General features: G+C 34.6%; 1 protein-coding gene and 1 long non-coding RNA gene across 2 annotated transcripts in view; one reads left to right on the top strand and one right to left on the bottom strand.

The window, feature by feature from the left end:
• LOC137402369 (octapeptide-repeat protein T2-like) overlaps positions 1-2,201 on the top strand; it is a 2,217-nt gene extending 16 nt beyond the window's left edge. The window contains exon 2 of the mRNA XM_068088870.1: positions 1,725-2,201. Coding sequence (XP_067944971.1) covers positions 1,725-2,201 — 477 coding nt within the window. The remainder of the gene's footprint in view (positions 1-1,724) is intronic.
• A 10,362-nt stretch (positions 2,202-12,563) lies between these two features.
• Positions 12,564-30,070, bottom strand: LOC137402871 (uncharacterized). The gene is made up of 4 exons (XR_010979495.1): positions 30,019-30,070; positions 24,128-24,233; positions 18,752-18,858; positions 12,564-12,958 (listed from the first exon to the last, which is right to left on the bottom strand). It is a non-coding gene; the product is annotated as an uncharacterized lncRNA (long non-coding RNA).
• Positions 30,071-72,089: the final 42,019 nt, after the last annotated feature.

Below are 72,089 nucleotides of genomic sequence, written 5' to 3' on the forward strand. Positions count from 1 at the left end.
CATATGTTATCATCTTGGGAGTCAATATCCTTACTGCAACCATGATTGCTGATGTGAGATTGGAAACATAGCCAGCTTAGAAGCAGATTGAAGTTTCGACTCTCATTGATCACTACTAACAACTAACCTGTATGAGAATAACAGTGGACTATCGCCGTGCAATCTCTTCTGGTTTTTCTAACCTCTCAATGTGTTTCCTGGCATTCTTGATGTTCATTAAAGTGGCTGCTGATGCTAAAACCACCAAATCATAAATTACATAATATCTCTTAAAACTACCAACTCATACTTTACCAAGGATATCCTAAAATTCTCCACAAACTATGCGTACAACAACTTGCTTCAGAAAAAATACACCATACTATGTAAAAGTTACGGATTGACAGCGATGAAACCAAACAAACTCAAGCAGTAAAGGCTATAGCTGTTCTGCAAAAATTAAAAAAAGTGTAATAAAGAAGAAGCAAAATTTGGTTTAGAGACCAGTGTTAACTTTATCATGATGAACTTAGATGTTAATCTATTAGCAAATGCAAATTTGAAAACCTTGTAATTACGTAGTCCTTTCTTTTCAGCTCTGACCCTTTGTAGAATTTAAAAAAAGATTTACAATTTTTACAATTAAAAAAAAAGATTTTATTTTAGAATTAACTTGATTGCCTTTCCTTCTGGCTTTAAAGTTACTGGCCTTGACCTTCATTGCGTTCAGACCAAAATAAAAGCTAAGAGATTCGGGTTCATAGATACACTTCGGAGAAAAATGATCTTTTGCTTCTACCAAAATGAAAACCCTAAAACAAAATGGCCACCAATTTTTTTCAAATCAGAAAAGTAGCTTGTAGACTTTTTAACACATCTGACAAACAATTCTACATGTATATTTTTCAAAATTAATGAAAAGACCTCAGTTTATCAGTTTGTGTTAAAAGTAGGTTACAAACTAAATTCCAGGTTGTTACCTTTTTTGTGGTGAACAACGACAACCCCATTTCTTTGATTGTTGAAGCTACTGTTCAATAATTCTGTTATTATTCATTAAGTTCTTATATATTCAATCATTAGGTACAAAAAATGTTTTAAAACTTCAAGTAGGTCAAAAGTTGCATCAATTAAAGATGATGTTTCCAGAAACATCAAGAAAAAACAAATTGGTTCACAGTTTGTCTCCAGTTCAAATTTCGGTAAGTGTGACCTTGGTATAAAACATCTGAGACAAAACAAACCCTTAGGTATGAAAGTAATAACACAATTCTGGCTGCTGATCCTAGCTTCAAACATGGCCACCATAAAATATGTAGGGTGTATGTGAACAGATGACAGCCATACAAACTTACATATTGTTGAGTCGGACATGATCACCATTATATATGTGTTAGAGGTGAAGAGGTCAATAAATGCCGTGGACTCTCCATTTCTACAAAGAAACACAGAATTACATGTTAAGCAACCCCTATGAAATCAGTTTGACAAACAGCAAATGATGCTCAAGGTTTATCCATCGATGATTATGGGCCATTGGTGACTAAACCGGCTCCCCCCTATGCGCTCCAGCATGGATGAACTGGGTGGCTAGCAACCCTACAATACTACAAATTCAACCTGACATAGCATGGAGGAGATCCTCTAAGAACCAACAGCTCGCTAGCTAAAAATGTCATCTCGATAAAAACACCTAACAGAAGGCAATCCACTGTTGAAACCTGTCAAAAAAGTCTTGGTTACAGGAAGATTCTCATCCTCACAGGGTGTGCTACTCAGAGACAAAAACAGAGAGAGAGAAAGAAGGAGAGAAAAGGATAGGGAAAGAGAGGATGAGGGGAGAGGGGAGAGAGGGGAGAGAAGGAAGGGGAATGAGAGAGAGGGAAGTGGGAGAAAGGGGAGAGAGAGGGAAAGAGAGGAGTGAGAGAGGGGAGACAAAGAGGGGGGAGAATGAGGGGGGAGAGAGAGAGGAAGGAGGGGAGAGAGGTATGGGGGGAGAAAAGGGGGGAAGAGAAGAAGGGGGGAAGAAAGGAGGGGGAAGAAAGGAAGGGAGAAAGAGGAAGGAGGGAGAGAAGCAGGGGGAAGAAGGGGGGAGAAAGGAAGGGAGAGAGAGAGGAAGGGGGGAGGAGGAAGGGGGAGAGGAAGGGGGAAAGAGAAAGGAGGAGAGAGGAAGGGGGAGAGAGAAAATGGGGAGAGAAAAAGGGAGGGGGGAGAGGGAGTGAGAGAAAGGGGGAGTGAGAGAGAGGGGGATAAAGAGGAAAAGAGGGGAAAGAGATAGAGAAAGAGGGGAGAGAGAGAGAGAGAGAGAGAGAGAGAGAAAGAGGGGGAGAGGAGGAGTGACAGAGAGGGAGGGAGAGAGTATGGCATGCTACACTCACCTGACTTCCATCCTTTGAAATGACGCAGCTAACTTGCTGCAACTCAGTTTGAATTGTTTGATGATGTTGGAAATCTTCTCAAACCTATGGCTATCCCTGTGTTCCCGCAGCATACAGTGTGATATTACCTGAAGATAACACCTCCAGATGGTAACCTCACAAACCAAACTCTCAGACCTTGCTTAAATGTTACCATCTTAATTTCTACCTTATTCTAATCCTCTGCAACTAAAATCTCAGCAGCCATGTTGCAGCAACTCAAAGTCAGAGTCTAGATATTCATCATGCCAAGGTGTCATGTAAATGCACCGCTTGTATTCCTAATCTTTACTACCATAAGAAGCATGTCCCTATGCCTGAAGCCAGTGCTAGAAAAAAAGAATGCATTACACAGGAATTGAACCCGAGTATTAGATCCCTAGCCAAGCGCTACTATCTGCACCACTTGACCGCCTTACAGCATCACAAAATAATTGTGCACATAATTATTACACAAGATGATTTTAAAAGGTATGCGGGACTGCCAGCATACTAGTAGTAATAGATATCCAGTTTAAATCAAATGCAATTAAAGGGAGTTAAAAAAGTGATCCTGTGAGGAGTGTTTTTGTACCTGCAATTGCAATATAAATTGTAACAGCACTATTTACAAGCATTTAAAAGTCAGCATACACAGCTGGGCATCTACTTCTAGTACATGTTAAGCAACACCACTTTTTCCTACCAAGTGGCTTCTAAAATGACTTTGGTCTGAAATAAATGATGCCAGATGTTCCTAAAGCGGCGTGCCCGCAGCAAATAAGTTAAGATAAATGCATAAGTTAAAAAAGCCAGTGCACACTATCGCTCAAACCGACGATTAACTGTGCGATTGACTGCAACGATGGACTGCTATGACGTCATTTTGCAATGAGCAGCCAACGTAACTGTTGCTAGCGACGATGTGATGGACTTTCAACATGTTGAAGTTTGAAACCGATGATCGCAACTTTTAGCATCTTGATTGGCTGATAACAAAAGGACTCGTGATATTACCAATGCAATTTTGTAAATTCTAAGTGGTTGTTGGTTAGCGATCACCTATAGTTAATCACTCATAGTGTCTACACCTTATCGTTGGTGATGACATAAAAACAGCTAATCGTTGCTGTCCATCGCTCAGCTAAACATTGATTTGAGCGATAGTGTGTACGGGCCTTAACATGGATTTGCTAAGATATTGTTTGTTCATTTCATCAATAGGTAAATGGAACGAAAAATTGAAGTAATAAACACATCACATGGTTGTCAACATAAGAGTGCATAATTATTTCTAATAATGAACAATAAATATAACAAAGGAGGTGATGATGAGGCCTATATGCAACGGTGAACCGGTCAATGCACGGCCCAATTAGATGATAGCAGAAAAAAAGACTCTCACTCCCGCTCCAGAAGATGCACTCTTAGACTATTTTTAAATTCTAAAATGGTCTTATGTTTTTAACATATATAGGTTGTTGGTTCCAAATCACTGATTCTTGATATGTTGTTTTTTGACGACTGGCAGTGGAGCTAGATGGTAGAATGGGCATATTTACAAAACTTTGTCTCGTAATTTTTACAAGCGCAGTGTTTTGAAAACAATCTTGAATTGCTATATAAGCATGATGCAAAGTACGATATTTATATAACCAAAAACTGTCAACAAGTTTTAGGATATGAAAAAGGTCTTTAGTACGATATAGAAAATCTTTTTCACGAGTAATATGAACTAGCCTTTTTTGAAAGAGAAATAAAGGGTTTAAGTAGACAGCTGGAGCATTTCTCTACACATCAACACAGTAAGTTAGTTTTGAGTTTAGATAAGAATTGTAAATGAGTAGTGAAATGTATTTAAGAAGACACTTGCAACATCTAAACAATAATCCTGAAATTGGACGTAATTTTAATTTTTGATTAAAATTTCAATTTTTATTTTCCATATTTTGGTTGCGTATTAGAGATAGGTCAAAACCTTTATGACAAAGATGCACAGGTGCTACCATAAAAATATGACTGATGGAATCATGCTGGAGATGCAGCGGTATTTTAATATTAATGATATCCAGGCATTGCGGTTGTTGAGATGTTAAGAGGACCGATAAGTCCAAAATCTCCCTGAAGGTGGACTTACAAAGGTTTTAGTAGACTATCAGAAAGTATCAGTGTTTCTCATTCTTTTGTAATTGTTTTTGATAATTGAGGTGATCTGACTGCCAAGATGTTTCAAGATTAAAATTGACAAAACTTGATCACTACTACTACGTGAGTTGTAAAAAGTTCTGGCGTTTCATAAACAACAGGCATACCCCAACGTCTTGCCTATTTTGCCTTGCTTTCAACTTCCTTCCATCTTCAATTTTACCCAGCTTTTCTAAACCTTGTTCAAACTGACCTTATAAAAAAACTGAATAATTCTATTTTTTACAAGTGGCTTCTCCCTTGATAAGTGGTCAACTAGTAACCACATAGTAAACTGCCTCATATTCTTGTATTTCACATTTGCATTGCATCTATTAGCAAATATTTGTTCAGAATTTTTGTCCTACCTAAATAATCTTGTATGTTGGGCACTCGTATGACTAGGTTTAACTGTAGCATTACATATAAGTAAACTATAGAACAACCTTTTAATTATTCATATTTGAATATTGGCATAATGCCAGAAGACAAAAATTTAAAAACAACCAGCGAATAAGTTTAGGAAACTTCAGGAGGTTTTTAATTAAATTAAAACCAAACTTTATGTATTCAATAAATGGAGATTTCCTTTCAACCTATATTAGGTTGATAATTACATAAATCCTTTAAATATTGTAAAACACTCACGCATCGAACGTCTACCTGTGTAGTCTTGTCACTTTCTGCATGGCCAGTCACCCTCTGCTTGTTCAGCCACTGTCTCCTTTACTAGCCATCTTGTTTATGTCCAGCCACTAGTTCAGTCTGTTTCCCCTCTTCCTGACATACCTAACCACCTTCTACCAAATTATTTGCAGTATTAAACTGCCAATTTAGACAATCTATTTCTATAGATTGTACATAGCCTTACCATCAAGCCAAAGGATTAAACATTGAGTATCCAATTAGCAGCCATTGGGCCAGGCTACACTCTCAAAGATATTGTATAATGAACCTCAAGGGTAGACAGCTGCAGTCAGGACACACCAATGCTAGTAAACAAAGCTTTGCACCAAAGAAGCAATTAAAAAGGAGATTTGGCTTTTTTGGCTAAATTAGCCAATTTTATTGAAGGCCCTGACATTTAACTGGATCTGCCACAACAAATGTGAGTTTACAATCCTCCACACTGTGTTAAAAATGAAGGTGTTAGTCGTTTTAATGACATGTGTCACCAACATCAGCACTCTAATTCTTTGCTAACTAGTAAATAATTTGCTAGTTAGCAAAGAATTACTACACTTTTTTTAACAACTTTCTTTTAGAAATATATACCAAGAAAGAGTACAGTTTAGCTTTAAAAACATTTAAACAACCAATCAGAAAAGCAACAATAATTGATGAGGCATCTGGGTAATGAAATTGAACTGAAATAAGACATTGTGTTAGACAGCAAACTCTGTAAGATGTTATACTTACCATTAACCTGGCAGTCTAGCCAGCCATGAGAAATCATCAAATATAATAATAATCCACAACAAATGATTAGCATATACAATAGTGTCAGAGTTGGCCAACCGAGAGGTTGTCGGTTCAAATCTGGAATGAGTCACTCTTTTTCCAATATCCAACCACGGCTTTAGACATATAGAGCTTTTATTACAGTAATAAAGATAATAGAAAATATTAAGCACACTAGGAGTTGCTCTCACGTGACTGTTCATGATTGAATTGTTTTTATTTTTACTACACAAATGACTTCATGTCTTGAAGTTTGCCGAATTTCCATATTTACCAATTTCCCTTGGTTGGAGAGTGCTTGGATAGTTATGAGTCACCCGCCTGCATTAGGAAAATTATAAAAATTACTTATTAGCTTTGAATACATAAAATACAGGTTCATCCGCAATTATATGACTTATATATGTAGCTTACTTATAGCTCAGTATTAAAAAGCTGAGCTGAAGAACTGGCAGGTGCTACGCATCACTTGACATCTCTAACAGGTGTAAAAACTAGAGCTAACATATATATACCGTGATGTCATGAAGAAAGCCATTGGGTAGAATGGTTAAACATACTTATAAAGATGTCTCACATGTAACATCATAAACCGATGTCTATGGTACTGTTATTTAATGATTTTCCAATAGTTACATCAATTACTTGCTCACACCTGCTTATAACCCTTGTGAAATACTCGATGTTATAAATAATATAACATTTCTTTTAATAACAAAAGTGTTATTAACAATAATAAAATTGTCGTAATAATTATCTGCGTGGTTATTCCAAACGGCAACAAAATAAATGATTCGCGCATGATAGTATGGCAGTTGGTGAACCCAGATACTGTGGGTTCGAATCCAGGCCGATGCAATCTTTTTTCCACTATCATACCAGTTTTGATTAGAGTAAAGATTCAGCGTGATATGAAGTATTCACTATCAAAAATACTATTCATGGTAGAGTTGGCTACATTTATTTCCACAACAAATATTTTTTGTCTCTGAGTAAGTTTACAAAATGCACATTTAATTTTTTTTTAAATTGCAAAGTTTTTCGTCACAATTTCTCTTCAAATTTGTTTTATGTTGTAACCAAATTCAGAGTTGCTGCCCTCCCTTTGATCTTTCCTTTAAAATAAACTTGATGAATTTGATTGTTCTGCCGCGTTCCTTAAAACAACTTTAAAATATGTTTTGTTTCCGTGGCAACCAGTTTAATTTATAACAAGCAACAATGTCCACATAACATACATTAATAATAAATAAACAATAGTTATATATTTTCTTGGCCAAAACACGGGTAATGTTTTAGTAAAGATTCTAGTAAAGATTTTAGTAATGATCTGGCCTTCCAAGTAACTTACTAAAATTCATTAAGTAAACATTTTATCACCCGTGCAATGCATATGCAGTGTTTATTGTTAACTATAAATACAGCTAATACAGGTACATGTGCAAGTGTATAAATTTCATATATAGACCAATATTTGATGAAAAACAGTGTAAAATAAGAAACGCCTCAGAAGTTGCTGAAAAAAGCTTAACAATGTTTAATGTGTCTGCTGCAGACATTGGCATAGGTTTTTGTAAAATAATAGCATTAGGTAAACGATGAGGCAACTCCAAAAAGACTTACAATTAATGTGGAAAAAACCATTTTCTACTTTGTTTGAGACAGACCATACAAAACTTCCAACAATACATCACAAACTTAAAGTTATAAGGAAAGACAACTCAGAAAATCTAGGCTTTAGAAATGTACCCATTCAAATTATTTCTTTCAAGATTTCAATTGATTACTTTGACAAAACAAGGTGGGTGTTTGGTTGGAAAGACATCAAAAGCAAGAAAAATTATTTGAAAATGGATGGTGATATGAAAGAGACACAAAGATGAACAGGTTTCCGAGAAAGTGTCCCTTGTTTTGAATAGAACATGATATTTGAATTGCTGGAAAGGAAAGAGATGCTCCCGTGTATGATATAAATTTCCATAAATTGCTGCCAGGAACCCTAATTGCTACCGCTTCTCTAACCCATAGAAAAAGGGTTTACATAGAAAACAAATTAAGACACATGTCTTAATTTCATATTTAAACACAAGAAAAATTAAACATTTGTGTCAGCCCTCCTGGGCGATTATTTTGGCAGCCTTTGGAAACTAACATACAAAATAGTTAATAAAAAGCCAAAGAGAAAACTTCAAAGAATAATCACAGTAACAGTGAAATAATATTTTTATTTATAGTTTTTCTTTAGTATAATAAAGGACTATTATAAACAGTTTAACCAGAAACAAGTTAAGTAGCATCAAGTTGATCAGGGGTGTAGATTAAACCTTTGACCAAGTATAAGCCACCCAAAAACAACCGAAAATCATGTCATTTATTTTCAAAAATTCAAGAAAATCGATATTTCATAAACATGCATAGCTCAAATCTTAAATTTATTACTATGAATACAAAATTTTAGTACATAAACATTCATTCACATATCTACTACTCAAAAAAAATACAACAATGTGCAATTTTCCCTGTATGAAATGCTTGGAAGCATTTTTTTCGGTAGAGTCAAACGATATAACGTAGTCGCGCGAGCCACCATAACGATCGTTTTCTCTGTATATTCCAAGTATATTAAAATTTCAAAAAGTTCACATCACTTCTATCATTTGAATTATTTTTATTCTGATCAGACAAAAAATCACTAACAATCGCAGGATCAAATAATCTTTTATTTGATCGTTTTGAAAGTCGAGCAGATGTTGACTGGTTTTTCCAACTTTTATTCTTTTCCAAGGAGGTGCGATTTGTTTAGCTTTTAGCACAAAGCAACGCCTCTCAGATAATCGTTTCATACTGTAAATCATCGACTGATATCTTGTTAATGATATTTAAAACTTACTAGTGTTCATATCTTTTGTTTAATGTTACTAGGCGACAGCTTTATAAACGTCTACCGAAATAGACATAAATGTTGTTTCCCCACACAACCGGCATGGGAAACGACATTTTGGTCGTTTCCCTTGCCAAAGGGTTAACTTGTTATGAAAATAAAAAAGGTTCAGTTAAATAGAATCTGAATCGAATCTTTTTAGACTAGCAGCAAGACTGCCTTTACTAACTTTAGGATATGACAATAATTTCACTTTTGATTTTACTTTGAGAAAGAAATTGGACTTGTCTTCCCTCGGTTTGCTAACATTTGAGAACATGCTAACATTTGCTAAAATTACCAATTATGCAGATTTTCCTTGGCAATATTAAAAATAAGATTTTTAGTAATATTTGGCGTTAAGGAAATCATTCGTTTTATAGAACTAACAAGTATATAAAAGGGTGTCTGTTACATTTGTATTTCATAAAATATGCCGATATAAATTATCACTGGATAGCAAAAAGTAAGTCCTAGCCTGTGCGCACTGGCTCTGAGTAACAAGATCTAATGAACAACAATGACTATTAGACAATGGCTGTTCTCTATATCTGCTATGTTTTCTCTATATGCTCCACTCTAGAGTTTTACAAATTTCTCACATACATTGGTAGCATCTTATTGATATATATTATTATTGACACCATGAAGACTTCTGTGTGTGAACCGAGTACAGTTAGATCTCAACACACTAGCATACCATGTTCTGAGACTGACTTTGTATGTCAGCTCTCTGGTATCTCAACTCAATTTGTACCATAGCAAATATTAAAATGTTATGGTACAGAGGTTGTGGGTTCAGAGGTTGTGGGTTCAAATCTCTGACGAGTCACTCTTTTCCCAATATCCAACTACAGCTTTGGACAGACATGGTTTTTATTATAGTAATAAAGGTTATAGACAATATTCAGAGCAATAGGAATTGCTCTCACACGACTATTCATCATTGAAGTTTCCATAATAAGTTAATAAAATATTCATTTTTCATGATTTTCACTCGGTTGAAGAGTGCTAAGAGTGTTATTAGTTACTCACCCTGCAGCAAAAAAATTAAAATTGAATTCAGCTTTGAATACATAAAATACATGTTCATTAGCACATATGAATTTTACGTAAAAACTATTATTTTGTGAGAAACCATAGTTATATGAAAAAATTGAAAAGTTTTACAAAAAACCTTTAAACTGCTTTGACTAACATTTTCTTGTTATTTATGTTAAACTAGAAGCAATAGGCCAATTTTTGTTCCATTTTAATGTATTTCAACATTAAAAATCTAGAAGGTAAATCAATGTCGTCGTTTATCACCAAAAGAAAGGTAAAAAATTGAAAGCATGACTTGCTTCTTTGTGTCTAATGCAGACACTACCATGCGCTTTTATGAACCTAGTTTGGTAACATTGATTAGACAACTCCAAGAAGATATACAAATATTGTAGTACAAATCATCTCTTGCTTTTGTTTTAGTCAAACATTACAAAACTGCTTGTAATACTCCATAGACTATAACTCATGAGTAAAAACAACTCCTTAGAAATGTACTCATAAAATTATTTCTTTTAAGATTTTAATAAAACACGTGTACCAAATATAGCTTTGAAAGTTGCCGCAAGAATCTGGAAAAAAACCTAATTGGCCAACCACAATCTAAATTATAAAGTCCAAAAACTGGAAATAATCTTCATTTTAATAAATTTAAAATAAACCTAAAACTAGAAAAAAAGTTAAAATTTTTTGAAATTCCAACCAAACCTTTTGTATTCAAAAAGCGAAGATATCCTTGTAAACTAGGTTAAAAAGTACATAAACCCTTTAGATATTGTAAAAAACTCACACATCCAACGTCTCTCTGTGTAGTCTTGTCACTTTCAGCATGGCTAGTCACCCTCTGCTTGTCCAGCCACTGTCTCCTTGACTAGCCATCTTGTTCATGTCCAGCCACTTGTTCAACCAGTTTCACCTCTTCCTGACATACCTAACCACCTTCTTCCAAACTATTTGCAGAATTTAACACTAAATTAGACAATCTATTTCAATAGGTAGACATACCCTTACCATCAAGCCAAAGGATTAAATGTTGAGTATTTAATTAGCAGCCATTAGGCCAGGCTATTCAATGGAATGTGTAGTGAAACTCAAAGGGTAGACAGTTGCAGTCAGGAGACACAAATGCTAGTAGGCAACAAACTGCACCGATAAATCAAAAAGCAACTAAGAGATGACCTTGACCTTACGAAGATCCTGGAATTCTAGCTGGCTCTACCGTAACAAAGGTATATTTATATCGACATGCAGTTCTAAAAATCAAGGTGCTTGTGTTTTTGATGCCATGTCATAAGTGTCACCAACATCAGCAGTCTTCATGTGAGCCGCATGAGCAGCACTGCTGGTGTTTAAATGCATGATATGAAACAGTACGTTATTTTGAGCGTCTAAACACAATTTGGTAGCCAATCTGAGCTTTTATTACAATAGTGTCAAAAATGGCAATCATTAAAATATTCTAAGCAATTTGCACCCTTTTTGACGTGAGCAGTTCTAAAAAACATATATTCATTTCAATTATTCATTGCATCATAAAACATTTGATTATTTGCAAATGATTGGCTGAAAAAGACATCATTTGCTGATATGTAAAGGATTTGCTCATTTTCAAATGATTGACTGAAAAGCACATCATTTGCTGATATGTAAAGGATTTGCTCATTTGCAAATGATTGGCTGAAAAGGACATCATTTGCTAATACGCGATGGATTTGATTGTTTGGACATCATTCATTTTTATTAAAAATTGCTGTTTTCAACCAGCTGGCATTTCATAAGCAATAGAAAATACAATGTAAGTTTATAATTTGGTAAGTTAATTCAAAAGAAGCAATTGGGTCAAAATATTTTCTTCATAAACTATTGAGTATTTATGACGCGCTGTGGATGGTAGGCTCATGTTTTCAACTGTTTTACTGTTTGTAGTTATGCTAGGCTTTCTTACTCATCTCCAACTCCCCGTATCTCACATGATGACCGGCTGACACTCACTCAATGCTCCAGAAATCCATTGCGTAAGTCCTGATGAAAACATGATTACTTACCCTTGTTATACGCAACATCCAGCCATGCCTCTTTACCTCATGTAGTTTTTGGTTTTTCAACATAGGAATGCTATTTTTGGGTCACAACTAGAGAAGACTAACTAATATTATTGGGAAAACATCAATTCATGCGAACTCAATGACTACAAGTAAAACTGCTTCATTTCTTTCTATTGTCATTGACACGACTTGCTTACAATTTAAGAGTGGCTCTCACCATCACAGATATTTTCGTTTTGTGGTTAAGTTCTGCGACTTCAAGATGGTATGCTCTTTAACATTTCAAGCCGTAATGGTTAGCATGATCTTTGACTATATTGTTTATTCTTCCACCTATTGGTTACACAATTGACAAACAAGAGATCAAGGAGGTAAGCCGCTATCATCAGAGTATATTTAAGGGTCAGAGGTGTATGTCTATAACATCAATATTCATAGTAAACTACAGTCAGTTTCATATTATTCCTGCATACTACGGACATTGATAAATTACACTGAAACATATTAATAGAGTAAAGCAGTTCTATGGTAGTTTTATGAAATTACTCATTACGTGTCTACTTATATGAGCAAATAGCAAAGAATCTCACAGAAACACAAAACATAACAACTTTTTGTTAGAATAAAATATTCTGAAATCACAAATTTCCTGTAACTATTTAAATACCTGATGGTATATGATGGAGTGATTTGTAAGTGTCCAAACTAACCATAACTAACCTCAGATAGGAAATGAGGCTATAGATGAATATGAAGACTATGAGTCAATGAGTTGACCCTACAGTAATACATCGATGAAATCTCATTTAATCAACTGTAATTTGACCTGCCGTTGGAAAGACAATCTGCCGTCACATCTGCACTGTCAGTTTTTCTCTGAGTACTGAGCGATAAGGGTTTGATTTTATGTCAGCCATGGGTATGTGACACTGAAAAAAGAAATGGTTCTAAGAATATAAATTGACAATGGATAGATAACCATTGGACTTTAAAACATTAGACATACGTTCGAAATGGACAAGGTGAGTGCAAAAAAATTCTAATAGTTGGCCGATCAAGTTTTAACTTACAGAGCCAAGAAAACAATCAACCAATGAAGACCTCTATGACGGAATATCTAAAGCTAAAAAAGTGACTAAATGTCAATTCTAAAGTGATATAAATAAGTCTATGGCTGATAACCGAATGCTACAAGCCTACATATAGATATTGGACTAAGAACCTTAACCTTCTGAACCCTGGCAGTTCTTGGCAATGCCCGTCAGTAACCCCGGGCAATTTGTCCAACGATCTGAAGATTCTAAACTTTTATTAAATATATCTGACTGCTCATAATGCCATGATATTTGGTAAACACTAGCAAAAAAGTCGAGTAACTCACGGGAAATGTCATCACACAGCAAAAAATAGTATTTCTTGATTCCCGAGCTGAAGCCATAAAAATTTGTACGATTTTAAAAACTCGTAAAAAATAATTATAGTAGCATCATATCCGTTGTGCACACATTCATCTTCAGTTCATGGCTCAAAATAAACTGGATAATTATAGTTAGTAGCATAAAATTCTTCTGTATAGCAATCATCTATGACCTACCATAAAACAAGACATCGGTTTTTTCATGATATTGTTCCTATAAAATTTGTTATTAGAATGAAGGAAGTAGATAAAGATATTTGAAAAATGTTACAAATAGAAGAGAAATATTTGGTTTAAGGCCCTGCGCAAGAAGTAATTTGATTGGTTTACTCTGTTACTTAGAAACAACCTTGGTGAATACAGCAATGTTAATGACGGTATTCCAGCTGCTAAGGTTTCTGACACACTCTACGCGACGCCAGAACAACAGCTGTTAGGATTGAGAGGGTTAAGCCAAAACAATTAGCTAAAATGAATAGCTCTATGATTGAAATACTCAAACTAAAAGGCTATAAATAAGTCTATGATTAAATACTAGTGTTGGGCCGGTGACGAGTTATCCGCTCTTACCGACACCGAGGGATTATCGGTATCCGGGAAAACCAATCATTTCGGTGACAGTTATTTATTCGCGGCCAGTTTAATACGATCGGTATTTATCCGTAAAAGCCTATCGGTAATTGGTTATGCGGATAGATTTTTGTATTGGACAGGCTACAGCATTACTAGCAACGTGTGTCGCGGGAGAATCTCACGCATAATGAGCTGTTTATGAAAGAGCTCATTTGACGTCTCGCGCACAATCGCCATGTAACGGAATAAGATTACAATTGTGCGTCAATTGATGTTATGGTTAATTGCTAATCAAAAAGAGTCTCTCAGCGCACATTGGCAATCAAAACTTTTTTTCTCAGACATTCTGAAAACACAACACAAGCGAATTATATTATAACTCTTTCTTCAACGAACATTTTCACGTTTACCTAAATGTATCTGGTATAATATTACATCTTACATTAATAAAATGTAAAATGTAATATACGTTTTATATTTTATCAAAAAGAAAACGTATATTACGTGTGATATTTGATACGTTTGATATATTTATATGTTTTATATTTCATTTATCCCCACCTGCGTTATATAAAAATGGGCAGTAGGTAAGCTGAAGCTAAACACACACTGAAAAACATGTATCGAACTGCTATACCAACAATATCAAACTATCTTAGTTGGCAAAAGGATACCGAAGATGGTGAATACAGAGAATACCGACATTTCGGTGACAGTTATTTATTCGCGGCCAGTTTAATACGATCGGTATTTATCCGTAAAAGCCTATCGGTAATTGGTTATGCGGATAGATTTTTGTATTGGACAGGCTACAGCATTACTAGCAACGTGTTGCGCGGGAGAATCTCACGCATAATGAGCTGTTTATGAAAGAGCTCATTTGACGTCTCGCCCACAATCGCCATGTAACGGAATAAGATTACAATTGTGCGTCAATTGATGTTATGGTTAATTGCTAATCAAAAAGAGTCTCTCAGCGCACATTGGCAATCAAAACTTTTTTTCTCAGACATTCTGAAAACACAACACAAGCGAATTATATTATAACTCTTTCTTCAACGAACATTTTCACGTTTACCTAAATGTATCTGGTATAATATTACATCTTACATTAATAAAATGTAAAATGTAATATACGTTTTATATTTTATCAAAAAGAAAACGTATATTACGTGTGATATTTGATACGTTTGATATATTTATATGTTTTATATTTCATTTATCCCCACCTGCGTTATATAAAAATGGGCAGTAGGTAAGCTGAAGCTAAACACACACTGAAAAACATGTATCGAACTGCTATACCAACAATATCAAACTATCTTAGTTGGCAAAAGGATACTGAAGATGGTGAATACAGAGAATACCGACACCGGGAAAACCGACAAAAAAGTGCAGGGATATCCTATCTGACTCTAAATTATATACCGGCCCAACGCTATTAAATACCTTCCAGCTAAATGACGATGATCAGAACCCTCAAGATAACAGGCTATAACTATGTATATTACTGAAATTTTAAAGCTGAAACATATACAAGAGTGCACCATAAATAGGCACATACTATACACGGGCACATACCATGCACAAGCGGATATCATTCACGGACGGAAACCATTCATGGGCGCATACCATATAACAGGCTTTGACACAGGCGCGTACGTTGCACGGGTACATACCATACAATAGCGGATACCATTCACGGGCAAATATCATATATACAGACGTGTACCACACGCGGGTGCTAACTATACAATGGCTCATACACAGTTTCATGTCATATACAGGTGTGTACCATGCATGGGTATATACCGTACACGGGTACATACCATCCACAGGTACATCCACAGGAAACCATGCACGGGTTCCTACACAGGCGCATACATTTCACAGGTACATATCATATACAGGTAAACACCATAGACAAGTTCATACCAAACACATGTACAAGCGCAAACCATACAAAAATGCATACCATACACGTATGCATACCATATAGGAGTGCAAAGCATGCACGGGTGCATACCAAACGTTGGTACATACTATATACAGGTACATACCATGCAGACATGTAGGCCTACCACACTCAAATATACTACATCCATATATTACATGCAATGGATTCACCGTACTAAACTATTGCCACCCTGCACGAAAAAGACCGGAGTTCAACTTGAATGAATTTCGTATATTAAACACACACGTGAAGCTATATTTTAAATATTTAGCAGATGTGCTTTAATTATGTCATCTAACTTTTCTAGTATAATTAGCCTCGGTTTGCCTCGCGTAGCCTCCAACTTTTAGCCAACCCTTTATAAGCGTTTTTCAAATGAATTCGAGAAGAAATACCAAACGATGGTGTTTACGAAAGCGGCTTCTCGGATACTTGGCCATAGAGTGGCTATATAGTGGCCAACGAGAACCAGCTCTTACGTTCGTATCTCCAAGAATACTCGTATCTCAAGGAAGAAACTTGAAAGAAAGTTAACTTGTATATCAAGTTTCTTGCATATCAGAGTTGTCATATCATAACTCATATGTAGAGTTATGACTGTGACTACAGTACTTTTCTGACTATAAACCGCACCCCTATATAAGGCGCATCTGCTTTATTTTTCAAAAAACGATAATAAAACAATACATAGGCCGCATCTTTGTATAGGCCGCAGAACTCAGGACGGTGCTTTTTAACACGACAGCAACTTTCTGGTTTAAAACAGAACAGTGCCTAAAGGCACTGTTTTGTATTAACCGACGCTTTTTAACCTAGTGCCTAACGGACCAGTACTGTTAGGCATTGTTTTGTATTTTCTTTCACCGCTAGAGGTACACTAACTGGATATTCTGGTTAATGGGCCCTTGTGATGAAAGAAGAAGCCACAGAATAGCTTAATAAGCCGCATGGCTCAAATCATCAGAAAAAAGTAGCGGCTAATACTCTGAAAAGTACGGTAATGTAGAGGAGTATAGACGTTGTATACACATATAGTACAGTGTACACACTGTCATAAAAATATTTTTTAAACACGGGTATAAAATCAAAGTTAAGAAAACTCTTTTTGTTTCCCACATCAAAAAGAAGAACCTTGATAAAAGAAACTTAAAAGTATGCCCACATGTAACGATTTTTTCTTTGGTTCTGACCAAAATCACGAAATAAACGAAAATCATAGAATTATTCGGCTGAAATTCACAGAATGTGCATGCACACAGAAATCGTTGACGAAATGCTTCAAATAGGCTAGGCAGATTATTAGCGATAAAGATTTTAGCAACTTTTGCAATTTATATAGTCCGGGCACATAACGCGACACGCAAGAAAAATACTAATGCAACTTGCCATAGTAAATACATTAAACTGACTTGATTGCACTAAATATGGCAAGTCTTGCTACAATAGGAATTGTGTGCTGCTAAATAAAAATTGTCATTGTTAAAAAAAGTCGATTTTCAGCCGTAGTGTCTGAAGGATAAAAACCAACAATAGCGCAATTTAAGCAATTGCATCGTATGTTTTATGCTGAATTACAACGGTACTTCAATTTTGAGTCGTAATACGTTTTTTGGACTGTAGCAATTGCGAAAGCGGTGAAATTCATACTTGCTAATAATTTGTTTAGACAATTAAAAGCGTTTCGTCGACTATTTTGGTGTGCATGCTAGTGTTGGGACGGTATATAATTTAGTGCCGGATAAGATATCCTTGCAATTTTTTATTGGTTTTCCCGGTGTTGGTATCCTTGGTATTTACTGTCTTTGGTATCCTTTGCCAACTAATAAAATTCGGTATTGTCGGTATTGCAGTTCGGTATATGATTTTCAGTGTGTGTTTAACTTCAGCTTACCTACTGCCCATTTTTATATAACACAGGTTGGGGTATAAGTCAAATATAAAACGTATAAATATATCAAACGTATCAAATATCAAACTGAGGGTTTTATCAAATATAAAACATATATTACGTTTTACATTTATCAATGTAAGACGTAATATAATACAAGATACATTTAGGTAAGCGTGGAAATGTTTGTTGCAGAAAGAACTATAATATAATTAGCAGTTGTTGTGTTTTCAGAATGTCTGAGAAAAAAAGTTGTGATTGCCAATGTGCGCCGAGAGACTCTTTTTGATTAGCAATTAACCATAACATCAATTGACGCACAATTGTAATCTCATTCCAACACATGGCGATTGTGCGCGAGACGTCAAATGAGCTCTTTCATAAGCAGCTCATTATGCGGGAGATTCTCCCGCGCATCGCGTCACTGGTAATGCTGTAGCCTGCTAATTACAAAAATCTATCCGGATAACTATTTACCGATAGGCTTTTACGGATATATACCGATCATATCAAACTGGCCGTGGACCGCTAGCTGTCACTGAAAATGATTGTTTTCCCGGATACCGATAATCCCTCGGTGTCGGTAAGAGCAGATAACTCCTTTCCGGCCCAACACTGGTGCATGCACAGCTCAGAAAATTCTGTGAATTTCGGCCCATTAATTCTGTGTTTTTCGTACATTTCGTGATTTTGGTCAGAACCAAGGAAAGAATTGTTAGTGTGACCATACTTTCACTCATCCTAGACCGCTTATAGAAGGCTGACAGTACTTGGACTAGTGCCAAATTCAGTAGCCTTGAGTAGCACCACAAAAAAGCCTATGAGGCTTTTTGTGGTGCGATGGAGAAGTATAAGCCTCAAACTGCTAACATTAGATTTCAACTCACTTCAGTCTATGTAAGGATGATCCATAGAGTAGTAGAAATCTAGGTGAATACAACCAGATGTAGAGCAGAGGCGAGATATTCCTATCACTGCCCTCATTTACCTAAAACTATGAACATAAGAAAACACTGCACTACCTTATCATTGAGCAAAACAAGAATAATTCGCAAACTAACATTGTTGAAATTTCACGAATACGTAAGGAATTTGACTATACACATGATCAGCTATGCAAGTCAGTTTGATTTTAGAAAACCCGCAGTATACCATACACATGCGCATATCATCTACAGGAGCGTATCATATACAGGTGCATACTATACATGGGTGCATACTAGTGCTGGGCACGGTTAATATAACTCGTTGCACTCGCGGGTTTATCTCCTCTCGAGTCTTGGGTGATAGAGATTTGGAGCATTTCAATCTTGCCGGTCGGGTTTTGGTACACGGATCTCTCGAGTAGAGTGGACAAAAACTCGGTCTATTGTGCCTGCACTCTAAACACTGTTTAATAACCCGCCTATTAACCCTTTGAACACCGGCTCTTTTTGTCAATGCGTGTTAGTAACCCTGGGAAATCTGTCCAGCGATTCGAAGTTTTCAAACTTTTATTATATATATATATATATATATATCTGAAAATGCTGATAATACAATGACATTTGGTGAAACACTAGTAAAAAAAAGTTGGGCAACCCAGAGCAAATGTCATCGAACAGAAAAAAACAGTACCTTACCATTATTCGAGCTGAAACTAAAAGTTTGTACAATTTAAAAAACTCTTAAAAACATTTACAATTGCATCATATCCCTTGATCACATGTTCATCATTATTTTAAGACTCAAAATATACTGGAAAAATGTAAGTAGTATTAAAGTTCTTTATTTGCATCACAATCATTCACGTCCTACCAACGAACCAGTTGTGTCCATTTTCTTGCGATATCATTCAAATAAAATTTTTTATTAAAACCAAAAAGCCAAAGAGAGAAATTTGAAAACTGTTACAAATGGAAGTGACATATCTGGTCTAACATCTTGTGCAAAAATCAATTTGGTTAGTTTACGCTGTTACTTAGAAATGGCTTTTGTAAACAAAGCCATGTGAATGCCGGAATACGGCCAATAGAAATGCTGACACACCCTACGCCATGCCTGAAGACAGAGTTGGGGTTCAAACTTCAAAAGGTTAAAGCAGCGAGCACAAACATCGGTCGTTAGAAAATAGTAAAAATATAAGATTAAAAAATTGAATAAAGTTATAATTGCATTGTAAAATTTAAAATATGTCGGATGTTTGGAAATTTTAGACATAAAACCTGTATCAAAAAACCCGATACCCGAAAAACACGTTGGCCGAGTACTCATGCCGAGCACTACCATCTACACGCTACTCAAAAAACTCGAACGGAAGGTGACAAGTCTAAACTCGTTGGCAAGGAAGTACTCGTTTCCAGCACTAGCGCATACCATATACGGGTAGGCCTACACACCATACATGGATGCGTGTCATATACGTTGGACTCTGGCAAAAGGTCGAGGGTACAACTTGGAGTTGTTTGCCAGCTAGCAATAACTGCAGCCCAACAAGGCCAAGAGAAGACAACCGCCACTTATCAAATGCAGCACATCTCTAACTGCTAAAACAAACACAGGGACTTGTTTAAAGAATAGAGAAAGCATAATATTATTATGCTTTATTAGTTATCTTGAGGTGTTGACTGATGTTCTAAAAAAAGAATCAAGGAGATTGACCCACTAGAAGCTGAGATATAGCCAGCCAAACACAGGTCTACCTAATAAAGAATCAGAGGAAAACCCTTCGAAAATCCCGAAAACTGTGACGTATAAAATCGACTTAATGGTCATGTGTCGGAGTTGCGCACCCTTACCGCCGTTATTTATAATGATTGTTTTGGCTACGAGATGTGAAACGCTTCTCGCGATACTAAATAATTTACAGACTAGCTCTGGTTTCTCAGAAAAATCAACCACACATTGTGTGGTAAAGGCTTTTGCCCACAACCCCTCGCCGTGATTTTTAAAAACAGAAGAGCAGATTTTGACTATTGTGCTTCAAATTTTAACTCAATCTCCACGGATATGCTCCGAAGATCATCTGTTCAACGAACGGCACGTGTATAGTCTATATGCGATATCCGCGAGTTGCAGTTTGTTTAGAATAAGAAATAGGAATGGGACTTTTTGTTCCTTCATCATTTTTCTACTGTGTATCTACTGCAGCATTCAGTTGATTTTCATGATTATCGTCACGATTAACAGACTGTAAGTTCACTACAGCCATAATCTTAAAAAACTAACTTGACCGTGCTGCTCTTGCTATAAGAAAAGAAAACGATAACTTTTGATTTGATTTTTCTATTGATCTATTATCTTATCTATGATTATTTTTTATGATTTATATAATAATCATAATGCATATTATACAAAATAATAATATAACTGTGTATAGAATAAATGATGTAACTAATATAATTTGTAGAAAATTCCTAATGATAACCGAGATTGATGATTGATTTAATTGATTCCATTTATTAGCTATAGTTAAAAAAATCTGAACAACGCTAAAGATGAGTCTGAATAGGGAAGCTAAGTAGAAGAACAACAAAACTGAGCTGAACTAGCAAGATAGCGAAATGTTGCGAAATAATAGATGCGAGTAATTATTTTATGCTAAAACTAATCTACACGTCTGAGGGACTGGTTCGGAATTCTAGGAGCGATGATTGTTAGGCCTAATTTGATTGTTCTATACTTCCAGGTATTAAACCAATTAAAACGCCGTGATTGTTATAGGAGAGCGCATTAGTTGGCTTAATTGACCAATGGCACACAAGTCGATTTCATACGTCATATATTGATGATTACCAAAACATTTATGTTTTTTGGTAGACCTGTGTTTGGCTGGCTATATCTCAGCTTCTGGTTGGTCAATCTCCTTGATTCTTTTTTAGAACATCAGTCAACACCTCAAGATGAATAATAAAGCATAATAATATTATGTTTTCTCTATTCTTTAAATATTCATGTCAAAATAAGTTAATTTCAAATTCTTCCTTGAAAGCTTCTGCAGGAATTTCATAGTCACTTCCTTTTCAAACCTTTAATGAGCCCTTTTCGTTTCTAATACACCATCCTATTCAGTTCCCTTCCGAGACAGATGATATAGCATAAGTTTCCACAACAACGATATTTACGGCAAAATTTTATAAAACTGTAACAATACTAATGCACGGTGATCAGGATATATTCCCTGAAGAAACATTAGAAGGTTTTGGAGCATACGTTCGCTTTATAACAGCTCGCTTTAGTACCTACAGAAAAACATTGATCATGGATGACAGGGTTAACAAAATTTACCAAAATCATGCCATCGGAAATTTAGGATTTCAGTCTATCATTTAGCACAAACAAACAACAAGTAAGTTTTCTTTTCACTCAGAGATCACAGTGCAATATCGCTGTTATATTTTTGCTTTACATTGAATATTATACAGTGAAACATGGATAACTCGCCCTCGGATATAGCGAACACATGGTTAACTCGACTGGATTTGCTTGGTCCGTTCCCACGCAAAGATAAATGGCTCTATATAACTCGAACTCAACACTGTTAATTCGAACTGTTTTTTGCCCAACGGCTACCGAAATGGTTGATATCGCTTTATAAAATCACTTTATTCCAAGCCATAGAGGTAAACCTCAAATTTTCGTTAATTCATAAGCGTCGTTATTACCTCCATCGACAAAATATTTTTGTCAACGACTTTTCTAAAGGTTTGGTTTTATTTGATTTATACTGCTACAGTGTATACGATGAATAGCACAGGCTAGCCGGGTCACGCGCGCAAGGATTTTCGCCACGCACATAACAAAAACAGCATGTCGTTTTTGTTTTGTAATTGCGTGGCGAAAATCCTTCCGACGTTGATTCCGTGTTGAATCAACGTCGGAATTGTTAAAACGTGAATTCAGTGCACTGTGTTGTTGCTGCTTGCATATATTCTGAACAACTGACTGACTAGCATAACATAAGGCATAACGTAACGTCATGAAGGCAACTCAGACAGTAAGGCCTAACTCATAGGTCAATAAGTACAGGCAAAGGATAAACAGGACAAGGACATAAAAGGACAAATGAAATCACATGTCATTACAAGTTATTATAACAACAGGAATGTTGAATGTTTAAAACATCTTAAAAATTGTGGTAATTAAACGTATACGTTGTCTTAGCTAAAAAAAACTATTCATCGTTTGACCTAAACACAGAATACGTGTGTACATTCAATAAGTATCCATTCAAACAGCGTGAGTGATATACAGTGTACCGTAAAAACTCGTAAAACTTTTAATTGAACTGCCTCGGAGTGTTGCTCTTAACGAATCCCAGGTAAAGTAAGCTAATCTTTGCATAAACTTCAAGAAAAATCGGCAAAATTGATCGTGGGTAAAACGCTCAAAAGAAAAAGATGTCTTTTCTTTTGAGCATTTCAGCAACGATCAAGTTTTGCCAATGTCAATCTAAAAAACGTCCTGGCAATAACATCACCTCAAACAACAAACCAATCTCAAGTGATAGAAAAATCTCTATACTTTTTGATAAAAACGTTTTAAACTTTACATTAGAAGCATTTAATTTGAAACAAGCCATTTGTGCTTTTGATTTATATTATAGTTTGTATATGTACATGTATCTACTAATAAATAAGTAAATACATGGACTTGTGACAGTGCTCTGATAACTTGAACGCTCTGATAATTCGAACACTTTTGCTCGGTCCCTTGAAGTTTGAGTTATCCGAGTTTCACTGTATTTACGTTTATATTGAATGAACAACAATCGCAAATGTCGACTTGAACGTATTTTTGCTAGCAAACTTCTTTAACATTAGGCCCAAGATAATTCTGATAAATATATTTTAATAAGAAAATGGTGTCCACCTTTTAGTCACACTGCAAAAACTATAGCGTTATTTGTTGGCAGCAGGTTTCCTTGAACTTAAAAAACCAGATCACTTGCGCGTGTGGAAAGGCCTTATTATTCTGTCACTTCGTATGCAGACATGCCTTGACATGATAGTCCCACAACCATCATTCTACTATATAGCCTTATGGAAACATATCTACTTGTCAGCACAGCATATCGCTTCAGCGCTGGCTCACCCAGGCGTCTCTACACTATCACTGTATGGAAACTTGGTAAATTACTCATCCTATAGGCTATTATTAGAACGCTGGCACACAACGTTTGGACTAGTGCCAAATTCAGTAGCCTTATGTAGATGAGGCTACTACTGGTCAGATGGGGAGTGTAGGCCTCAAACTGCTAATATATCCATCAGATCTTGACTCACCTCCAGTCCATGTGAAGACTATCCATAAAAGTATTAGCAGAAGTCAATGTGGATACAACCAGATGTGGAGCAAAGGTGAGATATTCCTATCACTGCCCTCATCTACCTACAAACAATGAACATAGGAAATCACTACACTGTCGTATCAATGAGCCATACAAAAGAATAATTTACAAACCAACATTGTTAAAATTTCACAAACGCGGAGTTTCATCAAGGAATTCGACAATAAACAGAATCAGCTATGCAAGTGAGTTTGACTTTAGAAAAACCTACATGGTTTTGGGACTATTGTGTTTTTATGGAAAAATCAGAGGCCTTCCCAAATTAACCACTAATATGTACATGTAATAGTCTACATGTAAAATGCTATGTACAACAGCAAAGAAAGATGGCTGTAGATTACATTTATCTCAACAAACTTTTTCGTTAAAACTTCCTTTTCCAAACGGAATTCTACAAAACGAGCTAAATTCAACCAAGTCAAATGTATTAAATTAAGAAGTAATTAATGTTCTATCAGTTTAGGAGGATCAGACTAGCTATATAGTATTCTACTAACATCAAGGGAATCACAAAGGAAAGTCATGTGAGTTGAGTAAAGGATAAAGTACATTGAAGTAAGATCCACTATAAATCGTTGACTTTGAATCCTGCAGCTAACTCTAGTTATAGACACTAGTGTGAATGTACTAGGAGTGCTTAATACTTACTCCTGCTGCTTTGTCACGATTGGCTAGGAAAGTCCAAGTAAATATTTAAAGGTTGACTTGCAACAAAATTCACATTACAGTTATTTGGTATGAAAAGATTCACCATGTCTTACTCTGTTGTGTTGCAGGTGCAAAATATGTAGAAATGTGATTACAAGCTCTTAATTAAGCTACCATGTAATAAATGTTGAATGGAAATTGCATGTTGCAGATTAACACAGGTAAGTAGTTTACAAAGATGAGAACTTCTATAGCAAAGGTAATAGTAGCACATTTTTGACTCACTGGCAGCAAGTTCCTGAAAAAGGAATGAATAGAGGATAAAGTATGTTTAAAATGGAATAGCTCGCCTTGCATTTTCTCAAACATCATTTTCATGTGCCGTTTCCATCTTTCGTAACCCTTTGGCAGGGGAAACAACAAAAATGTCGTTTATCGGTTGCATGAGAAACGACTTTTATGTCGCTTTCGGTAGATGTTTATAAAGCTGTCGCTTAGTAACACTAAACAAAGGATATGAACACTGGTAAGTTTTAAATATCATCAACAAGATGTTAGTCGATAAATTACAATATGAGACGATTATCTGAGAGGCGTTGCCTTGTGCTAAAATCTAAAGAAATCGCGACTCTTTAGAAAAATATGTAAGTAGGGAAAACCTGTCAACATTGGCTCGACGTTCAAAATTGTAAAATAAAAATTTATTTGATCCTGCGATCGTTAGTGATCTTTCGTCTGATCAGGATAAAGTAATTCAGATGATAGAAGTGATGTGAACTTTTAAAACTTTGGAATATAAAGAGAAAAGTGATCGTTGTGGTAGCTCGTACAGCTACGCTGTCGCGTTTGACTCCACCGAAAGGAATGCTTCCAAGCATTTCACATAGGAACAATTGTACATGGTTGTAACTTTTTTCTAGCAGTACATATGTAAACTAGTGGTGTTTGTACAAAAGATTCCGTTAACAAAAATAAATTTCAGTTTGAGCTATGCATGTTCACAGAATATTGATTTTATTGAATTTTTAAAAATAAGTTACACGATTTTCGAGTGTTTTTGCGGGGCCATAACCCAGCTAAAGGGTGAAAGGGATGAAAACATTCGGCCAAAAGTTGTGAGTAGCAAAATTTTCTTGACTCGCTGGTTTTGGCCAGTTCAATCTTGCATATGTTACAAACTCACAGATTAATTGAGTCATGGAGATCTAGTGATATAAATGGACATTCACAAGTTTTCTATTTAAAATGTATGCTGTGATCACAGTATAGTGGCTGTGATCACCAGAAGGTTCTGGTACCAGCTGAGACGTTGTGTCTGACATAACGTCTTCTCAAGCCAGCCACTGCTATTACAACATTGTTTATTGCTATTGGCTGCTGGCCAACTGAGTCAATTGGCACGCAGCCAAGAGACTGCCTGGCTTCTTTGGAGAGCTGTTTACTGTTTGAGTAGAGTATGGACATTGGCAGTGAATAGAGATTAAATATTAATACTCAGCATCATTGTTTTAATCTAAAAGAAATTACATTTACAAGCTTGACAAACTTAGATATAGATATACAATAACAGAAATAAATAAAAAATGTGATAGATAAAAAATTCACCACCTTTTATTAACCCTTTACTGTGACCAACATCTGCAGTCCCCTGCAGACGAACTGCGAGTGACTAAACCAGCAGTTCAGTTGGTGTGACTAGAAATTTCTAGCTCATTTTTTATTATATTATTTTTATTTTTTCATCAAAACATATATATTATTTAACATTTTAGTGAAGCACTAGCCTGTAGTTGTCTAGGATTTCTTAAATTATCAATCATCAACCCAGCAGGCTTGTAGAATTACAACACAAATAGCTATACAATGGACCCTTGCCATACAGCAGACTCTTGCCATAGAGTAGACCCTTGCCATAGAGTAGACCCTTGTCACAGAGTAGACCCTTGTCATAGAGTAGACCCTTGTCATAGAGTAGACCCTTGCCATAGAGTGGACCCTTGCCATAGAGTAGACCCTTGCCATAGAGTAGACACTTGTCATAGAGTAGACCCTTGCCATAGAGTGGACCCTTGCCATAGAGTAGACCTTTGTCATAGAGTAGACCCTTGCCATAGAGTAGACCCTTGCCATAGAGTAGACCCTTACTATAGAGTAGACCCTTGTCATAGAGTAGACCCTTGCCATAGAGTAGACCCTTGCCATAGAGTAGACCCTTGCCATAGAGTAGACCCTTGCCAGATGACTTTAATCCTTTTCAGATGGGATCATAACTCAAAAAAGTTGCATAGAAGCGCATAGCAACCCATAGAGTTTATCTAATACAAACACCCCCTCGTAAAATTCACCAAAATTTTATAACAAAAATTAATTTGATTTGCAAATTTTGCCGGTTTCACCTTGCGGATTGATGCAAACATGCGCATTATGGAAATAGCAATTGAACTCGCAATACGATACAATTTTGGCAACAGACGGCCACTGATTTCCAGTCGTTGTATACAAACATCTGATACACTAAATACAGTGAAACATGGATAACTCGCCCTCGGATATAGCGAACACATGGTTAACTCGACTGGATTTGCTTGGTCCGTTCCTAAGCAATGATAAATGGCTCTATATAACTCGAATTCAACACTGTTATAACGAACTGTTTTTTGCCCAACGGCTACCGAAACGGTTGCTATCGCTTTAGAAAATCACTTTATTCCAAGCCATAGAGGTAAACCTCAACTTTTCGTAATTCATAAGCGTCGTTATTACCTCCATCGGCAAAATATTTTTGTCAACACTTTTCTAAAGGTTTGGTGAAATTTGATTTATACTTCTATACAATGAATAGCACGGGCTAGCCGGGTCACGGGCGCAAGGATTTTCGCCACTCACATACGTACAAAACAAAAACAGCATGTTGTTTTTGTTTTGTATTTGCGTGGCGAAAATCCTTGAGTGCGTGACCCGGCTAGCCCGTGATGAATAGTTTTCCGACGTGGATTCCGTGTTGAATCAACGTCGGAATGTTGAATGTTTAAAACGTCTTAAAAATTGTTGTAATTAAACGTCTTAGCTAAAAAAACTATTCATCGTTTGACCTAAACACGGAATACGTGTGTACATTCAATAAGTATCCATTCAAAAAACGTTAGTGATATACAATGTACCGTTAAACCTCGTAAAACTTTTAATTGAACTGCCTCGGAGTGTTGCTCTTAACGAATGCCAGGTAAAGTAAGGTAATCTTTGGATAAACTTCAAGAAAAATCGGCAAAATTGATCGTGGGTAAAACGCTCAAAAGAAAAAGATGTCTTTTTTTTTGAGCATTTCAGCAACGATCCAGTTTTGCCAATGTCAATCTAAAAAACGTCCTGGCAATAACATCACCTCAAACAACAAACCACAATCTCAAGTGATAGAAAAATCTCTATACTTTTTGATAATAACGTTTTAAACTTTACATTCGAAGCATTTAATTTGAAACAAGCCATTTGTGCTTTTGATTTATATTATAGTTTGTATATGTTCATGTATCTACTAATAAATAAGTAAATACATGGACTTGTGACAGTGCTCTGATAACTTGAACACTCTGATAATTCGAACACTTTTGCTCGGTCCCTTGAAGTTTGAGTTATCCGAGTTTCACTGTATATCCGTTATTTGATTTATGAAGAGAAATTAGTTAAAATCTCGTCGTCTACTTTATACCACATTTACAATTGCTAATTTAATAGGCAACTTCTTTTATTTACCCGAGTACTCTATATAATATTGTGTTAATTTGTGGATAGTTGGAGATTCCGTTTTTGGTACATTCTGAGGAGCTCCATGCAACAATTTTAAAAATTGTAAAATGACAAACTAAACAAACAATCATAAATAATAAATAGCAACAATAATGCTAACTTTTAGTGACAGACAATGACTAGAGGCATATCAATCTGCAACCTGTATCGTCAATCATAGAATTATAGTTGTATGCAAGTTACACCAAGAGTTTAAAATTTGTGAGTAGCTTGTGCTATCTAAAGCTTTATGTACGCCAGCTCATAATCAATGAAATTTTATTTTTAAAGATTTCGGCTGACAAATGTCTCGCAAAATCTGCAAGCTGCAGTTTGAAATTTTTCAATAAGCTAACGCTTGTTGGATTCCAACAGTTAATGCGAACCGATCGATTCCAGTTCTGTTTTCTCACATAGATCAAGTAGACATGTAATGATAACATCAAAATTAATTGTGTAGTAATCTGAACAAATTTATTAGCAAACAGTTGCAATTTTGCAAATTTGGGTGGAAATATGTCAAAAGCCAGTACACCATATTATCAACATATGTGCACACAGCTTAGGATGTTGCTATTAAGTGGCCCTGCTGGGGATCCACTAATTAAAGCAGATCCAAAGCATGTAGCATAAAAATGGTAACGAAATGTCAACATGTCATATACGCTGTTTCTTTTCACTTCCTAGTGAACCAGGTGAATAGCATTTTTATTATCATTGTCACTGAAGTGATAGACTAACAGAATTAAATTATTTAAATATGGTAAACAGGCAAAACGCCACATCCTGCTGTTTTATCAGTAAAATTAGTACAGATATCTGGTCCCAAAGTTTTGCTACATAGGCTGACTTTTTATTTGATAGACTCTGACATTGAAGATAAGTTCAAAGTTATCCTATAACATCTCTTACTATTTTAAATAAACAAGATAATAATTCTCACTTTGATTGAGCTTGTAAAGAACCAAAAGTGTGCTACACAAACAGAAGCCAAAGACGCAGCGATCAATGCATAAGTGAAAGGAACGCGGCCCACATCCGTATTACATTGGAGCATAACAACGTTTCTAGCCAAACAGGGAAAAAAGAATGTATGACAATTGCATTATATGAAGTTTTTGTTTCATTCATAAAAAAACAATTTATTTACCATTATGTTTTCCAATATATATGTTTTCCTACAACAATCGATAAGAATTTTCTTGAGATGCCGATTCTTGTCAATCATGTTGCTCGTTACCTAGTATAAGTTGCAAGAGTGCCGATATTCTTGCATTTAAATTTGAAACATGTAATTTGTTTAATAATTTGCCAAGCTCTTAGACCATCACTCGTCCTTGGGTAGGATTTTTATTAGCAGCCTGATTCATGCACTAAATACAACATACATCTTACCATCAAATGCAGTGGTTACACCAGAGTCCCTAATATTTTAGATCCCAGTTACTAGCTCACTAACAGCTGTAGCTGGCTATCGTCTTGAAATCAACAAGAACGCTTCAGCCAATCACATCGAGCTTACAAACAGGCAAGAAACAAGCTTACAAACAAGCTTACAAACAGCTAGTGACGCCTTCCTCAGCGTATACAATATGTCTCCTCAGGCGGAGACAATTCATCCCTTGTATTTCACCATATGCGGTCAGTAGATTTTAAGGTCGACATTGCCAGGGCCGTCTCATACACAGCGCTAAGTCTTGCTGTGTCTTGATTGGTTCAAAACATGTGTTACAGTTAGGCAGAGGAATGATGTATTCAAGAGTTGTCTAACCAGAGTCAGAGATGCTTTGACCTAGCTACAACCTGAAAAATGTTGACATATTGACTTACTGATGCAGTCAACTTGAAAATACCATCTTGTTCACTAACTAAAATTGCAGCAGTGAGAAATGACTACAAAATACTCTTCCGTACCATCACAAAAACACAAATGGTTGTTTTTAAGCTACCGCCACTGAAAACTATCACAATTGTCTAACTTTATGTTCAGGCGAGCAGAGGCCATATATACTAAATATTTAATTTTCTGTAATTTGTTATAAATAGTCATATTATTATAAAGTTTATCAAGTAAGCACTTTGTGTTGTTTTACATTTTTTATGGTACATTTGTTTTTAACAATTATTTTCTGATCTTCAGCACTTGCAGGTTCTATCCTGCAGGTAAAATTATATAATGGCAGGTGGTCGATAGTGTGGTAGGTGTGATAGGTGAGAGAAAGAGCGTTTGGCAACTTCAATGCAATGCCTTTGTAGTAATGGCCCAATATTATTTAACCTTCAGGCGCTGAGTGCCCACAACTCCAAAGTACCTAAATATTGAGGTTTTAGTGGCACAATTTTGACAGCAGAAAATGCTGTACTTTTAAAATGTTATTGAGCCTTAAATAAATATGCTTTAGAAAGCTGAGAAATATTTTTACAAGCTGATATATGTTGTTTGTAAATAATATATAACGAACTTACAATCTAAGCTACAAATTGTTGTTAAGTATTTTCCAATGCCCAATATTTAGAAAATTTTACAATATAAAAGGCTGGGGCCCTCTGAAACAATTCAGATTTTTAAGTAGCTCCTAATAAAAATTAATTACCCTGAGAAGTTGCCTTGTATTGCTAGTTATTTATCTGTATTCAGTTGAAACAATCAAACATGGTTTCACAGAGAGTTAGGAACTCAGTTTTGTAAGAATTATAATAGTCAAAACTACCTGGATGATTCAACAGGCAAATAGTAGGGCGTATTTATCTTAAAAAGATTATAAACTGGTGAGTTGTCTATAAAACAAATAGCCTGTATTCTCATTCACAGTAAGAATGGTTAGTGTGGTCATCTCTAGCACATGAGACGACAACTTCCAATAGACTCATATTTTCTTGCTATATAGTCCAGTGATCTTTACTAAAGTGACATAGCACTTATACCATGTTAGTTCTGTATAGAAACAAAAGTTCATTTCTATCAAATATATACACATGAGTGTCCTAGTTCTAAAACATACTTCAATGCTTAAAAGTCTATTTTATGATACTTAGTTGTTTACATTCTGTTTCAATGGCGAAGCTGCTACCAAGCAAATAGCATCAAAATATACCAGTAAGAAGCAGGGAAGTATTAACACACCATCTTGTTTAGTTCTCATTGTTTGTTGAGCGGTGGGTTTAAATGAGAATGAAAGATGACTTTAATGAATCTAGAGCAGCAGTTTCAAAAGAAGTATTACCGGTATATAATTGCGGTCATGTCTGCCATAACTCTTTGTGAGGAGAGTGGGTTGCGCATAGAAGTATACAATACCGAGACAACTATGCCAGGGCCAAAGCAATTCTTTTCTAACAGATTTAAATTCAAAACAAATATGAAACATGTAATTAGGTTTATTAGTACAAAGATGAGTGACTAAATGAAGATAATAATCTTGAAATGATTTTTAGTTTTAAATATTGGGGGAGACAATTCTTAATAAGGCTTGACCGGCTTAACTCGAAATTGAACCCGGAACCTCTCACACTGAAAGCTAGAAACATACCTGAGACTCCTAGTGCTATGAATATTTAAAGTTCCCTTTTACATCAATATCAAGAATGTTATTTGACTTCACAAGGATTTGAACCCAGGACCTTTTGCACACGAAATGAGAATCACACCCAGAGACGATCGAGCCACGAATGTTGTAACCAAAACGTGACTTCTCGATACGTTCTTTAAAACAACAATTGAATTGTTTTTGACTTTCTCTGTTGTTGCAAGTACTGATGCTTCACCTTGGAGCAACTGAAATCTCTAAACAATGTAGTTTTTAGGAAAGCAAATTGACGATAAACCTGTAAGAAGAGCACGTTCAATGAGATTATTTATAGAAAAGATATTTGCAAAATCATATAAACAAACTTTAACAATGTGCACAATACAAATTATATTGAAACAATAAGATCTAGCAAAAATGTTTTAAGATGAAGGTGTATTGGTGTAAAGTAAGGTTTAACGTGTAATGTAAGTTAGGTTTATGTGTAAGTATTACTTACAGTATTAATATCAAGCTATTGCTGGTGTTTCAGTTTTTGTAAACATAATTTTAATATAGCGTTTTAAGCTTAAACATTGTTAAGTTTTAGCACTTAACTAATTAGCAAATATAAAACAATTGAACACATAAATAAAAAAACAGTTTTATTCAATAGCAAAACTAATAAATGTTGTATATGGTAAAAAAATATTGCGCGACAACTTTGTTATTGCTGGCACAATGCTAGGTGATTAGATAGGAAAATGAGTAACTCAGACTAAGTCATACATGCCAATAATGTTGGGGAGAACAATAGAAATCTGCAAAGTGTTTTACAGCTAGTCTACAATGCATCAGTCTCAAATCACTTCAATTGGAGTTGTCCTATTTTGTATAGAGAATTGAAGAAATTCACACTGCTATACAAACTGTTGTTCTTCAAACTGGCAGTATTGAAAAATTTTGCAGTTTTCAAGAAGTTCTATACAATATTCTGACTGATACACGCACACACGCACGCACACGCACACAACGTTTGAAAGAGACATGATGACCGATTTCCTTTAGTTAAAATCATTCAAATTAGGAACTTTTGTGAAAAAAGTGAGAGTGAAATTTTATTTTTGAGCATTATATTCATGCTTACTATAACCTTGTGTTCATCAAACATATATATAACTACATTGATATATAGTTAATTATTTGTCTATAGAATTTATAGATAAACGGTAATCTATAGAATATATCGACAAAAATGTTACAAAAAGCAAAAAAATGATTTACATGATAATAAAGTTAGAGGTTATAAATAAGCACAAAAAAGCACCTGTATTGTTAATTAATATTGCCAAAGAATATGGCTGCAACCACTCAAGAATTGCAACCATTATCAAAAACAAAAAAGCCACTATTCATTAAAACCGTTCTTGAGCACATTTCCTACAAAACAAATTAAAAAATATGCTAGGGCTTATTTCAAAAGATTAGCTAGAGCTAGCAAATGTCTGAATGTTACCAGCATTTACAGTAAACCACCAAGTATCATCCTCAATAAGTGATGAAGTGGGCAATTTCCTACACCGTACCGAGTTGGCATGTTTTTATTTCAAGGACCAAAGTAATATACAATAAAAAATGAATCCCAAAATAAATATATTCCATCAAAATGCACTTTTTGCAGATCCAAATCACTGCAGACCAATTTTGTACTTATGAGTTGACAGTTAGCAAAAGTGGAATTCTTTACATAATCTATTCAGAGCAGAAAAACAAAGAAAGTGAACAACTCCAGTCTGTTTTTCTCAGACTGATCAGACTTATGAGTAGGACAACTCCTAATAAAAACTTGTTGGACTAGAAATACGGATTAGTCTAAACATGGATTAGGACTTGATCTGTCAATGAGCGCTTACCCTGGAGGTCATCATAGCTGCCTACCATGGTAAGTTTAGCATGAAAGTGGGGATTCACCCATCATGTGGAAGCAGGGAATACACCATTTGTTGGCCCAATATATCTTTCAACATCATTCTGTTGAAATTCATTGTAGGCTTATTTGTTTCTTTGTTAGTTTAAACATGTAGAGTAAATCAAGGTAGTAGGGTGCAACCATCGAGGAAGCCTTCTGTAATGATAAACATTGTCTGGATAAAACAGTAGATAATATCAGGATGCATACAGATAGTGTTTCCCAATACAGATGCATACTAATGCATACAGATAGTGTTTCCCAATACAGATGCATACTAATGCATACAGGTAGTGTTGCAGGATGCATACAGGCAACAACAAAGCACATAATAGAACCTGTGCGTTGAAAGTAATTTTAGGCTGGGCCAGGATTTGAACCCAGGACATCTCGCACCCAAGACAAGAGGTGTACCCTAGGTCATTAATCTGACACGATAAAACTAATTGATAAAACAGCATTTAATAACTCATTATGCGTATGCACAAACATTTGCATCGGTAAATAATAAATATAAATTGTGTTTATTATTGTGCCTAGCCACGTGTCAACTTATCTAGTTGAAGCATGAATGAACTAAATATTATTTTGCTGGATTCAAACACACATTTTAGCATGAGGGACTGACACTGGCAAAAGAAGCAATCGATGACCAGCTGGTGTTCTAGAATAATTGTACATTTAGTTATTACATCAGCTGATTACCCATGGCACACTAGACTCCAAGGGTAACGGTATTTCTAAAACTATGGTCGAAGAATTGTTGGGACAGGTGAGAGTTCGACAGGTGGGTATGTCAAATGTTGCTGGTTTGATTTCTGAACAAAGAAATCAGCAGCGCAACTTCAAACATGACTTTAAGGGACAAAAATGGGTCTTATTATAGTAAAAGCTAGTAACCAGGCAGTTCAGTGAGTTGTGATAGGTCATCAGGTGTGTCGATAAAGCCAAAAGAATAAGCATATTATAAGTATTCCTGATTCCAGAGAGGTGAATGTTTAGTCTAGTGGTTGTGTGCAGGTCTGGTGGACTAAATGTTGCAAGTTCAAACCCTGTGGTGGGCAATCTTTTTTTCACTCTGTTTTAGTTGCTTCTCACAGATGGACAGATGCGGCTCTTGTTATTAGTAAAAACCAGGTAAAATATGTCATATATGGTGATGTTAAACTTTATAACATCTGAACTGGTTAATTCAAGTAACAAGACTGGTACTTAAAGATGAACTCACACAAAATTTTAGTAAATTTTATAAGAAAGTGTCGGTCATTTTCTATTGCTTGCAGTTGTTTTGATGTTTGAAACTGGCTAAAATATGGCATATGATGATGCTAAACTTTATAACATCTGAACTGGTTAATTCAAGTAACAAGACTGGTACTTAAAGATGAACTCACACAAAATTTTAGTAAATTTTATAAGAAAGTATCAGTATTTTTCTACCCTGTCTGTGTTTTGTAGTGATAAATGTTGAGCAACAAAGATGAGCTAGGTAAGATATTAAACTCAATTATGTATGACATGTTGTGTAATTAATTTCAAAAGTTACTTTTAATAATTATTACGAGCAATATTTTTGGTGAGCTTTCATGCCCCACCAGTACCTAATTTCATTTATAAAAGGAATGCCATTATAAAAAAAAACTGTGCATATGTAATACGCCTACCAAAGTGATATGTCTAAGTGAGCTACAAAATTTTTCCTACTAAATCAATTATATTAGGAGGTCATGCCTGATTACAATATAATGTAGCAACATATTTCATAGAAATGCCTTTCTGATGTGAGGAAATCTACTTTATTGAAAAAGGTGGTAATGAGAAAACAAGCATAGGAAAAGCAAATTTTTGTTTGCATTTTTACCTAATAACAACATAGTCATAGATTTAGAATAACTTCAAAGACTATGACATAATTGCTTCATAGAAAACATTAACAGGGCAAAGATAGTGAGACGCTTGCCATATTTGTTCAACAGCTATTCTTGAGTAAGTTGTCAATTGGAAGGAATATAATTATACATGTAACTCACAAACAAGACAATGATGTCAAACAACATATGAAAGACAGAGAAATAGAGTTACACCCGGACTCTTTGATATCAGGTTACATCGCATGACCTAACGAATGCATTTTTTAGCTCTAAGTATTTTTGTAAACTTGGAGTTATCTTCTACATGTCAATGTTGAGGATATATGTTAGTTGCGGTTAATGCTTTGTAAAAATACCATGACAGATTAAAAATAAAATTTTAGCCTAAATAAACTGATTTTGCATAAAGACAGCGCGCAAACTTTACAATAATTTTGGAAATCTTGAGCTATGGCTTTTAACAATGCTTTGCTCATCGGTTCTGTAAAGAAAAGTATCATTTTTGTATGAAAATTTTAAGGATTGTGAAGTCGGAACCTGGATTCCTCGCATGTACTGACTAGTGTATGACTTATAAATGTAGGGACAGCGTGTTCCAACGTACCTACAAGTTATTGGGTGTCAACATCAAGCATCTCTTAGACAAGCGAACATGAAACATTCAATGCTAGCACCGACTGTAGCAGCCGCAAAAACAGATTCTTTTGAAAAATGCACTCAATCTTACTTCATTATGTTTAAACTATCTTATAAGGGTTACAAAAGACTGCGAATGATAAAGCTGATACAATTAAACCTATACTTACGTCCATTCCATCAAACCAACTTCCTAACATGCAATGACAAACTGTGGTGGACACTGACTCCATGGTGGGAGTATGTTTAAATATTCAACTTGCAAAGTTTTCAAATATTTCAGTTTTTTTGACAAAAATAATGAGGCTAGTATAAATTGAAAAGTAAATCTAAAAAGATATATTTATTTTAAATATATTCCTTAACTAACTTGCAGTAAATTAGCATGAAAGTTAGTGCAAGTTAGAAACTTTGAACTATCTTTCATGGTAAGTTAGTTTGAAGTTGCTTTGGTATAACACAGAATAAACTGTTAAAATAATTATGTATGAAAGTAACAGGCTGCAAGGTAATGCTAGGTATTCATTTGTATGTACTCAGTTGAAGCAATCAAACATGGCCTTATAGCGAGTAAATAAATCTTTTTGTAAACCAATTTCAGCACCCAAAACATGAATCGTATACACTAGACCATCAAGCTTTGCATTAACCAAGCAAAATATCACTTCTTGGTAGTGTTTCCCAAACAACAACAAAGCAAATATGGAAGCGAACTTAAAGATAATTCCTCAAAATGTTTTATGGCTTCACCGGGATTTGAACCCGGGACCTCAAGTGTAGTTCCAGTATGGTGAAAACATGTATTGTTGGCATAAATGATAATTTTACCTTTGAAACAAAGCAACAATATCAGACAGCAGGCAGGATTAAAATAATCAAGTTACGCCTCACTTAGCCTGGATGTTTTGGAGACGTTACTTCGTGCGGAACTCAGAAATATATATTACCGATATAAACAGGCCGAAGCAATATTTTGCGCTCTGGATGGTTCTATACCAAATTTGATATGAAACATTATAACACTCTGAGTTATCAGTGCAATGACTAATAACTAAAAAAGAATCCTGTTGAAATGATTAGTGGTTTTACATCTTTGCGAACTAATCATACACTATTCAGTACATCCTTGTCAAGCCGATAAAACATGATAGGCTTGACAAGGATTTGAACCCTAGACCTCTCACACTCGCAATCTGTGCAATCTCACTCTGCAAAAACAACAAGATGCACAAATATTAAGACACCATTGTAGCCTTGTGTCTAATTCATTTGTATGAACAAATATTTTCTATGACATTTTAAAAAGATTTTGTAAATTTTTTAAATATTCTTCGTAAGGGATTGACTTTTCAAACAAGTTGCCAATAAATTACTTTAATTTATATAAATGCTTTGGATTTTCGATGCAAAATTTAAAAGTGCTCACTTGAGCAAATGTTGCTAAGTAATTATCACGAAAATATTGTAGAGTTCGGTGCTCAATAATCATTTGTTTAGTTTTATGCACATCTGTTAGGTTGGAGTTATCTCCCACATGCTACTTGCAGCGATTTGTGATAGACACAGTTATTGTTTATCAAAGAGTGATGAACGAAACAATTAAAACATTTTAAGCTTACACAAACCATTTTGGCATGAAGACAGGTTTGAACTATCCTAGCCTGAAATCATGACAATATTTTCAAAAGTCCTAGGGCAATAGCACTTAAGAATGCTTTGCACAATTGTTTTTTTACAAAAAAAACCACCATGTTTCTACTACAATTTTAAGGTTTACGTAATTAAAATCTATATGTTTCACACGTACTGAATAGCATATCATGTACCGATAAATCTAAAATCATCTTAAATCTAGTGACAGCGCGTTTAGACATACTTACAAGCTATTTGGGGCTAACATCAATATGTCCCCAACACACATAAACATGAAAGCCTCAAGCTTCTGAATCTGCATCCACAAATTCCTAAAGAATGTGTGCAATCATGTACCATTGTGTTGCAGCCTTGTGAGCAATACAGTCAAAACCTGGATACAGTCAAACATTTACTTATGCTCATTTCAGCAAACAACCAGAATCTTTAAAATACGATGTTAAATTACAGCAGGTACTTGGCTCTATATTGGAAGTAGTTTACAGTATTCAACGTTCAAAGTTTTCAAATATTTCAATTTTTTTTGACAGAAAGTAATAAGACTGCCGAAATTTAAAATACAATGTTAAAAATTACATATAAGCTAAGTTTTAATTACCCTAGTGCTAGATAGTCTAAGCTCCAAAGATAATTACATACCAAGCAACTTGCCAGGTATTGGTAGCTATTATTCATCTGTACTCAGTTCCAGCAATAAAACATGGCTTCACAGAGATTCAAGAACTCACTTTTTGTAAGAATTAAATTAATCAAAACTAAATGGGTGATTTGTTGGGCTTCATGCCTCGCTGTATGTTAGATGAAGAGATAAGTGGTTGGTTACCTCAATGTAATGCCTTAGTAGTTATGGACTAATTTAATTTATTAGTTTGTTACTGAGTGCACACAACTCCAAAGTAGGGTGATATGAAGCTATTCAGTAGCACAATTTATACCAAATTTGGACTAATATTATATTAATAATACTATATCGGGATTGGGAATTGAGATTATCCCAATCTATAATTATAGATTGGGATTTGAACCGAGCACTTCACTCAAAATAAGAATCATATCCTACAACATCAAGTTACCAAATAATGCTAACAAGACTTCACCTTTTAATAATAGCTCCGAAGCAGAAAGATGTGTATTAAAACACACTTTCATATTTTTACTTAAAAAGGTTGGTAGGCCAAGCAGAATTTGAACCCACAAACACTTGCACCCTAAATGAAAAAAACAAATATTTAGACCGTCATACCAGTAATGATGGTCAAACAGCTGTTTCTTTATTCTTTCAATGAAGCATCAAGCATTTATTTAAATTGTTTCATAATTTCTGCTGTAGAAAGTACTTAAGCCTCACATCAAAGACCGTCATACCACTAATGATGTAATCAATTTTCAGTTTAATTATTCTGTCTAAGAAGCTGCAAGCAATTTTCAAAACTATTTTCTGCTTTTGGAAATACTGCACCTTCATATAGAATCTATTTTTTGCGACTGAATATAGATGATAAATGTTCATGTGGTGTTACTATTAATGTAAGTTTAGGTTTATATGCAAGTGTTTCCTACAGCATTGCTATTAAGCCATTTTAATGCTTGCAATATGAAACAAATTAACCATTATAGTGTATTAGTATGAAAACATACTCCAATCTGCAACTATTTTAACTAAGTAGTTTAACTTCTGCACAAATTACCTTCATCTATAAAAGCTAGGTTATGCATGTAGACCATGTAGTCCAGCCCACAAGAGCGAGCAAGTTCTATTTTATAGGCTATAGAGAAAAAAAACTATGCCAGTCATCTAATTATTTTACGAGAGAACCTACTATCAAAGGAATAATTTGACTATGTAATGAGTTCAGTAAAATGGTAAACTAACGAAATCAACAAATCAATTAAATTTTAAAATAACAAAGCTAAAAAGAATTATTACACTTTTATGGCCTTTATGTTAATATATTGGAGTAGATACCATTGTTAATGTTAAAAGGTAGAGAAAGTAAAGATTCAACTGAATTGAGGGTGTTGGCAGGTGTTGGCAAGTGTTGGCAGGTGTTTTGGCATACGCACGGATAAAAGAAATAGTTTGTGCACTCACGGAGATAATACCCATATGTGTAATTCAATGACATTGCATTAAAACACTTAATAGTCATAGCCAAGTCTAAATAAGGTAGCTAATCGTTCTGCTAATTCTTTAAAAAAATTCTTAATTTTTGCAAATCAAACTTTGACACAAAGTTCAAGAACAATATAAGCTATCAAAAAACCTTTTAGCAAATGTCAAAAATATGATGTACCCAAACCAAAAGTTGTCTACTAACTTGTAGAGATTAAATTCATAGATACAGTATATCAACAAAAAGCACAAAAGGATGGATAACTTCTTTCACGACAAATAATAAAGTAAAAAATGGTAAAAAGCATTTATATCAGAGTGTGTAAATACGTGTCTGTGACAATCAGTGTCTAGTCATATAAAGTCTGCCTGCATAAAGTAGTTGGAGCTTTTATTGATTGGTGTACCAAGTGACAGACTCAGGCAGCGCTTGTTGATAGCAGATAAGTGTAAGTACATCAGTGCTTCACTAAAAACATAGCGTAAAATCTTAATAAATAGTCATGTTTGTAGGCTGTGATACCTGAGTAGCTATTCTGTTAGAAAAGCCTTTGGCGTGTGCATTAAATGCTTTGACAGCATTCATTCACACGTCATTCTTTAATTCACAGAGAAATTACAGTGTCAGAAATTAAGGATACCTTCAAGGATATAATATAATTACTTCAAAAAATATAAAAAAGGAAAAAGTTAATGACGTCTTTTCTATAATTGGTCATCAGTTATACGTGAGTGAGTAGTATTTTTTATTGATGATAATTTTAGCACCAATAATTATAAGTACTGCAATGCCTAGACAACCCATGACGGATCCGAAGCAGTCTTTCATGCTCTAATTTAAAAATCATATTAATTACATGATGGTATGATAAACTGTGCCAGAATGGTACTGATCTTGTTTGAATAGATACATGTACCACACTTTGACATTATTTATTAGGCCAAATAGTAATAAATGACCCAGATAGAGGCTCATCGCCAATCTTTTCATGCTGCCTTCTCGAAGTCTAGACGGGTAGTCTGCATAAAGTATTGAAACTTTGTCCAATTTAATTCCTAGCAGTACTTAAAATTTCATTTAAAAACTTAGGGAATACAAATATTGCACATAATTCGGCAATTTAAATTTTTTTTTATAATTTAGCAGCAGTTTTGGTCAATGTCTTGCAAATACCATTAGTTTTTTCAATTTGTCACCATATGAAAATGGGGATAATAGTGGGTACTTGTAAAGATTACACAAAATTACTAAAACATTTTAGTTGGCAAAGTTGGGTGCTACTGATTTGGCATTAAATTTAATTTTTACCAACTCAAGTATGCAGAGAACTTAGTAGAACACATGAGATTGAATAGATAAACAAATTTAACTTTGGATAGGCTGCAACATATTCTTATGTTTTTATTACTCTTGTGTTTATATAGAAGTACTAAAAGGTCTCCTAGAAACCGAACAAGTTGAGCCAGTATAGTAATGGCTTTTGTTATTGTGTTAATATAGCATTATGATTGCAGTATATTGCAATAGTGCAAGTATTGCAAACAAAAATGTTTGCTCATCATTTATGTAAAAACAGAAAGGACACCGCCAAAAACTATAACCCAATTGCTTCATATGAATTATTAATTAGTGGTGTGCTTGTCATAATTGGTCAAGAGTTATTCTTGAGTGAGAATAATTGCTAGGTGCAGTTACAATTTTAACTCAAAAACAAGACAATTACATCATACGAGACGAGAATTAAAACTATACTCAGACTCCCTAATCTTAGGCTACATAGAATGCTGAGAAATAGCCAAATACTTACTAAACATCAGCAGGTGTTAGGTATCAAATATATAAACATTAATACCAAAAATGATATTTTATTTTGAATATTTGACTATCAAAGTTTTCAAATGCCTCAGATGTTTTGACAGAATGTTATGATAATGTCGAAAACCAAAACATAATATAAAAATAATACCATTGGTTTAAAAGCAATTTTAGTTTTAACTTCCACTAGTCTATGCTAGATTAACTATGACACGAGTGTCTCTGCAACAACCTTCAGCAAGATAGCTGATACTCTTTAATATAAGATAACAATTAAATCCTAATCTATCAATTATTAATTTTATTAATTAGTTTTATAGATATTTTTGCTTGTTAAATTTAATAATGTACATTAATTTACACAACATATTTTAAAGTTAGTCTGTAACAATATATTACCTACAGCATTGTTATAAAAGTATTCTTAGTGTTGCGGCTTAGTTGGTGATTAAACTGAATAAAATATATTACTATAGAAACATTCGTTTACTTACAGATATTTAAAAAAATTAGGCAAACCTCAGACAAAGTAACTTCATCTAGAGATGTTTGGTTACAAGGTATTTAGACTGACCCACAAAAGTAGACAGTTTTTATCCCAAAGAAGTTGCAGCGTTATAAATCGCTATCGTAACTCAGTCATTCATAGTTATAATAAATTGAATTAAATCTGACACAGAGCTGTTTTTATAAAGAAATAGTAAAAAAACTGAAGATGTTTCTCTAGATTGTAGTTTGGTAGTCTTTAATGGTGCACAAAGTTCTGGAAGGGTTGAGCTGCTGTTAGACAGAAAAGGTGCCAATAATAGTTGTTATCAAACACTACATGATGGCGTATGAACTCAAAGATTGTTTTGTTTTGATGTTTTGATGTTTTGATGTTTTGATAAATGAACGGAGACATCAAAAGCTGAAGTTAAATTCAAAGACTCTAGAGCAATAACTAACACAAAAGGATTAAAGTGTATAATGGGTGTCTGCTATATTTTAGTAAGAGTCTGCAGTGAGAATTAGTATTACGTAATATTGGCAGAGATTATGATTTAACTCACGACATCAGACAGCGGGTAAGATCAAATGAAACAAAGTTACACCTCATCTGGACATGATATTGTTTGTTGAGTTGCATTTCATGTAACTAAGATTTTTTCTAATTCTTTGTAAATAAATACTCATTAGGTTAGGCAATGATTCCATGCATAGCCGTGAATGTCTGCTTAAAGGTTGACTTGCAACAAGATTCACATTACAGTTATTTGATATCAAAAGATTCACCATTTCTTACTCTGTTGTGTTGTAGGTGAAAAATATGTGGGAATGTGATTACAAGCTCCTAAAAGCTCAAAAACGAAAAGCCGTCGTAGATTGGAATTCGTTTATTTCTCGGACGTAGCCATGACAGTTTGGTTATTGTCTTGTCACGCATTGGCAAAAAACATAAAAAAACATCCAGCGATTCTAGCTACATGTAGCTGACTTTTTATTTATAAAAGGCCTAATAGAAGAAAAATTCAGGATTAATATCTTTTGAACCGAAGCAGCACTTAAAAAAATGTGTTCCCTAATTGGTTACAGTTTCAAAAACAGTGTTGCTGTCTGAAATGTGGGAGGCTTGCATGGCAAGTCAGCGACCAAATGAAAAGTCAGCTATTTTCATTCCAAAAGCATACCTTTGTAGAAGCTGCTGTACTATAATAACATAACATACTTACAGTTTAGCCTCCATGTAAAAGATTTTCATGTAACTTATAAATTCAATGTATTGTTGTTCAACGGAATCATTACAAAAGGTAGTTCATAATGGATGATTAACGTGTTGATGGTGTTACAATTCATTAGCCAAGGCTGATCCAAACTGACAGCTGAACAATATATTTTGTGGAAATGCACATCCAGGTTTCCTGCCACTAATTAAATAATCCAATCTTGATCCTCCGGCTTGTTGGCTAAGACTATCTGAGCTCTGAGCCAAAAGTTGTTGAAATTGATGTTAACTAAGTAGAATGAACTAGTTCAAATTTGAAGCCTTCAAAAACTGAAAGACATAACATACTATGGCTAATCATAAAAAAATTCCTTACGATATTGTTTTTGATGCACATATTTCTAGTTAATTAAGCAAGTTGAAATCGTGGTTTTGAAATATTCTGTGGTCTGCGATGACAAAACGTTTGATTTAAAAAAAACTCGGTTCATCAATGCATTTTCCTATATTATTTTAAAATATTGAGCCAGACTGTTTGACTGACTTTTGAAATTCATTTTTAATTACATATATACAACTCTTTTTAGACTCGGACTTTTGACTGTCTGAACAAGTCAAATCTGCAACTATAATTTAACAAGGCTAATTATTCAACAGAACGTAACGTTGCACACAAACTATATCATCCCATTTGATCATCAAATGGCTAGACAAACAGATAATGTGCTGGTTAGCCAGTCTGCCAGTAGGGTACGTACTACCTTTTATGTTCTCCAATATTAGCAAATATATTATTACGACTGAAAACAATTTTTGAGGATGACTTGAGAACGCTTAAATTCAATTGTATGGTAGAACTATTGAAACGACTTTTTTAAAAGGGTGAAATTAAGCTTTAAAAACATTTAAACACCCAATCAGAAAAGAGACAATAATTGATGAGGCATCTGTGTAATGTGATTGAACTGAAATAAAACATTGTGTTAGACAGCAAACTCTGTAAGATGTTATACTTACCATTAACCTGGCAATCTAGTCAGCCATGAGAAATCATCAATTATAATAATAATCTACAACAAATGATTAGCATACACAAAAGTGTCAGAGTTGGCCAACCCAGAGGTGGGTTCAAATATCAAACGAGTCACTCTTTTTTCCAATATCCAACCACGGCTTTAGACATATACAGCTTCTATTACAGTAATAAAGATAATAGAAAATATTCAGTGCACGAGGAGTTGCTCTCACATGACTGTTCATGATTGAATTGTTTTTATTTTTTACTACACAAAAGACTTCATGTCTTGAAGTTTACAGAATATCTTGAAGTTTACCAATTTCACTTGGTCGGAGGGAGCTTGGATAGTTAAGAGTTACCCGCCGGCATCAAAACATTATAAAAATAACTTATTAGTTTCGAGTAGATAAAGTAAAGGTTCATTCGCAATTATATGACTTACATAGCTTACTTACAGCTCAGCATTAAGTAAGCTGACCTGAAGAACTAGCAGGTGATACCCATCACTTGACATCTCTAACAGGTGCTTCCTATCACTTGACATCTCTAACAGGTATAAAAACTAGAGCTAACATATATATACCTTGTTGTCAGGATGAAAGCCCTGAGGGGTAAAATGGTTAAACATACTTATAAAGATATCTCACATGTGACATCATTAACCAATGTCTATGGTACTGTTATTCTTTGATTTTCCAGTCGTTACATCAATTAATTGCTCACACCTGCTTATAACCCTTGAGAAACACTCGGCGTTATAAATAATATAACAATTCTTTTTAATTACAAAGATATTAATAAAAATAGTATAATTGTCATAATAATTATCTGCGTAGTTCTTTCAAAAGGTGACAAAATAAATGATTCGCGCTTGATAGTATGGCAGTTGGTTAACCCAGATGCCATGGGTTCGAATCCAGGCCAATGCAATCTTTTCTTCCACTATCATGCCAGTTTTGATTACAGTAAAGATTAAGCATAATATGAAGTATTCACTATCAAATATACCATTCATGATGGAGCTGGCTACAATTATTTCTACAACAAATATTCCATGTCCCTGACTAAGTTTACAAAGGACCCATTTTTTCTCAAATTTGCAAAAAAACTGCAAAATTTTACATCACGTCAATTTTCTTCTAATTTATTTTATGCTGTAATCTAATTTAGAGTTGTTGCCCTTGCTTTGATGTTATTTTTAAAACAAACTTGATCGTTTCAAATGGTGTTGCCTGATTCCTAAACACCACTTTATTAAACATGTTTTGTTTCCGTGGCAACCAGTTTAATTTATAGGAAGCAACAATGTCAGCATGCCATATATTAATTAAATTAATAAAGCGATAGTATTATATTTTCTTGCTGAGAGTTGCTGGCTGGCATCAGATAAGTTGACCAAAGGAGTTATCTTATCTATACCCTACAAGATGAAAATATTCGATGGTTGAAAAAATTTGCGATTTCGCGAAAAGTCATTTCCGCGAATTATTAAAGTCTGTGAACAATTAGTTTTATTTTTAATCACAGGGGAGAATAACTACTGTATCAAATTAAAAAATAGTCGCTAGGATAGCTTTTAATATAAATACTAAACGTAGTTGAGTTCCAAAACATTTTTAAAATCATTGCCTGGGCTTTGAGCTAACACCATTGCCAACGCAACACATTTATTTACAAAACTATTTAAGGTTGTCACAAGATATGCAGAATGGCGTCATCGCGAAAATAGTCGCTAGGCGGAAGTACTAAACGTAGCCGAGTTCCAAAACTTTTTCAAAATCATCGCCGGGCTTCGAGTTTATTGCCATTGCATAAACTTTACAAAATTATTCAAGATTTTTACAAGTTATTCGGCATGGATTCGTCATCGCAAAAAAATCTCTCCTAGTCTTTTTACTTTGAAATCAACTCCATCAATCTCTAATACCGAAGTTGAGGATGATCATGATTCTGATTTGGACATTATGGTATGTATTTGATTTGCAGTGCAGATACGTTTTTCCATAATTAACTGCATTAGTTGATTATTTTGTGTTTCCATGCTTTGAATTAAGTCAGAGTTGCTTCTCCAAATCTTAGAAACATAAAATCCAAAAGCGTCTGACATCGTTTTGATTTGGTAAATTTGTGTGAAACCATTTGCTGTAAGCATACAATTCAACATGATAAAGCTGCTCGCTGCTGATGGATACAAGTCGATAATACTCGGCTAAGCTCTCCCCAGAAGACGTAAAAGAATTTCATCACGCAACACAAATTTCAACTACGAAGACACTGTACTGCTAATCACTACTGTTTCTACTTGGATTTTTACCTTTCTACTAGCGTTTACATGCTAAGGATGGGCTGCTCGTACAAGGATGATATAATAACTACTTCTTAGCGCAACTAGTTAACTACGCATGAATGGAAAAGTGACCTTGAACCGGAAGTGAGTCTGCTTTGACAAGTTTTGTTTTAAAGGACACTTCGCAAATCTTGGAAAGATCTGTGAACTACAATTCTGAATCCTTTAAGCAGTGCGTGGACTGCTTCAATTACATTAGTCAGTAGACCAGAGGCTATTTCCAGCTTGACTTGGTCAATAAATTAGTTTGTCACCCATTCTGCGAGTTTTAGCTGGACCAGGTGAGCTTTGATAGGTTCTAGCTAGTCTGGCATGTTTTAGCTGTGTATGAGCAACGGCACTGACAGGTTGACTTTCAAATTTACTCAATGAGTTGGTTGTACAAGGCTGAATTATCTCTGCCTCCTATAAGCTCAGGCGAGCGTGACTACAAAAAAATGCTCTAAATTCAATCTTTTGAATATGTTGCTAATAATAAGTGTATAGCATTAAATAAATATTTATATTAAGTTATGTGAAGAATGTGTTAATTGGGTTAATAAAAATAAAGCAATGGGTGGTTGTATTAAATTGTTACTGAATTATTATCTCAATTCTCTGACTTTAATCAAAATTGTGCTACTAATGGCTCCATATTCACTCATTTTGGAGTCGTGTGCCCTCAGTAGTGAGTGAGTCAGAGAGGTAAACTTTGCCATGACTACAATGGCATTAAAATGAACTTGTTGTAACTTTTTTGTAGACTTTATCAGAATAACTCAGTATTTTACTATTATTTAAGACAGTTTTTGACGTTTCAGTCGATCTGATTGCCAAAATGTTTCTAAATTAAAAATGAAAAATGATTGATCACAAAAACCGCTCAAAAGATAAATCTTGACATTTTTCATAATAATAGGACTATTTATAAACAAATTACAGGAAGTTAAATATTAAATAGCTATTATCTCTACTCACATGTGCACACAGTTAGACAATTGTGATAGTTTTCAGTAGTAGTAGTTAAACAAGAACCATTTGTGTTTTGTAATGGTAGGGAAGAGTGTTCATACTAGTCAGTACATAAATAGTCAGTAGACCAGAGGCTATTTCTAGCTTGACTAGGTCAATAAATCAGTTTGTCACCCATTCTGCAGGTTTTAGCTGGACCAGGTGAGCTTAGCTAAGTTCTAGCTAGTATGGCAGGTTTTAGCTGTGTATTAGCAACAGCACTGACAGGTCGACCTTCAAATCTACTCAACGGGTTGGTTGTACAAGGATGAATTATCTCCGCACCCTATAAGCTCAAGCGAGTGCGACTACAGAAAAATGCTCTAAATTAAATATTTTGAATATGTTACTAATAATAAGTGTATAGCACTCAATAAATATTTATATTAGGTTATGTGAAAAATGTGTTAATTGGGTTAATAAACATAAAGCAATAGGTGGTTGTATTAAATTGTTACTGAATTATTACATGTATATCAATTCTCTGACTTAAGTCAAATTTGTGCTACTAATAGCCCCATATTTACTCATTTTGGAGTCGTGGGCCCTCATTCATGAGTGAGTCATAGAAGTAAACTTTGCCATGACTATAATGGCATTAAAATGAACTTAAGAAAATTGTTTGTAACTTTTTTGTTGTTTTTATCAGAATATATCAGTATTATAATATTATTTAGGACTGTTTTTGACATTTCAGGCGATCTGATTGCCAAAATGTTTCTAAATTAAAATTGATAAAAGTTGATCACAAAAACCGCTCAAAAGATAAATCTTGACATTTTTCATAATAATAGGACTATTTATAAACAAATTACAGGAAGTTAAATATTAAATAGCTATTATCTCTACTCACATGTGCACACAGTTAAACAATTGTGATAGTTTTCAGTAGTAGTAGTTAAACAAGAACCATTTGTGTTTTGTGATGGTAGGGAAGAGTGTTCATATTAGCAATGATATACAGCCCCCCATGGGGGGCTGTATATCATTGATATTAGTCAGTACAATATTAGTCAGTAGACCAAATGCTATTTCTAGCTTGACTTGGTCAATAAATCAGTTTGTCACCCATTCTGCAGGTTTTAGCTGGACCAGGTGAGCTTAGCTAGTTTCTAGCTAGTATTGCATGTTTTAGTCGTGTATGAGCAACGGCACCTATAGGTCGACCTTCAAATTTACTCAATTGGTTGGTTGTACAAGGATGATTTATCTCCGCCTCCTATAAGTTCAGGCGAGCGCGACTAGTTTTCTTAACTGTATGTGATTGGCTGAAGTTTTCTAGCTAATTTGAAAACATCGTTTACAGCTACTGTTAGCTGGCGGGTGTGTAACTAGCTCGTAGTTTTTATCGGAATACTATCAAAGGACTCTGAGCAACCCTGCAAGCAATGGTAAGATTTAACGATGTAGCTTTTTCATTCTATTGTAATTAGTATTTCAATCATGCTGCTAATATATTAGCCTAGCTATGGACTAGTGAAGGGCTATGAGCCCCACGCATTATTAAAATTGCGCGATTTGTTAAAAGTTTAGGATGCAAGGATGTCCATAGGCGTGCAGCAATCGTAAGTTTCCAGCAATCGACCCCTGAAGAAAACTCTCAGCGATTGTTACAAATACTAGGATACATAATGCTAACTAAACACAGCTTTTATTTTTAAAGTTTCAAAGAATGCAACTGTCAGGTATTCTTTTCCCTCCCGGTTTGGCTGGAACTGTTATTATACGCCCATACCTGCCAACTCTCACGCATTGGGCGTGAGACTCACGCAATCACCCCAAAGAAAAAATGAAAATGCGTGAGAAATGCGTGAGATTTTTGCCCCAATTTCCACTATTTTATATATACTATCATTGATACATCAATTGCCCCAAAACCAAATCTCACGCATTGCCCCACTCTTGGGTTGGCAGGTCTGTATACGCCGCTGCGATCAGTAGTGGAACCGGCTTGCATCATTTTTGTATTATCTTTGGTTTATTCGGTTGAAATCCAGCACACATTTGGCTCTCCGCATTCTCCATCAGAGTCACAATTACTGTCTTGTTGCGTTAAAATAGTAACATATAGTAGATAATAGCCTTGAATTTAGCTTCAATGTGAGAGTCTACTTAATAAACGTCAGCCTGTGTAGCAAAACCGCAGAACCCCCAGGGCTGATACTCCCCCCTAAAAGGCCCATTAGGTTCGGCCCAAAATCACGTTTTAGGGGGGGGGGGTTTCAGACCATGGGGCACTGTCAGTGAATTTGCTACTTTAGGGGGTGTTTCCACAAGCAAGCCAGTAAAAGGGCCCATGCTCATTAAGGTTTTATTCAGCCAAAGTAATACCAAGAAATTGCACCGAAATTCCAGTCTTCATTTTAAAGCAGATTGCTGCTGCTTGCTTGCTAACAGGAAGGGAAAAGAGACAGTCGACACTGCATCATCTTAGCAACCCTTTAGCAATATATTCAAAAAGAATGATATGATATATATTTCATTGATATTCATTATGTTTTTCTTTGTAAATGAAAATGATGATCTGATGGTTGTTTGGAATCAGTTTTATTAACCTTTTTGCAGGCATAGCGACATTTTTTCGATTTGCGATATTAATGTTAGTGGGCAGAGCAACTATTATGTCGCCACACGAACGGTTTATATAAATTGATTTATGGTTAGCTAATTGCTTTTTTTGTTTAATTTTTTTTACCAATAGTAAACTACAATATGTTTGTCTCTGTTAGCAACAAAAAATAAGCCGTTTGCAGAAGAAAAAAACGATCGTTTTTGCAATACTAAACAAACGAAAAATCAGAAATAAAAACGTATTTAAATAAAATTGAAAATTTTGTTTGTAGCTCTTTTTCTTTATTAATGCATGAATCATATTGGATGTTTAGCGGGGCGTGGAACCTGGGCGCCCTCTAGGGAACTCCCAGTGTTTAGGGGGTGTATTTCAAATTGATCAACCAGGTGATTGGGGGTACAATATCCAAATTCAAATTGACCAACCAGGTGATTGGGGGTACAATATCCAAGTCTGGGCCTATCCAGGTGGGTGTTTTTTCAGAGTATCAGCCCTGGGACAGAACCGGGTATTGTTCTAATTTTATTTATAAAACTACAACATGCCGTAGCATTTCGCCTTTGTAAAACACTTAAATATGTTGGTTCTGTTTGTCTTTCCCCAAAGTGACAACGATAATAAAATAGTATTTACCTGGTTCACTAGGAGATGTAAATAAGCAGTGCATATGAGAACCAACAACTCGACTGGTATCGGCTCACGTCTTATGGAGAGTGTTGACATTCTTTTGCCATTGTTTCTCTGCATGTTCTGGGTCTGCACTAACTAGTAAATCCCTGGCTGTGCTACTACATGCTAGCTTGATCTGTGGAAGAAAATAAAACTGTAATCGATCTGATAGATCTACCAAAACCAACATAATATTTATTATCAACTCGTATTTTTGAAGATACAAATTGTGTGATTATGAGCTGGCGTAAATGTAGATATAGATGGTACGATCCACTAATAAATTTTAAGCTATTCATGTAACTTCTATATAGCTAATCGATTATTAAGGCTGGGTATTGCGGATTGATATGCATTTAGTTGTTGTCCATCACTAAAAGGTAGTATTATTATTGATAGTTTCCTTTCTGCTACCCAAATTTAGCCAATATTTCATGATTCAAAATAGCGAGTGGCCGACATCAAAACTGCATCATCAGCAAACGAGCTGTGGTGCATACCACCACTGTGTCTCACGCAGAATGAGCCATTTTGGGGGTCATCCATTCTGATATGGGCCAGATGGTCTACTCATTCCGAGAGAGCAGCTCTCCGACTCTCTTATCCAGTTTTCAGTGATTTGCACCAATCAGGTTCACTTCTGAACGAGCCATGTAATAAAGCTATCAATCTAGTAGGCTACTTCTAAACTGATGTAATGCCAGATAATGTCAAGGTCATTTAAGGAGTCTGTAGTAGTAGGTCAGTGACAATCAACTATTTACAGTAAACATGTTTTACTCAGTTGGCACCTGTGATCCCAAATTACATATTTCATATTTAAAATATGTTGGTGTTTAGTGTATAATAACAATAATACAGTAATAACCCCAGCATATAGTGGCTGTACATTGGCAACTTTCCATCTTTTGAAGGGATTTTACCCTAAAGATAGAGTTTTTATTATTAATCTATTCTGATATATACGCTACAGCGCCAACACTTGTACTGTGATGAACTAACTAATGTGTTTATTATTAATATAATTGATATCAGCAGATGGATTGGATGACTTCAATAGATACTAATAAGTATTAAGCTATTGGTTCCCTAACAGACTCTGTTCAATCATGGGCTGTTTCCTTGTTACTCCTCATGCTGACCTTATGTCTTGTATCCTCCAAGTCTTATAAGATCAATTTGTAGAAACAAATTTATACAGCCTTTGTTGATGGCTGTTTGCTGGCAGCTAGTCGTGTTGAAACTATATTATACATGCTGGATATCTCGCGATAGCTGATGCTCATATTTTGTCATCTCACAATTTTACCTGTTTCATGGAGCTCCTAAGGCTTACTAAACAATTTAAGACTCTCCACAATCTTCAGACGATATCACATAGGCTACCCCTTATGAATGACAGGATTGTCCATTAAATTAGTACTTGTAAATGCGGTATGTAGAGTAGACGTGTGTTTTTTACTAATTTTTATTAACAAATAAAATATCAAATAGCATCATTATTTTTACTGTTTGTGACAAACTACACAACTATGAACTCTCTAGAATTGACCAACATGTTGACAGCTGGTGCCAATTTTGACTGAATTTTATGTCTGTTTCTCCGAAGTTAAAAATATAAAACAAGTTTTTCTAGTTGCATTAACAGGTTTTCACTTGTCCGTTAGGTTTTTTGTTATCAATCTTGGTATCCCTGTATTCTACGCGTAAATTTGTACCCTCAAATATGAAATTAAAATTCATAACATTTTTAATGTTTCCTGTTTGAATTGACAGTGAAACTTATGAGTGTAGATAAAGCATTCTAAAGAAGGAATAATAATAGTCTGTAGAGTGAATTCATAGGGGGTTATTTTATTAGTTTTATTGCTGTAAGTGAATATCTTTACATTTGGCATTAGACCTCTTGCTATGGTAGTATCACAATTGTTTAAGTTAAATGCGATGGTTAGACAGAGTTGCCTGTAGGTCTGCCTGTAAGCTCGCCAACCAACTTGCCTGTCAGCCAGATTTCCCGTCTGCCGCTCATGTCGAGTCGACGGCAATCGCACAATTTTGCTGATTTTCACCAGAGGGTGTAAACATTAGATATTCCTTATGGATTGTTATACCTTTCTATACAAGATTCCCTCCTCACGATGCCAACACCGGAACGAATTAAAATCGTTTGGCGAAGGTCCACTGTAGTTATATTGAAGTGTTTTCTGATGTTTCTGCTCTAGGAATCCATAAGCAAGCATTCTGCCCAATCTCTGTAGGCCTAATGATCTTAGTTTTTAACCTGTCCTGGCTGTGTGCCAATGTTCTATAAATAGACTAGGATGACTAATTATTATCTGGCTAGTTGGGCTGCTCATTGCTCTGTTCATAGCATAACTCTCTATTTACTATTAGAATGATAATCATGTCTCATTTTTTCCTTATTACAGATTCACAAGTCACTGTTCAATCGAAAATATCTACAAGTCTGGATGATGCCAAGGAAGTAGATGTCAGTCTATATGATATAGTCAACACTAATGTCATTAGTACAGGTGGGTCAAAAGTTGATGCAGTGTGTTATGAGAATAATGGTTAGTCGTTACTCTATGGAAGGAAGTAGGTATGTCTGCAGCATGATCAAGTTAAAATGGTTATACAATAAATGATGTTAACATGATGCTTGTAAGGAAGCAGCGTGTATGACTGACAGCACACGACTTGGTTAGTGTCAGAGCATATCCTATGAAGAGTGTGGACAATCTCTACTTCAGTGTGCTTCATAGGTATCATCAGTGTACTTCAAGGCCTGGCTACACGCAAAATGTGTTTTTTCTATATTCAACCATTGGCCGCGCTTTGGCAATGCGTTCTATTTTTGTCCCCTTAAAACCAACTAATTTGTCTGTATTGCTAGAGGTAAATCCTAGGTAAAATTTTAGCTCTTTTGGTAATCTGTCGCTATACTTTCGTATGTGAAGATTTATCACAGTGAACCAAAATGTCACGACAGTTGTATATATAATAGGATAATGTAGCTTTATACGCACATCGTTTTTGCCAGCAAGTGTGGCAAGATTCAAATCGAATTTGAAAATTCGCTCAACTTGACACATTTTGTCATATGGTATTTTTTATGAAGTAAGAAGCAAAAACTTTATATATAAATTCTTTGTTATCTGGAATTTATGTTATAGGAGGTGTATGTTATAGGAGCGGCTACTGTATGTTCTACTCCATAATATCAAACAGTAAGCAGCTCTCTCAAAAGATGCAAGTCTCTTGGCCACATGCCAGCTGACCTACAGTAATTAGTCAGGAGCCAATAGGAATAGACACTGTTAAAGTAGGGTTTGCTGGCTTGAGACGACGTTATGTCAGACACAATGTCTCAGCTGGTGACAGTAAGTTCACTCTTTTGTCATACTGGAGGAAAACCGGCGGCATATAGAATTACCACTGTTATACATACCTTGACAGTTCATCGTGAAAGATCGTCAGGCCTGTCGATAAACCATATAGAGTGAGTTTTTGTGGAAATATTCAGAAATACTTCAATGCCATTCAAGTCGACAAGAATACCTGCACGATGCTGTTTTCATGATGAAGTAGATTTTTGTTAGCAGGTTAAAGAGGCTGTCTGACCGCTGGACCTTCTGTATGAAGGAATCACAACTCCAACTTTGCTACTCGTTTTACACATGAGAATTGCTGAATTGAGAGATATCAGTATCGTGTCTTTTTCAGGTTTGTCGAAATATTTTCGGCAAGCAGTAATTCGGTGTCTTTGTTGTTTTTGGCATTTGTAATAAGCACCGCACCGACTGCCAAATGCAAACTGAATCAACAATTTTGTTGAATAGGTATGGTGAAATAAGATTTGTATGATGGGGTGAAAACATCATCATGTTCCACTTTCTAAGTTGAAAAAACCGTATACCAGGGTAATCGTATCCTGGGGGTGTACTATATCGCATTGATCCAAATAGGTATATACATGTATATTTGTATAGGCAGCTCATAAACACTATTGTTCAAAACAAGAAGTCAAAACAATAACCACATGTAATGACTACATCAGAGAAATAATCTGATTTCAATCTAATGCGGTCTCGTGATGGCGGCGATTACCTGTTAGTTTTTTAGCTTTAAAGGGCTGGTAATCACATTTCCACATATTTTGAACCTACGAAATGGCAGAGTAAGGCACGGTGAACCTTTTGATGCCAAATAAATGTAATGCGAATATTTTTGCAAGTCAACCTGTAAGAAAACATGCACTGCGTGTTTTTTAAGTCCAACTCACTCGCATAGCTGATTCTATTCGTTGTTGAATTCCTTGCATATTTGTAATATTTTAACAATGTAGTTTGGTATATTATTCTTTTGTATTGCTCAATGATACGACAGTGTAGTGATTTCCTATGTTCATTGTTTGTAGGTACTTGATGGCAGTGATAGATATATCTCACCTTTGCTCCACATCTGGTTGTATTCACCTTAATCTCTACTGTTACCTTTATGGATGTCTTGGCATGGACTGGAGGTGAGTCAAGATCTGATGGATATATTAGCGGTGGGAGGCTTCACACTCCTTCATCCCACTAGCCTGTCTTGACAAGTTGTTGTTTTTGCGGATTACCCCCTCCCCGTCGAGCAACACAACAGCGAGCAAGCAACTCAACAGCTTGTCACAAGCTCTCGGTTCCCATATACATTGCAAAGCACCCGCGTCAGCACTGCAGGATACTAGCGATGCAATGGGAACCTTTGCGCACCGCCGGTAGTTGCCGGTGGCATCTCAATGGTTTCGCCCTTCTCAACTTTCGCAAGAGACCGCAGGCAAATCCTTACGGGTAAAGGTAACCATTATAGGAACAGCATGGCGAGCCTAGCATTGCAAGCGTTTTGCTGCGCATGTTACTGCCGGAGTCTTGCAATTGATATGGGAACCAGGCTTTACACTCCCCCCCATCTCACTAGTAGTAGCCTTTTCATCTAAATTAGACTGCTGAATTTGGCACTAGTCCAAACATCCTGTGCCAGCCTTCTATAAATAGCATAGGATGAGTAATTTACTTAGTCTCTGTGTGTTCTCTTAGATTATCACCCTCTCCATATGAAATTTTGTTTGCCATACAAAAATCAACAAATATTTTTCCCAAACTTCCAACCTGGCATCGACATGCTGATTAAGTCGGCATAACAAATATGCTGGTATGCTATTCGAGAGAATCGCTATAACAACGAATGAAAGAGATGTTAGGCCTGGTCTCACTCAGTTCAGCGTTATTCATTGTTAGTTATCATAGACCTATTACCTATACTACGATGACCTGGTTATGATCGTTATTAGTTATCATAGACCTATTAACTATATTATGATGACCTGGTTATGATTGTTATTAGTTATCATAGACCTATTAACTATACTATGATGACCTGGTTATGATCGTTATTAGTTATCATAGTCCTATTATCTATACTAGGATGACCTGGTTATGATCGTTATTAGTTATCATAGACCTATTAACTATACTATGATGACCTGGTTATGATCGTTGTTAGTTATCATAGACCTATTAACTATACTATGATAACCTGGTTATGATCATTATTAGTTATCATAAACCTACTAACTATACTATGATGACCTGGTTATGATCGTTATCATTTATCATAGACCTACTAACTATACTATGATGACCTGGTTATGATTATTATTAGTTATCATAGACCTATTAACTATACTATGATGACCTGGTTATGATCGTTGTTAGTTATCATAGACCTATTAACTTTACTATGATGACCTGGTTATGATCGTTATTAGTTATCATAGACCTATTAACTATACTATGATGACCTGGTTATGATCGTTATTAGTTATCATAGACCTATTAACTATACTATGATGACCTGGTTATGATCGTTATTAGTTATCATAGACCTATTAACTATACTATGATGACCTGGTTATGATCATTATTAGTTATCATAAACCTACTAACTATACTATGATGACCTGGTTATGATCGTTATCATTTATCATAGACCTACTAACTATACTATGATGACCTGGTTATGATTATTATTAGTTATCATAGACATATTAACTATACTATGATGACCTGGTTATGATCATTATTAGTTGTCATAGATTTATTAACTATTCTATGATGACCTGGTTATGATCGTTATTAGTTATCGGAGACCTATTAACTATACTATGATGACCTGGTTATGATCGTTATTAGTTATCATAGACTTATTAACTATACTATGATGACTTAGTTATGATCGTTATTAGTTATCATAGACCCATTAACTATACTATGATGACCTGGTTATGATCGTTATTAGTTATCATAGACCTATTAACTATACTATGATGACCTGGTTATGATCGTTGTTAGTTATCATAGACCTATTAACTATACTATGATGACCTGGTTATGATCGTTATTAGTTATCATAGACCTATTAACTATACTATGATGACCTGGTTATGATCGTTATTAGTTATCATAGACCTATTAACTATACTATGATGACCTGGTTATGATCGTTATTAGTTATCATAGACCTATTAACTATACTATGATGACCTGGTTATGATCGTTATTAGTTATCATAGACCTATTAACTATACTATGATGACCTGGTTATGATCATTATTAGTTATCATAAACCTACTAACTATACTATGATGACCTGGTTATGATCGTTATCATTTATCATAGACCTACTAACTATACTATGATGACCTGGTTATGATTATTATTAGTTATTATAGACATATTAACTATACTATGATGACCTGGTTATGATCATTATTAGTTATCATTGACCTATTAACAATACTATGATGTCCTGGTTATGATCGTTATTAGTTATCATAGACTTATTAACTATACTATGATGTCCTGGTTATGATCATTATTAGTTATCATAGACCTATTAACTATACTATGATAACCTGGTTATGATCGTTATCAGTTATCATAGATCTATTAACTATACTATGATGACCTGGTTATGATCGTTATTAGTTATCATAGACCTATAAACTATACTATGATGACCTGGTTATGATCGTTATTAGTTATCATAGACTTATTAACTATACTATGATGTCCTGGTTATGATCATTATTAGTTATCATAGACCTATTAACTATACTATGATAACCTGGTTATGATCGTTATCAGTTATCATAGATCTATTAACTATACTATGATGACCTGGTTATGATCGTTATTAGTTATCATAGACCTATAAACTATACTATGATGACCTGGTTATGATCGTTATTATTTATCATAGACCTACTAACTATACTATGATGACCTGGTTATGATCATTATTAGTTATCATAGACATATTAACTATACTATGATGACCTGGTTATGATCATTATTAGTTATCATAGACCTACTAACTATACTATGATGACCTGGTTATGATCATTATTAGTTATCATAGACCTATTAACTATACTATGATAACCTGGTTATGATCGTTATTAGTTATCATAGACCTATTAACTATACTATGATGACCTGGTTATGATCATTATTAGTTATCATAGACCTACTAACTATACTATGATGACCTGGTTATGATCGTTATTAGTTATCATAAACCTATTAACTATACTATGATGACCTGGTTATGATCGTTATTAGTTATCATAGACCTATTAACTATACTATGATGACCTGGTTATGATCGTTATTAGTTATCATTGACCTATTAACAATACTATGATGTCCTGGTTATGATCGTTATTAGTTATCTTAGACTTATTAACTATACTATGATAACCTGGTTATGATCATTATTAGTTATCATAGTCCTATTAACTATACTATGATGACCTGGTTATGATCGTTATTAGTTATCATTGACCTATTACCAATACTATGATGTCCTGGTTATGATCGTTATTAGTTATCTTAGACTTATTAACTACACTATGATAACCTGGTTATGATCATTATTAGTTATCATAGACCTATTAACTATACTATGATAACCTGGTTATGATCGTTATTAGTTATCATAGACCAATTAACTATGCTATGGTGACCAGGTTATGATCGTTATTAGTTATCATAAACCTATTAACTATACTATGATGACCTGGTTATGATCGTTACTAGTTATCATAGACCTACTAACTATACTATGATAACCTGGATATGATCATTATTAGTTATCATAGACATATTAACTATACTATGATGACCTGGTTATGATCGTTACTAGTTATCATAGACCTACTAACTATACTATGATAACCTGGATATGATCATTATTAGTTATCATAGACATATTAACAATACTATGATGACCTGCTTATGATCGTTATTAGTTATCATAGACCTATTAACTATACTATGATGACCTGGTTATGATCGTTATTAGTTATCATGGACATATTAACTATACTATGATGACCTGGTTATGATCGTTACTAGTTATCATAGACCTATTAACTATACTATGATAACCTGGTTATGATCAATATTAGTTATCATAGACCTATTAACTATACTATGAATACCTGGTTATGATCGTTATTAGTTATCATAGACCTATTAACTATACTATGATGACCTGGTTATGATCGTTATTAGTTATCATAGACCTATTAACTATACTATGATGACCTGGTTATGATCGTTATTAGTTATCATAGACCTATTAACTATACTATGATGACCTGGATATGATCGTTATTAGTTATCATTGACTTATTAACTATATTATGATGACCTGGTTATGATCGTTATTAGTTACCATAGACATATTAACTATACTATGATGGCCTGGATATGATCGTTATTAGTTATCATAGACTTATTAACTATATTATGATGACCTGGTTATGATCATTATTAGTTATCATAAACCTATTAGCTATACTATGATGACCTGGTTATGATCGTTGTTAGTTATCATAGACCTATTAACTATACGATGATGACCTAGTTATGGTTGTTATTAGTTATCATAGACTTATTAACTATATTATGATGACCTGGTTATGATCGTTATTAGTTATCATAAACCTATTAACTATACTATGATGACCTGGTTATGGTCGTTATTAGTTATCATAAACCTATTAACTATACTATGATGACCTGGTTATGATCGTTACTAGTTATCATAGACCTACTAACTATACTATGATAACCTGGACATGATCATTATTAGTTATCATAGACATATTAACTATACTATGATGACCTGGTTATGATCGTTACTAGTTATCATAGGCCTACTAACTATACTATGATAACCTGGATATGATCATTATTAGTTATCATAGACATATTAACAATACTATGATGACCTGCTTATGATCGTTATTAGTTATCATAGACCTATTAACTATACTATGATGACCTGGTTATGATCGTTATTAGTTATCATGGACATATTAACTATACTATGATGACCTGGTTATGATCGTTACTAGTTATCATAGACCTATTAACTATACTATGATGACCTGGTTATGGTCGTTATTAGTTATCATAGACTTATTAACTATAATATGATGACCAGGTTATGATCATTGTTAGTTATCATAGACCTATTAACTATACTATGATGACCTGGTTATGGTTGTTATCAGTTATCATAGACTTGTTAACTATATTATGATGACCTGGATATGATCGTTATTAGTTATCATAGACTTATTAACTATACTATGATGACCTGGTTATGGTCGTTATTAGTTATCATAGACTTATTAACTATACTATGATGACCTGGATATGATCGTTATTAGTTATCATAGACTTATTAACTATACTATGATGACCTGGTTATGGTCGTAATTAGTTATCATAGACTTATTAACTATACTATGATGACCTGGATATGATCGTTATCAGTTATCATAGACCTATTAACTATGCTATGATGACCTGGTTATGGTTGTTATTAGTTATCATAGACCCATTAACTATACTATGATGACCTGGTTATGATCATTATTAGTTATCATAGACATATTAACTATACTATGATGACCTGGTTATGATCGTTATTAGTTATCATAGACCTACTAACTATACTATGATGACCTGGTTATGATCGTTATTAGTTATCATAGACTTATTAACTATACTATGATGACCTGGATATTATCGTTATTAGTTATCATAGACCTATTAACTATACTATGATGACCTGGTTATGATCGTTATTAGTTATCATAGACTTATTAACTATACTATGATGACCTGGTTATGATCGTTATTAGTTATAGTCAAAATGAAACCGGAAAAAGATTAGTGTTATGATTTTAGCATTGAAAAAGTGTAAGTTCAGTGAAATAGTTAAGAATACATACTAAAACTTACCTTTACATTTGTGTTTAGTATGTTAAATTCGTGCAAGTTAAGTTTTCACTTCAACATTTATTTTTATGTCTACCTAGAAAGTAAGAACTCCCTACGGTACGCACTACACATAGTAGATTGTAACGTTACATTTCATTGTAGATATTAATAACTAGTTACCATAAAGTTACTGCACGTGGCTAAAGTTACCTACAGTAACTAAACATATTATTTTCTTACTAATTTCTAGTATTTACGGTACGTGTATAAAACTTGTGAGATTTTTACCAGAGGGTGCTTGCTTCAGATATTTACTATAAGTTTCTGTACCCGTCCATACAAAAGTTTATTCTTCACTATGCCAACGGTAGAAAAAATTAAAATCGTAGTGGGGGAGACGACTTTAATAAGAGAGGGCCCACTGTAGTGATGTATCTTGATCAGAGTGTAACTAGTATGGTGGCAATTAAAATAAAACTTTGATTTTTATGATTGCTTTCACGTGTAACTAGCCAACTACCCGGCGGTGCACCAGTAATAAAATAATCACCTACGGAATTTGGGTAACTTACCTCGTAAGCTTGTTAGTAATTTCACTAAAACAGTTTCTGTGCTTGCAGACAGCTTAATAATCATTACGTTACGAGTAATGATCAACAGTGCTAGTTAGTAACCGCAAGCGCTTAATGATTTAAGCCTGTGTATTTTAACCGATGTAATATCTTGACTATTATTAATAGCAATGCTCAGTTATACTCCTCGTCTAAAGGTTAAGTCAGCCGCCTTCAGATCTGTAGGTTCCAAGATGGAATCCACTGCAATACATATTATTTGTTGTTAAATTGTAATTGTTGTAACTGGTCATCAACAGGTGTTCAAAAACACAAACACTAAGACACAAACACTGAGATACAGTTTATATTAATAGCGTGTATGTTAAAAACCACTGCATTGTTTCATATAGCAATTGTACAGAGTTTAGCCTGCCCATAGCAGCTCTTCTTGTTTCTAGGGTGTTTTCATTGTAAAGTGCAAGCCTGGTCGTGGATGTCATGGAAACTTTATGCTTTTTTACCTGCCTTGAATGAGAACCGAATATGATGGGGCATTAGAAAAACGGAAAAGAGCTTATAAAAGGTTTGTTAACGAATTGACAATTAATTTCCTGCAGAAGCTCTGAAGACAGAACTTAAGTTAACGTAATTTATTACAATAATAGTAGACGCTCCTATAATGTAAATAGTCCATTCCAGGAATGTTTACATTATAAGAACAGTAAAACACTGTAAATTGCATAATCCGTTCCTAAATTTTCCTAACTCGCCCCTTGGGCCATGCAAGAAGGAAAACTTTAATCAACTCTTTTAATTTTTAGGCTGTGACATCACTGCAGACTTATTGGTTTGCATCGACAGATTTTAATGATCAATCTCACTAGTTTTATAGACCATGACTGCGGTAAGTTTACAAAAAGTTAACATGGACCGCATATTTTCAACATTCATTAACAACAATTTTTTCTAAACTGCAAAGTAAAGCTGATAACAAATACTTTGTATGTATGCGATAAAGCAAAACAACAAAATCTTTTCACTATAAAACACTTCTACCTGTTCGTCGTCTATCACTATCCTGGAGTCATGGTTAGAATAAAGATATTTTTTGGACGATACTCCAACTAATGACATTAGGACTGGCAGACCGATGCTGTACCATCTGTACCAACCGATCACCTTTGTATTTATAAACAATCGCGCAGCTTTCGTATTAACCTTATTGTTGACGCATTTAACGATCTATTACGGTGAACTAGAATGTCGTGAAAGTTATGTATAATCGATAAAACGATAAACACACGGCGTTTTTTCTTCTGCAAGTGCGATGAAATAAACTAACATTCAAATCGATTTCGAAAATTCGCCTGACTTGACACTTTGCGTTTTACAGAATTTTTCATATAGTCGGAAGCAAAAACTTCACATACAATTTTAATGTTATCTGGAATTTTCATTATAGGAAGTATACATTATAGGAGCACCTACTGTAGTTTACCATGCTGGTGTACTCATTTTAACATTTAGATGTGTTTCATTAGACAATAGAAGCAATTGTCTTCTCTTGGCTTGGTGGGCCGCAATGGGTGCTTGCACTCTGACAACTCAAAGTTTGACCTTTGAACTTATGTCAGTAGTACGAGGATTATGAAAATTTATGGCGTCGGAGAATCTAGCATTTGCGTTTTTGTACTGATTAGTAGATTCTACTAGTACATCCAAGTAGTATAGTAGGAGCAGATCTACACACATTTGCACTTAAAGTTGGATTTTGGGTACATTTTAGCCCGAGAACCTCGGAGAATGGTGTTGTCTGATGGAAAGTTTGGGGGGGGTAGGTGTGTGAGTGTTGGGAGCTAAGGTTATGAAGTTTGAGAGGAATTGTGGAAAGGATGCGCTGCTGGTCGAGAGGAATTGTGGGAAGGATGACGTGAAGAGGGCGATGGTTTCGGGTTTCGATGCGATGGGTTTGGGGTTTGGGTGTCGACGAGTTGAGCGATCGATCGTCGAATGGTTGGGGTTGGGTTGGCGACCGGTGGGGTGAATGGTGTTATGTCGTTTCGGTTGAATGAACGCTGATGTTGGACGAGTTCGGGCGTGTCTATTCGTCGAATCGGTTAAGTCTCCCTTCGTTATAAAACTCTTTAAAGATGAGTAATAAGAAAGGGGAAAGTCGAATGATTTATTCATTATGAAAAATTTCTTTTGAGAAGACATGAAGAGTCTTTATAGAAAACTAGATGATACAATTCAAATTTCTCCAATACTATTTATTAGTTTTGGATTTTTGTCGGTTAACGGTGAATTTTTACGAAATATAATTCAATTAGAACATAACCCCTCGGATTGTACTTATGGTATAGCTAGTTATGAAATTATTCAAAGGTTGGGAATTACTGAACGACTTGTTCAATGGGCTAATCCATCTTCACGGTTAGCGAGATATTGTGTAGGCAACTCAGCTCGTTCAAGGTTTTGTGGATGGAGAGCATTGCCTATTAAGTTTGTTTGTCATCATCCACAATTCGAAGAAAATAATGGTAGACTTACAGCTCCAATTAATACTTCCACTACTCGATCCATCATCAGAACTACACACACATCCAGAATTCCTACCACCACAACTACACTCGCTAGTACAATTCCTACTACCACCACAACTACACTCGCTACCATCATTCTAGCAAGTGGAATCACAACTCTTCCATCATCTGAAAATCTTAAGGAAAATATAACTAATATCCCATTTGTACCAATAGCCTTAAGATTATATAATCCGAATAATGAAGAAAGAGAATATGGAAATGAAAGTTTTTCTGTAGAAAGATCCACCATCAGAACTACACACATTTCCACAATTCCTACCAACATCGCAACTACGGACGTTACCACTATTCCAGTGAGCAGAATGACAACTCAGACATCATCTGAAAATCTTAAGGAAAATATAACTGATATCTTATTCATACCAAGAGCCTTAAGATTATATAATCCAAGTAATAAAGAAAGAGAGTATGGAAATGAAAGTTTTTCTGTAGACAAATTACAGGATGTCGAAATTTTTTATCATAATCACATGCTGCTGCTAAAGTTGTAATCTAATTTTCATGCTTTCCTAAATTTTTATTCCACAATGAAAATGATATGTGAATATCGTATTGATTTTATTTTAATAATAGTATCTTAAAATATACACTAAAATATAAATTCTCCATCTTTGGAGATGAAGATTTTATTTCTAAAGGTTCTATTGATTTGCATATATATTCATTCAAAAAAAATTCTTTCTTATAAATACTAATTGCCAGTTTTCTGTGGAGTTGAAGAGCTTGTCACTTCAGAATATTGTAATTCTTTCTTATCGAGATAGAAGTATGTGTTGCTTGACTCGCTTTCTCATCAACTTCTTTTTGTTTTGCATCATCACTGTTTAAATATATAAAACATTGAGGATTGAGAAAGGATGAAATAAATGGATAACTATATATCTTTGGTTTTAAAATTCTCAAAATCTACTTACCAAAATATACATTGAGCTAAGCCATCGTATACGTCTTGTCCACATGTACAGGAAGGTAATCCGTCTATAGGATAATCCAATGGTAAATCCAATTGCAACTCCGTTTCACTATTTTGAGAGTTTGTTTCTTTCGAGTTGTTTTTTTTATCAGTTTCCTTACCATCTTCTTGATACCTGTTTAATTTTTTGAAAAACCATTGAAAATTGAGAAAAGATGATGTATATAAAATGAATAATTATATATTCATATAAAACTTTGTAATTTAAAATTTCAAAATGTACTTACCAATGTACACATTGTGCTAATCCATCATATACATGTCCACATGTACAGGAAAGTAGTTCGTGTGTACAATATTCCCATGGTGTAGCCCAAATTTGAAGACAACTATCTGTACATTTCCATTCTGACATTTTACCCTTCTCAGAATTCTGTTAGCTTATGAAGAGTGTTATGATAATAATGATTCGTTCTCGATTGCTTTATATAATTGAACGTCTGTAAAACGCTTGAGTGAGTTTAATGAAAATTTATAAATAGATTACAAAACATTCCTCTATGCTTAAAATTTCGCGAAAATGAATTTCGCGAAATTACACATATATATTATATAGTCAACTTTCGCGAAATTGAATTTCGCGAAAGTGAATTTCGCGAAATTGGATTTTGCGAAATTTCACATCATATATATTATATAGTCAACTTTTGCGAAATTGGATTTCGCGAAATTTCACATTATATATATTATATAGTCAACTTTCGCGAAATTAAATTTCGCGAAAGTGAATTTCGCGAAATTGGATTTAGCGAAATTTTACATCATATATGTTATATAGTCAACTTTCGCGAAATTGAATTTCGCGAAATTGGATTTCGCGAAATTTCACATCATATATATTATATAGTCAACTTTCGCGAAATTCAATTTCGTGAAAATCTGTTTACTATTTTCACCTCATTAATTCCTTTGGACACACCCATCATTCTTCAATTCACTATATAAGTGTTGCATGATCTGATGGAATATTCTGCCTCCTTAACCATCTCTTGATGCCTACTTATATACAGACTTGAGAATTTGGGTCGATCGAGCGTTGATACCATAAGGCTTGTATGCTTCAGCTAGAATTCTGTTAGCCGGCTACTCGCGATTTAGTTCGTTGAGTGTCGCTGTGTTCAGGCTGTTGTGTGGACAAGCGCCTTGGCATTCGACCTGATTGTTTTCCTAGGTTTACCTATGGAATTCTCCTGTTTGGTTTGGCTTAACCATTCCATAACAGTCTCTCGACCAGTAAATAGATGAAGATGATGAACTAGTAAAGGAGCATACATGGATTAATATGTGGATTATTTTGAGGATAGCGCAAACTCAGCGTGAGTATATCAATATATAAAACTTATATCAAAAAAGTAAATAATATTCGGTTGTATTTGTTACCAAGTTTATTTCAATATAAAGTATATATGTATATTCAATTGTAAAATATAGAAAAAAATTTATGTCAGTTCTTCTAGTAATTTAACAATTTGGGAAGTTCCTTGAATATGTACATTGTCAATACCTTCATTTTCTTCGTTATTAAGACTTTTACTAATTTTTCCATTCCAATCATATCTATCTAGTATAGTTTATCGAACTACATGATCTCGTGTATCTGTTTCAGAAATTTTTAGCATAACTGTTAGAAAATCTTCTATTGAACATCCTCTGCTCCAAAATATTGCAAAGAGAAGACAGTAATCTCCACATGTTGTTGAAAGAAGTCCTTGGAGTAGAACATCATTCCATTTAATTAACTTTATTCCAGAAAGTTTTAAGATTTGAGCGACATCTGGATATGTTGAAGGATCTCGTCCTGTTGAATCGAAATAATTAATTTCGGATTTTGTTCGAATAACTCTTATCCAGTGTTCTCCTGGTTGATAAGAATAGTGTGTGTTAAAAATATATATTCCTTCATTCGATAAAAATTGTTCTTTAAATTCATTTTTTGCACAAACAGCAAAAAAATGATTATTAGTCATGTGATCTTGGGAAAGAACATCGAAAATATTTGCTGTATTCATCCTTAGAATATGCTTCCACCACTGAGTCGAACGCTAAAGTCAGAAGCGATTTCCATCATTCCATCTTTTTGTATATATGTATTAAGCTAGACATTTTCTGGTGTTGCAGCCCGAAAACCGATATCGATTGTTAGTGAAACATGTCTCATTAAATGAAAACCTTCGGATGAGAGATCTCCTGTCAAATCGAAAGCGTATATTGCAAGTCCAGTTTCATATTCAGTCAGTCCAATTCCACTTCCTTCAGGAGAAAGATCTTTTCCCATTGCATTTAGAAGTTTTACATATGGTCGAGTATACATTCTATTTTCAAAATTTGGAGTATATCGTTTTCCAAAAGGTAGTCCATCAATTTGTAGTTCTACATGACTCACATCGTAATGACCAAATTTGAAAGGATTACGATTGTATGATCCATTTTCTCCATCGTGTGATGAAAGTGAAACAAGTATTAAATTTGGTCTAAGTGTGTTATCAGCAATTTTAATTTGAGTATTGGTTAATCCAGTATTCACATTATAAGATCTGGTGTATACCCGAGAAAGAGGATACTTTGCATTAACACCATTAAGTAGTTTTTCGTTATGTAAAAGCTGAATTGTTTGGTTGATTTTTAATTTTCGAAGATGAAGTACACATTTCGTCAACTTTACTTTTCCCCCTCCTCCAGGAGCAGCTGCTGCTGCCATCAAACAATAACTTGGTTTATTTCGGTCTAGTTCTAATTTACAATTCAATTCTGGAATGAGATATCTTTCCTGTTGAAAAATGCTAAGATGGAGTCGTCCAAAAAACTCAAATGTGTTTGATCCTCTAATAAGATTCTTTCTTGCTGTAGTCGCAGTATTATCGAAATCCACACCATCTTTTGCAAGATTATCATCTTGAAACCATCCTTCTGCTTTCAATTGGTATTGTTTTGCTTCTCTGCTATTATTGAGAAGGGTTTCTATGAACGATCTCATAGGGTAATCACTTGAATGTTCAACAACGGATCCATTAATTTTGAATGTTGCTGTTTTGATTAGCGAATGAAAAAACGCATCCCCTGGTACAACATTTACGTTAGCAACAGCATTGTCTAAATTGGAACCATCGTCCTTGACTACTTTTCCTTCGATTTGCAAATATGAATTACTTAAATCGATATAGTGATCTACATCTCCAGGTATTTCAATTTCAATTGGTCCATATTCACTGAGTCGTGACGGACCTAATTCACTATAATATCCGTGCTCCACCGAACTATGTGTGCCCGGAACAACAAATATACCCAAACTTTCGTTTATCGTAAAAGGAGAACCCGATATTTTTAAACCTGTTGAACCAATCTCTCCAGAACTCATCTTTCACTATTGATGTATGTCAATGAAATGAACTAAAAAATATTGAGATAATAATATATAAAACATTTCAAATTTTAAAAAATATTTGGAGTGGCTTTTCTCCGTCGCTTTGCAGGTTTGCTACGGTTATTTAATTTTCTTTTCCCAGGTTTTCTAACTCTTGGAATTACTACTTCATCTGTTTCTTCTTCTTCTTCTTTTGGTCTCTCTACCATGTTATTAAGATAATTGGATGCAGCATCTAACCCTTTTTTCCCTAATGAGATAGCCGTTTTTTTTGCTAGAGGCGCAACAGCTTTTGCTAATTTTTTAAATATTCCTGATAGTTGTCCATTTCCCATCACTCTTTTTCCTTTATATGGTGTCAATCCGCCATTTCCTGTTTGATTAGACGTGTAATATTGAATGTAAAAGTTTTTTGAGTCTTCTGGAGTATATGGAATTAATATGGAATTCATTGTTTCTTTCTGAAATGAACCGTTAGTATAACCTTCTCTCCATCAAATGGTACTTTTTCTCCATCATCACTTGTTATAAGGGTCTCTATCACATCAGTAGAAATTTTATCTACTTCAACGTAATGCGCTTGACTGAATTCTGTATAAACTCGAGAGAATTTCTTTCCCCTTACTGGGACAACTCGTAACAATCGTACATTTGCATCTCCAACGAGTCTGTTACTTACAATTGATGAATATACGTATAATGATGTAAATCCATAGTTGATATCCGGAGATGTGATGTTTCCGTGTTTTCCCACATTATAAGTTATCTTCGGATCTAATCCTAAGATATTTGTGAAATCTTGTGAAAACGAAACCTGAACACTCGAATCTCTTACATACAACATAGATTTGTTGGATATTTTGTTGTATTCGAATTCTATAGTTGGATGGAGATTGAAGGATTTTAGAACATCATGAGCTCGTTGAATTACTTCATCTATATCTTCGTATCTTCCATTTCCGATTTTTATGTCGAAACGACGAAATCTCCCATTAAGTTCCGCTTTTGTGATGCTTATTATCCCTTCTACTACATTTGGCCAATTATTTGAAAACGATATATCTTTTAGAGCAACTTCCCATTGTCCTTCTGTAAAACCTACATATCTGGCTAGTCTAACTGTAAAGTTTGAATTAATATTTTTAGGAAAGTCACTAAAACTAGCATCAGAAGGAAGAGTTACGAACTCCAACATTTTCAATTCTTTCAATGAAGTTCAATTCCTTATCATCCTCTTTTATTTAACAAAATCTCTTTCATTGACCCAGCTATTGAATGAATCAGGATATCCCATCCATTTAACGAGTATTTCCTTTGTTCTTCCTCGTTTCCGAGATTTGAGAATTTTCTCGATTCGAAAAAATGCGGGTTTTTTTACTTTCTGTAGTTCATCTTCATAAAAAGTTCCATCAACCGGTTCGTTTGCCAAATCACGTAATTTATAGATAATCGGTCTTTCAAAATCAAGTACTTCTGTAATTTTAAAAACTTCAACCGTCCAATTTATTGTGAAACCTCTTTCGAAAGCTGTTCTAGCTTTACTAATACGAACGTAATCATCAATATTGAATTTGGGAGTACTGTCAGAACTATATTCTCCATTTTCATAAATCCTATTCCAGATTCTTTCTTGATTTTCATAATTTACATCTTTCGGTTTTATTCCTAATGTTGTGTGAATAGTATTGTTATATGCTTTTACCATTTGTGGTAAAACATCAATATATCTACGTTCATCCGAATATGTCATGAATCTATACATCTTCATCCGTAATGTTTTGTTGAATTGTTCTATGATGGAAGCTTTAATTGTCTCATTCTCAGATGTAAACCATTTTACTTTATTTTCTTTCAAAACTTTTTTGACATCTCGATTATTAAACTCTTTTCCTTTGTCTGTTTGAAAAACTCTATAATTAGTTCCATCCAATACTTTTTTTAAGGCTTTTGCTATCAATATACCTGATTTGTTAACAAGAGGCTCTACCCATGCTTTTCTTGAAAAAACATCAATCATTGTAAGTAAAAATGTAATTCCATCATTTTCAGCTCGATGAGATCTAACATCCATTAAATCAGCCTGTAATTGTTCACCAACTCCTGCAACAATTGTAGGTCTTCTTCTAAATTTCGTTTTTATTTGTTTGTGTAACGTATAAGCATCTTCACCACTTAACCAATCTCTAACTTCTTGTTCGCTTTCTTTTCTTCGAAGTGCTTCAATCAAATTTCGTGCTCCACCTAATGAAGATGGTAGATCCGGGGTATAATAGAATTCATTTAGTAAGTCGTCCATTTTCCTCTTGTTCCTACATAAGGTTTTCGCGAAGACGATCTATTCGAATTGGATTTTGATTTATTTGATAAATTCGAGTTCGACTCCTTGATAATTTTTTCAAATAAGTTATATTGTTTCTCATATGAACTTGGAAAAAAGGGAGAAGATACAATTGAACTATCTTTAACTTTAATCTTTCTTTCAAGAAGATTTCGTAAGTTCTCAGGTTTAATCTCTCCTGTAGATCCTGTTATTTTCCCGGTTAAAGAATCATAATTTCCAGACTTTTCCAATTTTTCCAGAAGTTTTTTCGCTTTAGTTTGATCTTGTTTCAAACCGAAGTCTTCAACTATTGAAGAAATAGAATAAGATCTAGAAGAATTTGACGATGGTTCTTCTTCGTTTAACTTTGGTGGTAATAATGTGTCTTCTTTTTTTGGCGAATCTTTTAAAACTGTAGAGTCTTGAGACGAATTATCTTCGGGT

The sequence above is a fragment of the Watersipora subatra genome, chromosome 8 (assembly GCF_963576615.1).
Source record: "Watersipora subatra chromosome 8, tzWatSuba1.1, whole genome shotgun sequence".
NCBI lineage: Eukaryota > Metazoa > Bryozoa > Gymnolaemata > Cheilostomatida > Watersiporidae > Watersipora > Watersipora subatra.